This window comes from Haliotis asinina, chromosome 6 (assembly GCF_037392515.1).
Source record: "Haliotis asinina isolate JCU_RB_2024 chromosome 6, JCU_Hal_asi_v2, whole genome shotgun sequence".
NCBI lineage: Eukaryota > Metazoa > Mollusca > Gastropoda > Lepetellida > Haliotidae > Haliotis > Haliotis asinina.
This window is the reverse complement of record NC_090285.1, coordinates 65,206,897-65,278,985: the sequence shown is the minus strand read 5'-3', so window position 1 is coordinate 65,278,985 and position 72,089 is coordinate 65,206,897. Positions and strand designations below refer to the sequence as shown.

Sequence of the window (72,089 nt, the reverse complement as noted above, 5' to 3'; positions counted from 1 at the left end):
CATGATGTTAGTTATTTTAGTTAACTTTCATCTAGGTGAACTAAAGTTACGTTTTTACGAGGGGACTCTAATTCGGATCATCACCATGACGAAATGACGCTTTAAACTCTAGGCTACCCTATTGCCCTGTTCCATTAGAAAAATCCACATTGTAACTGACTAAGAAATTATGAAACGTTAGGAAAAACGTAACAGCTGAATGAATGGCAAGATCTATTATGCGAATTAGACCTCAGATTGGGATATTATATTGATGGCGTCTTGATTTTAAAAACCTTAGTTTCAAATGTGATGAAATTACCGGAAAAAATAACACTCTTGGTCAGCGCCATGGCTTGAATTGTATGTGTTTGACAACACTGGCATGGTGACTGGTATATATCTTACTTAATTTCTGTTATAGGTATAACTTGGTTTGTCAGTCAGAATTTGACACTCTTTTGACAGAGCATGACATGACGCGTTTAACCATGTGAATGGTGACACCAGTTGATAAGATATTAGAAAGTTTGACCATGTCAATGGTGACACCAGTTGATAAGATATTCGAAAGTTTGACCATGTGAATGGTGAAACCAGTGGATAAGATATTAGAAAGTTTGACCATGTGAATGATGACACCAGTTGATAAGATATTAGAAAGTTTGACCATGTGAATGGTGACACCAGTTGATAAGATATTCGAAAGTTTGACCATGTGAATGGTGAAACCAGTGGATAAGATATTAGAAAGTTTGACCATGTGAATGATGACACCAGTTGATAAGATATTAGAAAGTTTGACCATGTGAATGGTGACACCAGTTGATAAGATATTCGAAAGTTTGACCATGTGAATGGTGACACCAGTGGATAAGATATTGGAAGGTTTGACCATGTGAATGGTGAAACCAGTGGATAAGATATTAGAAGGTTTGACCATGTGAATGGTGAAACCAGTGGATAAGATATTAGAAAGTTTGACCATGTGAATGGTGACACCAGTTGATAAGATATTAGAAAGTTTGACCATGTGAATGGTGACACCAGTTGATAAGATATTAGAAAGTTTGACCATGTGAATGGTGACACCAGTGGATAAGATATTAGAAAGTTTGACCATGTGAATGATGACAGCAATGGATAAGATATTAGGAAGTTTGACCACTTATCCTAATGTGGACAAAACCCCTTTTAAACAGAACTATCAGAATAATGGTCTACGGTTTGGCTGTATGAGGAAAAGGTTTTCCCTTTTATTTGTTAGCCCCCTTCTTACAGAAATTTAAACAACAGTACGATGTCATGGAGGGGCGTAGCTACTATTATTGAAAAACGCGTGGGCATGCATAGGATTGTTCCTGGAAAGGTTGTGCAAATCCTCGATACTGTCTAAATATTGAGATTTTACAACTATCTGGGTTAAGCGGAATAATTGTTTTGCTACGCACGTGTTCTGTCATTTAATTATTTTTGTAAATATAAATTGATTATGTTGTAAAAACAAGACTAGTGTATCATTTCATGCTTGTGAAATAACGGGCTGACGAATAATTTGACACTATTGTCCATAAGTTAATTATTTATAAATTCCATGACAGTTCCGAAAAGAGCGTGCATGTATATTTGATAAAAGAAATGTTACTAACGTACATATTGTTACGAGAGTGTATTTTTCTTATTTGTATAATTATTGATTAGGTGATAGTAATCACTGGGTCACAATGTTTAGAGGCTTGGGTTTGAGTTTGAGTTGTGGGTCGCATTTCGTATTATACATGTATAATGGCAAGATTATTTTTAGCGGCAGGCTTTCTAGGTAACGCTCCAGAGTTACCTGCCCTCGGCCACCTATTGTTTACTTCCTGTTCGACAAAATTCTAAGTAAATGGCGACAGCCGGATTTTGCTCGACACTGTGTCAGTATATATAAAGGCTGGTTGTTGTGTTGACGGACACACGCACGGACTTGCACACTCGGACTTTTTATCTGTAGTTCTGCCTATGCCTATCATCGCATGTCTGTCAACACATATGAGATTGATTCTTCTAGCCTGCCTGCTCCCTCATTGGAAACAAGCTTCAATTAATATGTCTGCTTTCTGTAACATCAAGATATTATTTAACATTTGTGCCCCATTACTTGAGATTTGTGACTCAATTGCATTGCACTAGAAATCTGTATTGTGGTTCATTGTAACTTGTTCATTGTTTGCTCAATATATTATTGAATATTTTAGACTTTTCTGTGCTATATGTTCCTGGTTCAGGAGTCGATGTCTTATACCTTTTGTCACGGCAGGTTAGAAACACCATAACAATATACCGGTCCTTTGTGCTATGACTAAATATATTATATATTAGTACTCTTGTTGATATCACCCCTTCATCGATAATAGACCATTCTTGTTCTGTGTGATTGTTCGTCAATAATGACGTCACGTCGTTTGAACGTATCATTTTTTATCGCATCTATGTTTCATTTCTTGTTTCTTGCTACGATACTCTTTCCATGCATATTCTAAACATAGTGAGCCAACATATAGACGAATAGATGCTTGAAAACATAAGACAAAGACATGAGAATGTAAAATCTGATTTTTTCTTTGTTTACATTTTAGAGGTTTTCGGTTTCACAACCAATCGTTTCCTTTGATTTCAACTTGACACGACCATGCGTTGAATAATTCTAAATCATATGAAGAATTCAGTCATGATGTATTTCCAACTGTGTGTGAACTAATACGTGCAATATGCGTCTCGTGACCGTCCTTCGAGAATGGGGATTTGTAAAGATAATCCAATATGGCGGAAAGATCGTGTTGTGTTTTTGTAATTTCCTAAATATCCCAAACGGTACTTGGTTTATCGGGCACGTTTCAGAATTACCATTAATGATTTCATTAAAAACAGATATCAGTGATCATTATTTTTGGTGCCTTTTTAGGTTCATTCCTCACAGTAATTATCTGAATTTATTATTACAAAGAATGAACCAAATATCGTTTTGAATCGTGTTTTCTTAATGTGTTAAAATGGCGACGTTTACGATATTTCAATTTTTCAGCACTTTGCTTTGTCAAAGATAATAGTGGATGGATCAAGAAAAGGTGAATTTCCCACAGAATTCAAAACTATGACGTTTTTTTTGTGTGCGTGGCACATTGTTCATTATCTTCTCATTCAAAGTGACGGTTGTAGAGGAGGGACATATGTCCATGTGGCATCCCAATACGGCAAATGGTAAATGCATGGTTTAGCGTTAGTGTCACATTTCATCACCATTTCCTGGAAAATTCGCTATAGAAGGTCACCTGGATAACATGGCCTTCTGGATGGAATGTCTGTCTTTACAAAGGAAGGTCTGGCAGTTAGCACATTACATGCTACTATTTGTTTTTACCTACCCAGACACAGTATAAGAGCTCGTGTCTCGGTAGGGTCTCTATGTTGAACTGGCGGGCTCGGATTCTGTATACCTTACCTGTGTTGGTATCCTTGGGGTATCCAACGTTAAACCCCATTTTTCAGCTAATCACAATTCAGGGAACCGACCTGGCAGTCTCGAAACAGCTCTGCACCATCTTCAAATATTGTCTCCCGCTTGTGACCCATTTTGGCCACAAACCCCAGTAGCATCATTCTCAAATTGACCGATGCTTGCACATAAATAAATTCGAATCCTCATTACACCACATACGTTATTTTCATCTTAATTTCACTTACCGACTATAAACATCGGTAGGATGCAATCTTCATCATTTTCCTTGTTTGTTTTATTTGCTTCCTTGTCGGTTCTGTTCGGAAATTGTCATTTTGTGTCCACCACCTTTGTCTATCAGCACTGAAGGACACACAAACACAATGTCTGCCGACTTCCTACTACGTCATTGTTTTCTTTGTGTGCAATGATGAATGTCGGGGATGTCGAACTAAGGTCTAACTAACGTACTTCCAAGAAACAATGGTCACCTTTCCAAAGGGAACTAATGTCATGGATCCTCTCTGAGATATGCGACACTAACAGCCAGGGGAAAAAATAGACCGTAATTTCGAGGTTCGCGTTGGTTATTGTGTTTCTACTATAACACCTTTGAAAAAGACGCAGCATGTGTTATATTTGGGATTGCACTTTCTGGGTAAAGTGCATATTCTAGTACATTACTCATGTACTGCTTTAGTACTCAAGTACCTGTGTTATAATCATCGATATACAGTCACAGCCCCGAGCGTGTCTCAACACATCCGTTCGGAAAGATCGTTATGTTCCACAGTTTGCGGAAATTGCAACAAAACGTGGCAGTAGCAGAGCTGCGGAAAGAGGCATGCGGCTGTCCAACGAGTATTGCATGGAATGTCGCACGCCTTTGCAGACTTTTTGTTCGCATATAAAATTTAATATACTTTATCGGAAGATTGGTTGGAGATAATTGATTCGCATGTTGAGACAGGATTACGTTTGTGAAATATATACCTAGTTTATTTCTATCGTCGTGTTACACAGGCCTTGTGGACAAATGCTAATGTAAATATGCAGTGCATTGCCTGTCGCCCGTAACCTAGCGAATACTCTCGGAAGTGTCTGGATCGTGTCCTGTAATATTCGACACACTCCCAAGGAGCCTTGGTAAAGACGTACAGATCATCACCCTTTTATACTTTTGTCTTAATGGATTATTTCCTTTTCGTTCTAATCACAACATGACTACACAGCATTGCATGACATCACATAACGCCGTAACATCTCAACATCGCGCTAAAATGAAACACCGTATAGTCCTGCGTAAAGTGGGTAAAGGGTTACGTCGCTTCACGGAGGGGGACACAAAAAGTAGATCTCACATATTGTACCCAGGTGGGAAATCGAAACCGGACTTGACAATCGAACACCTTCACTGCGGGGCGATTCCACAGCCCAATCAGAGCATTTTGAATATTGAATATCAAACAAGAATGAAGAATACGGGGTAAACAAAGAGAAACCCGTACCTCCTCAAACAACTGTGGTTGGTGGATTTATCATGAAGAAATAAATGTATTATACACTGGATATACGGGGGTTGGTGCTGGAATCAGCATGAAAGTCTGGACTAAGCGGTGAACATTGCAAACACAAATTTAGATTTCATAAATCAGGAGAATGATGAAATATCGATCGCGAAGAAAATAACTAAATATATATCTCTGTAACCGGTATGTCGAGGACTAAGTTTGTACCAGAATCGTTAGGCATTTGGTGCTTTAAAATGTATGCTTTCCGGGGGTTAGATGGATAAGTGAGACAGTTGTCATAACTTTACACTGCTTACGAATGCGCCGAAAAATCACGGCGGGGGACACCAGAAATGGGCTTCATGTGGGAATCCGAACTCGTGCTTTAGTCGCACTAAGCGAACGCTTTGACCTTCAGTACTGGAAGGAAAAATACAAAGTACCTTACAAATTTAGGTAATTCAATGTTATTTTAAACATGGATTAACACAGCACTATGGAGATTATGTGGCCAGAGGGTTTGTTCTTCCACAGGAGACCATCACGTTCCTCACTGTGCGTCATCTGATATGACAGCGATTCGATTTCTTTGTCTAACTATCCTAAGTCACACAATTTGTCTACACGCCCACTCACACAGATACACGCATACACGTACTGATAAAATAAGCATGGAAGTTTCCCGAATGTTCATTCTGTGTCAGAAATACTTCCTTCTCAAAGTTCAGATCACGTTTAATCCAGAAAAAACACTTCTAAATGCTCTTCTGATGACAGGCTGGTTATAATCTGACAAAGGACAGTTCTGTAGGCGCCATTAGTCACACTACAAACAGAACTACAATGATTTCTGCATGTACTGATCCGTGACACAAAGCACCATCAAAGGAATCCCAATGGCGGCCCACCTGAGCGAACGTGACGTCAGTTAAGACACCGCTGTTTCTCCCTGTCATTTCGTCCCTACAACATGCTGTCACTCAGCTTGTTTTCCAACAAGAGCTATTTCGGGAACTAAAGTGCTGGAGATTTTAACCTAAGAACCATTAATGTAGATATTTCCGGCATCACCTGCGTCAGTCTCGTGCAGCTCACGTGCCTGTTGGTATTTGTGGGGATTGTTATTGTCATCAATGGATCGAGTCACGTGTTTTGTGGGACATTGACGTAAGAATAGCTTAGTGCCTAAAAAGGGCGATTATATACGGTTTCCGTTGGACTGAATCGATTTTAAAAGATCTACGAGCGTAATCCGCTTCTATTTACGTCGGCCGTTCCCAGGAGATGGGCTAAATTGGGACAAACACGTGCACACGTCGAGCGCTTCACGACGGGACCCTTAATCTAACACGGTTGAACTGTAATCGAAAGATTTTTCTACCATCGATTTGGTATTGTTTCGCTGAAGTCGCTCCTTTTGCAGCAGCTAAAGATATCATAACCTGAGCGGTCAAGTAGGGATGAAAGACGAACATTGCTGCTAAGACGACTGGCTAAAAATAATTTAGACCGTCCTTCATTTGGTGCTGCTGTGTGTGCAAAACACCTGACACTTATTTCAGTATATCTGATGAAGAATTACTAAATTTGTCCAAAAAACATAAACTCGATATTTCACGTTCATGTTAGATGGAGTAAGTGGAAGGCAAATGCTGAATATTACACTGGTTTGTTACATTGTAATATTACTATTGTAATAGTGTGATCGAAACACGGCCTATCGATTGGCGGGTTCCAAAGGCATCAACGTGAGTGAATCAATACAGCATCTAGTTTCAGCTGATGATCAGTTGTTCCGATCTCTGACGCAAAACAAATGTGTACCTGTGCTAAAAATAATTACGTACATTATTTATGTGTTTTAATGCAATTCCCTATTGAAATAACCAGGGACCCGACTGCCCATCGGCTTAATAGACACGTACATTCAGTGATGTTCTTAGAGATATCAAATGTCTTCTTATTTTTTTTAACTTTAAACATGAGCCTTTATTCCGGGTTCCAGCTGACAGCTTAATGGTACATATCGTTGACTGAGACTGAGAGAGAGAGAGAGAGGGGGGGGGGGGGGGGGGAGAGAGAGAAAGAGAGAGAGAGAGAGAGAGACGTTCAACCATCAACCAACGTTATGGAGGACTTCAGGGTTAACGTTGTTGTATCTGCATATTTAAGAATCGTATGTAGATTAATGGGTGCTGAAGGGTTTATTCACAGACAAGCCGCCAAAGAGGAAGGAAATAACTTGTTTTGCCAGGGTGGGTTCAAAAAGGATCAATAAATCACACTAATATTTCTGGAAATTGATTTTGTACTCACAGAAGTATCCTCACCCACGTCGTGGGGAGACTTGACTCAAGTCGTCACGTTGTGTCCAAATGTGATTTTGTAAGTACTTTCCACTTAAAGTATGAAGCTGTCTAGCGCGACTCTAGGAGAAGATGTTTTTCTCCCACTTTATGACCTCGTTTGATTTATGTTGATCTCTCTTGTTATAGAGTGTCATCAGGTGTGCTTACTGTGAAATGGAGTGAACTAATGGTATCGCACACATATTAGTGACGAACGATTATTCATTATTAAACCAAATATTGTATTTTGAATGAATCGTGTACCGAAACACCCGTTTACGTGAAACAGCAACACAGAGTACAAACGATGCATTTATTTTGTTTAAATTATTGTAGTATCTCAGATGATTGGCGCGATCAGTTCCCTTTACCGTAAAGATCGTATAATAGATTATTTCCTGTAACACATTACCTTCTTTTATCGTGCAACGTTATCTCCAGGTCTTTAGGTGGGTTAATTGCTTTTCAGAAAATTGAAAATCTGTTCGCAGACATTCAAACATGAAATGAAGAGGCACATGGTAAAGTAATTTCTTCAGCTTTAAGAATTATTCCGACAATTAACAAGACTCGAATACACTACAAAAATTACATTTAGACCCAACCTGGCGAATTATGTGAAGTCTCTCCGATGTGTACGATGCTTATGTGTGAGCAACACATAAAAAATAGATTCATTTGTCGGAAAAATTACAAACATGTGACATGTGACTGACTTAGCATGAACCTCACTGGTGAAGCATGCTCGTTTTGTTGTGTTTCACGAAGCAACCAGGATAAAACCCTTCAACCTTGTTAATGAACGAGTTGATACTCCAATCAGTCAATGACTCTTCTCTCCCACTCAGGCTGCAGCTCTAAAGAATGTTCTTGAGAGTGTGCAAGTTGTAGGGATGAGGATTTTTACACCCCCAATTATGATGTCCCCAAATAACGACGACTTGGCTGCTACAGGTAGCTTGACGATTATGCACGTGCAATACATGCTAACCGTGACATGAAATCAACACCGCTACTGATTAACACCTGTCTCGCTACTGTGTAACACCAGTCTCGCTACTGTTTTACACCTGTCTCAATACTGTTAAACAGATTTCAGTTGTAGCAAAAATTTCCAAGTTAGGAAAACATGGGCAAATAGTTCATTCTCGGGCAAGGGAGATAGCATACAATGTTATCATGTATATGGACAAAAATTGTGCTTCCAAAGCAGATTCTCTTTTACAAAGTAGCCTTGCTACTGGACTCTCAACGGCAACTTTAAAGCGCATTAAGGCAGAAGGTGGTAGGAGTGCGAGTGGACCTCCATTTATCAGTCCCACCAAGTTGCGCAAACCCAAAACTTGCAGTTACAAACTTGATGATTTCGACCGGTGTGCAGTCCGTCAATTTGTACAAAGTTTACATGTCGCAAAAAAAAACAACTACCTACTCTGGATACGATGTATGATATGGCAAAGTGCCAGTTGAACTACAAGGGTTCTAAGGAAAGTTTTCGAAAAAATCTCAAAGACATGGGGTTTAGGTGGTGAAAAACGCAGTCAAACCGTAAACTTTTAATGGAACGTAAAGACATTGTTTCCAAGCGTTTGCAATACTTGCGTGCAATAAAGACATACAGAGAAAAAAATCGAACACTCATCTGTATCGATGAAACATGGTTGCATGTACACCACATTGTCCCAAAGTGTTGGCAACTTGAGGGTGAAATCGTAATAAATGGGGTTCAACCTCCGTCTGGCACCGGACCTCGGCTCAACAAAACGGTTTTGTTCCAAATGCTTTGCTTGTTTTTGATTCCAAACCCAAATCAGCAGACTATCATGACGAGATGAACTTTGATAATTTTTCCAAATGGCTCCAAGAAATGTTGATCCCAAACCTTCCACTGCACTCTGTCATCGTTATGGATAATGCACCATATCATAGCAAGCAAGTGGACAAATGTCCACCAACCGCCAACAGAAAAGATGACATAAAAGCTTGGCTACAAAGGCACAATATCTCATTTGATGAGAAAATGCTTAAAGCCGAACTATTGTTTCTTGCAAAATCCAACAAATCGGGCCCTGTCTACAGTGTAGACACGATGTTGAAGCAACATGGTCATGATGTACTACGTCTCCCTCCATACCACGCAGAACTAAACCCGATTGAGTTAATTTGGGGAAATGTGAAAAATATGTCGCTTCACAAAACTTGCAGTTCACAAAACGTTCCTTAAGAGTTGCCATAAATGAAAGGATGTCTGCCGTAGAAAGGGAAATTGACAGACTAGTGACTGACTTAGGACTTGCAAGTGATTCAGACACCGAGACTGATTCAGAGAGTGATAATTAAAGCATAAATCAGTAAGTCCGCCTAATTTTCCAGCATTGTTTTGTCTTGTATAATAATTGACACATACTATATCAGGTTTTTACTGTTCCCATACTTTTGTAGCAGGGCGTGGAGTCATCCCACAGATGACATCCTTACCTTGTCAGCTTGCTGACGGGGTAAACCATTTGGTCATGTGGACAAGGCGTCCGACTTCGAATCAGAGGGTTTGTCGTTCGAATCCCAGCACGGGACTCGGAAACTTTGTGCCGCTGCACTTTGTCATAAGAAAAGAGTAATCTTTGGTGAGTTGTCTGTATTTTATATTTTTTTAGTCACTGATAAATCTACTGGGTCTGGTACTGAGTAATCCCCAAACCGACAAATTTGTGTACAAAGATATTTCTCACTGATTTATCAATGTCAAAAGGTATTTTCAGTTTTCTGTACACAATTTCGGTGACCATAATAAAAATATGACAGAAATTTGGAAATATTGTTTGAATACTAACCTTTTCTCTGGAACCGGTTATACAAATTTCCAAACCATGTATTCCCGGTCGATCACCAGCGGAATTATGGACGAAATTCAGCCCGTACAGAGAAATAGGAACAAAATTATGGGATAAAAATATTTCCCCATTGCTACTCTGATTTAGCCACCACCATTCAGTAACAGATAACTTTTAACACATTAAAAAGTTGAATGAAACACAATTAACTATATGTAGTTATTATCTATTCAGTATTTAGCAGACGAAAGGTCAACTTTACCCATTAAAACAACACCGCCTATTCCTTCGAATGATAAAACTGCAATTTCAGGCATAAGATACTGATATTCCACGCTAACCTATAGTTAAGACGAAGACAAATAGATGATTGGGGCATTGACAAGCATTTTAGATATTCAACAATTTTGTTTAAAAAAAACAGGAAAATGTCATTTGCTTCGTGAAATGGATCGGTGGTCCTAAACATATTTGCTCATTATATTGTGTTGATTCAATTCGTTGAGATTGTACCTGTTCCCAAATCGAGTGTGCTAAAACAATTCATGCGTGAAACGCACAGGGAAAATGAACTTCTCGATATTTATCGGACAACCTGTCTCCCTCTTGTTTCAAGTGGATCGTTCTGTGGAGCGTTCCCAAGTATGCAAATTGGGGCCATTTGTCAGGTCATGGATCATCTTACATGTGTTTACCAGTAGTATACACGTATAGACACCGGACGATACAACATACATGTGATGTGACCCGGGAAGGTCCCGGGGTAGAATAGGCCTTCAGCAACCCACCAACCCAAATGCTACTATTGAGCACACGTTTAACCCAGTTGTCCGTGTACTCTCAGCTTATACACACTGAACCGGGATAGAACAGGTCTTCAGCAACCCATGCTTGTCATACAAGGCGACTATGCTTGTCGTAAGAGGCGACTAACGGGATCGGGTGGTCAGGCTCACTGACGTGGTTGACACATGTCATCGGTTCCCAATTGTGCAGATCGATGCTCATGTTGTTGATCACTGGATTGTCTGGTCCAGACTCGATTATTAACAGCCATATAGCTGGAATATTGCTGAGAGCGGAGTAAAACTAAACTCACTCACTCACTACATGTGATGTCCCCGACTCTTCTCCTTAACAGCACACAAGAACAAAGAGGCTGTACAATTCATTTTCAGTGTGAATTTATCGCAATTGGCAGTTAGTTTCGATATCTTTTGATAAGGTTTCTCACTGCTTCCCCTTTTGATTTATTGTTGCAAATTCAAATTCAGATAACCCAACATGAGATATGCTAAGAGAGAGTCATTGAAGAGTATTCAACTTGAGATTGACACATTTGAGACGGGCTTCCGGTCGAGCAATATAATTTAATATCACAATTCTTCTTTGTTTGTTTGGGGTAGCCTAATCGTTAAAGCGTCATGTTGAAGACCTGGGTCGATTCCCTACATGGATACAATGTGTGAAGCCCGTTTCTGGTGTCCCCCGCCATGATAGTGCCGGAATACTCACTCACTCACTCTTTGTTTGTCTTCATCTTTAATGAAATCTAGGGATCTGTACACGAAACCCGTAAACTCGTTCAATGGCTGAATACTCACGGGAATGTCTGTAACCACATGCACAGATCATAGACACCTGTCTACTTCTATACCAAACAAATTCTTTAATAGATTGAACATACTTCATTACCCTAGGAAAACGTGCACAAGTGTATTTTATGTATTAGACACCTACGCATCTGTTGGCGACAGAGAGAGTAGAGATAGCATTAAACGATTTGCAAAAGATCCATTGATGAAGTTTCATTGTAGCAATATTTCTTGGGTATTTCTCAATGTTTCTCAAGTTTTGGATGCTAACGTGATTTTCTTTGTGATTCATGACTTTGACGACGAAAGAATGTAAGAACAGTTACGTCTAAGTGGTGGTTGTTTGAACATGATAACCACAGGTAGCGTCTTATACTAGAAATGACACCATTTTCAACGGCGTGAGAGTGTATGACAACGCTTTTACCATAAGTTAATGGATCAATTTCCTTTCGTTTCAACTTCACCAGTCAATGTTATGTTTTCGTACATATATATACGAGATGTAAGGTTACCGTTCCATGCTTTAAATGAAAAGGTCTCAGAAACTGCAAAATATGTACCACGAAGCTGTTCCGTGCATTCTCACATGCATGAAAGTCTATGACGTGGACTGACATGATTTACATGCAGTTTTCTTTAAAAAAAACAGTATCGACCTCTTTTATTATATAACCCTGTGCCTGTGGTATCTGTTGACGTACATGTCTGCAGGCGTCTGATAGTTGAACGTTTATAGTATGTGAATATCAGACTCATGTCGGCGAATGTCCGCCTCCAATTCGGACCTACGTCCGCAGGCATGGTTATCGAACGTCAGTCTGCAATCTAACGATATTTGGAAATACAGCGGCCAAGAAACCATCAGCCGTTTGGTTCATGTTTTCGAAGGTGGTGATTAAATGAGAAAACATGCAAAGATGTGGGTAGCAACATACATGGGGTATTGTATGTGGCGACTCTTCGATGTATATAAGTACCCATCTGGTGACTGGGAGGACTGGGTCGCTGATGTTCAAATTTGTTGAAGTGTAAGAATGTACATCAAAACGGTCGTCATATGCAATAAACCAGAAGTTGTTAATCATGATGGTTCATGCTCCCTTTGTGGCGCGAAATGCTGTCCTTAAACATAGGGTGAATTTAGTCTTACGCCACTTTCAGCAATATTACAGCAATATTCCAGCAATATCAAGGCGGCGGACTCCAGAAATGGGCTTCACCCATGTGGGGAATCAAACCTGGGTCTTCGCTTTAACCACTTGGCTACCCTACCAGCTTATACTTAGAGCATACAAGCACAATGGTGCACCGTAGACTCATTAAGGTCTGGCGTGTCTTTGTGTCAAACCTGTCACATAATTTGGTTAACCACTCAGAACGTCGCTAGGTCGTCAGTCACAGCTTTTATATGTAACTGAGAGGAAGATGCCACTAAAGATGGTATTTTGAAACTCCCGGCTTGTGTCACAATAAAGAAGAATGTATTAAATGTTTATTTGTGAGAATAGTGTGAGACTTCAACAACGATACGTTCCTGCAAGATGTTTCATTTTTACGACACCATATTCTGGTTGCAGCCTCTATGTAAAAACGATGAGCTTGGATGTCGACACATATGAATGACCCTACCAATGAATGAAATTATATACTGTTGATTTTCTGCCGTAGATCCTTAGACTATACAGCTATATATTTGAAATAGCGATGTACTTAAAAATAGATGAAATATGATGACTCGTATTATCCATTGTAGGTCAGTAATCAGTGGGCTATTTATGACAACGAACGAATATCCCCATTCATTCCCTCTCTAGGCTGCAAAGCGCTGTGCTGGTGTGGTCATATATACCGTTATTCAAGTCAAATCGATGTCTACTCCATCAAACAATAGTCTGGAGACACCTTGTCTTGGCTGCAGGCACTAGATCTCCACATTGTGCACATTAAAATCACCGCCCTCCTTGGCCATTCGAAGTTTCAGGACATGTTTTGTTCACAGAAAAGGGAAAATGGAAGACAGTAATACAATTGTCAAGAGTATTCTGTTCAGTATTGAATTTCGTGGATGTTGTAAAATTCCCCTAAATGACACAGCATGACTGATCTAAGTACCAGCTTTCTCCTTGAGTTAGAGGAACTTCATGTCCTGGAATTATGCCATCACTGGGTTCAGAGTCGTAGTTTCGTCCTCACACGACGACTCAGATCAATCTGGGCGGACAGTGCACGGCGACATCGGTCGTAAAGCTAAAGCTGAAGAGTTGTTCCTTGTTGGTTTAGTTGAATCATACACGATATTAACCAGAAAATGTGTCAAACGAACAATCGGCTCAAAAACGTTACTCTGTTAACAAGTGTTATATAAGAAATAAACACCCAGTACTTCTAAGTTGTTACAATGGCAGTATACACAATGGATTGACAGCACAATATTCAAAGTATCAAAGTCTCAAAATAGAAATATGGAATTTTAATGACAGTATCGAACACTAATTTTCAACTGTGTTCGAACTAACTGAACCACAACAACAACCACAACCACAACCACAACCCACAGCAATTTCTGTCTCTTTTAATAGCTGACAAGAAACTTCAAACCCGTATCAAATAAACGGTTAAAACTTAAACTTGTTATTCACAACTTCAAAGTCCGAGTCGCATACCATGTTTATTTAAAAGGAAACAAGTCAACTAGGTTGGTACTTCCTGTAGTTTGCGTTGCGCATTTGCCAGCAGAAGTCAATTAACTATTAATAGTCACACATACTATCGATGCATCCATAGTTTTTCGTTTCTAATGAACATTTAAAGCTCAGAATGTTATTCAACATAGCATAAAAGTTGTTTTAACAAACGATCATTGTTTCTTATCGCTGTTATGATTTGTATTACAAGGGGCTATGCACACTAAATGAAACACCGAGAACGGAGTAGGGTGGATCTAAGTGAACGCTCATCACGTAACGCACATGCATGTTTGTACATAACCCCGTGTAATGCAAACCAACACTAGCGATTAAAAACTTTGATCGTTTTATCCTAAACTGAGTACGATTCAGAGTTTTAAATGTGCAGTTAGCAACGGTAAAATTATGAGGATTCGCAATCTTAATTTCACTTTTTTAAACATTTGTTTTACTTTTTTGTTTAAAATGAAATTCATCGGTTTGTTTTCAGTTGAAACAGACTGTAATTGCTACTGGAGACTAAAAACTTGTAAAACGTCGATAATCCGATGCATCGTTACAGCACTACTGTTTGACAATAAATGACTCTGTCACCTAACAATAGAGCGAACTGTATTAGAACCGAGACCAAATTATTCATTTCTACTTCCATTGGGGTCAGAGTTTGGGGATTCAGTGTCTTTATGTAAGATTTGGGTTCAGATTTGGAAGGAACTGCAAATAACGTTTTTCGATAAAGTCATTGTAGCATTTATCATTATTGTCATTCGTTGTAAGACGTGACGGAGACTTGGCTGCTAAATTACTCAGAATTGCAAGGGAAGCTAAACTTTGTAAAGCCATTATATCTGAGCATTACACCTGATTGGGGCGTTTTATAACGAAGTTGCTGATTTCATTCCAAGTTTTTTATGACTACACTTGGCAAAATCAATACAGACCTTACGCGTTTAGCCATTTCTAGTAAAGCACATTCATCAGTGTCGTGTGTCCAACGACATTAATTCTGGAACATTTAGACAGTAAATTCATTTTTTGTTTTTCCCGGACAACAAATTGCATGTTAGGACAAGTTGGTTTGAAAGCTATTTTTTGTAAAATTCATTTTGTGTGTTCTCCATTTGCGTGAGAGGGCGAGGTGAGCGAGGTGTGGACATTGCTAGTCATTGACATTCCAGTCCCGTTTGTTACTCCGTGGACGAGCGTGCGTGGTCCTTGTGGGTCTCCTTTGGGGCGTGCTGGAGCCTCATGATCCACGTACGTATTTTCATTGTTTAATGTCGCACTCAACCATTTGCAAACTACATGGAGGCGGTCAACTTTCAAGTCTGGACCAGACAATCCTGGGATCAACAGCATGATCTTCAATCTACGCAATTGGGATACGATGACATGTGTCACCTTTGCGACCTCCCGATTCCGTTTGTCACCCTTTATGACAAGCATGGATTGCTGAAGATCAATTCTAACCCGGATCTTCACAGGTCTGGTCCAGCACTGGGTGGCCACAGTTCTGTCAGAGACCAGTCCCCATTTTGACTTGCGCCACGCACTGCTGTGAAGTGTGTAGGGGAATAATTGAGCTCTCTTTCGTGAATGGATGCCATCGCCGAGTCACCCTTACCCTATTTCTCGTGACGAGTAAACGCAAGCTCTTCACAGATATTCTAATCTAAAATTACTATATCGTGTTTTATACTCTGGTGAAAAGCTTTTGCCCTCTGGCCGTGGATGTCTTATCCCTAAAGTTAAATCTAACATTTAACATTGAAAAACAAACTTATTATTCCCGTTGGTATGTAACTATTCTGCTATATGTTATCTAGACCTGTGCTTACTGTTATAACGTATTATGCTTCACTTTTATGGATTCCACCAGTCTACTGCTTTGGATGTCTTAAATATTATTGTTTATGTTTGTAAGTCCGTTTGTATCCTGAGCTCTGTTTTATCATGTACCTCATATGTACACAAAAGTCCCCACTGGTTACAATGAAGTATTATTTCACCTTATCTGTAATATGGAAACGGTTTTGTCAGTATTATTTCATAGTATACTTGACTAGGATATGCTGTTATGTCAATATACCTTTGATGAGTTCTGTCAAAATTTCTTTTGTTCATCCACTCGGGAGAACTGGGATAAATGAGTATCCACTATGCATTTATTCTACTTTGTTCTACCATCTTTAGTGCCTGTAAATAGCCATTTGGTACCGGTAACCTACCTATAGTCGTCATTGTTAACTAAAAAAGAAGGACACTCTTTTCGTATGTACAATTTTAAACTGAAAAATCTGCGTCTTATTTTTGTTGTTGACAGACTGACATAATGCCGGAAGTTTCGGTTAAAATAATGCATTAATTTAAACAGTTTTTAGCATTTTCTGACACCAGAAAAAGTAATAAAATGAAAAATCCAATTTCCAAGAATAATGAAAAATACTGCTGTAATCATAAATAATGCTGCTGTAATAAGGAAGGTGACATTGCCAACAGCTGGTACCTAAAGCTGATAAGTTGTTGGGAGTTCTGAACAAGGTGAGAGTAACACACGGTTAGTGGTCTAAAATAGGAAAGAATAAATGAATTTCATGTTAGATCTGAGAACGATGGGAGTATACGCTGTGAGTATACGCTGTGAGATTTGTGAACTAGGTGAGTATACGCTGTTAGATCTGTGCACTAGGTGAGTATACGCTGTCAGATCTGTGCACTATACGCTGTTAGATCTGTGCACTAGGTGAATATACGCTGTTAGATTTGTGAACTAGGCGAGTATACGCTGTTAGATCTATGCACTAGGTGAGTATACGCTGTCAGATTTGTGCACTAGGCGAGTATACGCTGTTAGATCTGTGCACTGGGCGAGTATACGCTGTTAGATCTGTGCACTAGGTGAGTATACGCTGTTAGATCTGTGCACTAGGTGAGTATACGCTGTGAGATTTGTGAACTAAGTGAGTATACACTGTTTGATCTGTGCACTAGGTGAGTATACGCTGTGAGATTTGTGAACTAAGTGAGTATACACTGTCAGATCTGTGCACTTGGCGAGTATGCGCAGTTAGATTTGTGAACTAGGTGAGTATACACTGTTAGATCTGTGCACCTGGCGAGTATACACTGTTAGATTTGTGAACTAGGTGAGTATACGCTGTTAGATCTGTGCACTAGGTGAGTATACGCTGTGAGATTTGTGAACTAAGTGAGTATACACTGTTAGATCTGTGCACTTGGCGAGTATGCGCTGTGAGATTTGTGAACTAAGTGAGTATACACTGTTAGATCTGTGCACTTGGCGAGTATGCGCTGTTAGATTTGTGAACTAGGTGAGTATAAGCTGTTAGATCTGTGCACTAGGTGAGTATACGCTGTGAGATTTGTGAACTAAGTGAGTATACACTGTTAGATCTGTGCACTAGGTGAGTATACGCTGTGAGATTTGTGAACTAAGTGAGTATACACTGTTAGATCTGTGCACTTAGCGAGTATGCGCAGTTAGATTTGTGAACTAGGTGAGTATACGCTGTTAGATCTGTGCACCTGGCGAGTATACACTGTTAGAATTGTGAACTGGGTGAGTACTAGTATATGCTGTTAGATCTGTGAAATAGGTAAGTACACGTTCCATGGGCTGTGAACTTGGCGAGTACAAGTTGCTGGACCTGTGTATCCAGTGAGAATAGGAAGCTGGATCTGGAAAGTAAGTGAGTACAGATGCTGGAGCTGTAAATGTGTTGGGTATAGGCGACAGGAGCTGTGGACCGGGTGTGTACTGGCTGCTTGTGCTCTGAGGGGATATCAGAAACATGTTTTACATTTTGTTCCATGTGGAGATCTGAATCCGGGTCTTCAACTTGGCAATGAAACACTTGCACCACAGAGCCAGGTAGTGATGAAACAACATGATAGTAAGATACCTTTATTTGACTGCCTGAAATGAAAACTGGCACGGGCATCGGGTGATCGGATTTTGAATCCCTGGTATAAGTGAAAACATTAAACTATTACGGGTGTGACAGTACCGTATATCATTATTTCAGTAGAACATTTGGGGAATTATACTTGTCAGCGTTGTGAAAGATCCTCACCACTATGTTTCTTGTCTCAGATCAACGTCATGGTATTCCTTACAAATAGAAACAAATAAACATTGATCATATGAATTTATTAAAAATCATATATAAATTACATTTTGTAGTTTGTTCACCTCGATTCACTATGTACAATATACGAATGCAAACAGTATAATTTGTCCTTCAAATGAACACTTTAAGTAGCAGCAGTAAAGATTTCAAAAACTTCATCAGATCATTCTGTCATACTTTTCAACTTGACAAGATTTCACACACTGGAAAACTGATCTCATTTTAAAGTTTACTTCTGAAAATGTTTCAATCCATCTATGAGAATCAAGTTCCATACTTCCATGTTCAGAATTCTCTAAAACATAGTGTTTAGATTATGACGCTCACCTTGACCTTCTGATGCTTAACCAAAGTACCTGACATCATCAATATCAAAATCCGTTGTTCATAAGGAGCTAGAATGTGTTTTCACTCATTATAAAACATGTGACCAAGTTGTTACAATAGATGTGTGTACAAACATGAACAGCAGTGATAGCCAAAAAAACCCCAACTCCAGTACAGATTCTTCATAGCAACATAATCGACACAAAACACCTGAAAAAATTATCTGCTGAAAGTAATTGAGAAAAAGCACCATTTTAAAAACATGGAAAATAATATAAACATTTCTTAGGTAGTATCTAGTACAATTTCTGACTAGTATAACTACAAATCAGAAAAACCCTTTTAGAACTCCTTTTTCTGCTTCACTGGTTTTGCACAGAAATATTCATTTGCTTGTGTGTTACAAGAAGTCAAAATATTGCTACCATGAAGAAATAAGGAAGTAAAATGAAGAAAACTTACTTTTGTTGTTAAAAGGCTCCAAGTAAGTTGGCAGTCAATGCACAAAAACAAGAGAAGACACAGGATTTCACAGATAATGTTACATGCAACATGGAATGAGAATTGGAAGCTTAATTTGCCAGGAAAAATGGACATACATACAGAAACACAGGCATGAACAAACAGGATGTTGTACGTAATTATTATTAGCAAACTTACCTCTGGGTTGTGTTAGCCATTTTCTCTTCACCTGGTGGTGTGATACAGACTATCCTGAAGGTTGAAAAAAAACCCCCAAACTTAAATTTTTATTAAAAAATGACCAGAAGGTGATTACCTGTAAATATAGGTAAGTGATATCTTTAAGCTGAAATGAGTGAATCAATTTATGTAGAGCTAGTCCTTGCAGATTACAAACCAAAGTAATTGCCAACAATACCCCTCAATACTTCCAGACTCAAGCATCGGAATGTTTTTATGCTCATATGATGATCCCGGTTGAGCCAGGAGATTGGGCCAGTGAGGTAATATCAATGGTTCATCCACTAGAAGATCCAGAAGTAAGAGATACCTTGGTCGAGTTGGCCAATCCTGATCCAAAAGTTCACACTGATGTTGTAGGAGCTTCGCCAAGAGATCTGGAATTAGTTTGATCGGAAGAAAGGCAATTATGCCATCCCATGGAATGGAAAGCGCACTTACGGCCCAGGCGGATGGATCAGGGACAGGGATGACATAACCTGGGAGCCGAAAATTCCTGCTTGTGTCAGAGATCGATGTGGGGAGTTTTTCATCTGTCCTGGGTGAGACGAGAGGCATCTGGGTGGAAAGTCCATTCAGTTCATAACAATTGGCCCCACCTGGACAGAGTCTGCCAGTAGATTTATCTTGCCTGGGATATGTCTGGCACACATTGAACACTTGTACTAATCCACCATTGATACAGGTAACAAGTCATTTGCATCAATCCTGCAGAGTGTATGCCCCTTTGCTTGTTGATGTAGTCTGTTACTGTGGTATTATCTGTGGCAATCATCATGGATTTCTGGAGAATCTGACGCCACTACCAATTCAGAATGTGAAAAACTGCCAACATTTCCAGCACACTGACAAAGTGGATCCCTTGGGGAGACCAAGACCTGTGAATAGTCCAATGATTCATGTGGGCTCCCCAACCCATGGTTCACATGTTTGTATAGATTGTGAGATCCAGTAGAGGGTGGCAAAAAGGAGCATTGCATTCCTGAGTCCACCAGAGCAGTTCTTGTCTGACAGCTGGAATGACTGATATATCCAAACTCAGGTCGAGAGTATGGTACTGGTTGATGCAGCATTGAACATTGATTTCGATGGCCATGCTGGGTAAAATCCTGCACCGACATCCAAGTCCAAATGGAGATAGCTGAGAAGCCTTAGAGAAGAAGAATGAGTCCATGATGGCTAGACAACAAGGGTCTGGAAGAATAACACAAGTTTATGCATCCAGGAGGGCACCCAGGAACTTGATTCGAGGCACAGGTATGAGTTCTGATTTGGTTGGGTCGACCAGAAATCTCAAGTGAGTAAACATATGGATAATAAACTTGTTATGTAAGGATCTGAGTGGAGGCATGTTGAGTCGGTAAACTGTCCAAATATCCATGGATAGCATTATGATGCACATGGAGGAAGTGAAGTACTCGATTTACAACCACCGTGACCAGTCAAGGATCTGAGGACACCACAAATGGAAGAACCTTGTATTGGAAACGCCAACCGTTGACTGCAAAATGGAGATAAAGTTTTGAGTGTGGATGTATTGGAATATCCAGGCTGCTAAACTTTGGACCCGGAACCTTCCGGACATTCCTGAGATTCCACGGTAAATGTGGGTGGCTGCCAGAGCAGCAGTTTGTTGAGTACTTTCAGATCGATCACTCGCATTTCTGGAGTAGCCTTCTTGGACACGAGGAACACAGGTGAATAAAATCCTAGGGGCGTATACTGGGCTGGAAGCTCCACAACTGCACGTTTGTCTATCAACTGATTGATGGGATGCATAGCTGCTGGAAGGTGCAGCTCCTGTAGTGTAAACCGGCAGTACATTGGCAGGCATGTTAACAGTGGATAACAATCTAAATGAAGTTGGTAGTCGTGGTGAGTAACAGAGAGGAGCCACGGATCAGTGGAGATTTGACACCAACTGTCCAGATATTGAGACAGTCGGTCTCAGACTAGAGAGGCAACAATTCTTGTCCAGGGGCATATCCAAGTCACAACTTAGTAATGCTGTGATTCCGTGAAAGGAGTCAAGATCTCTGAGGTAACGAGTGTGAGACCCGAAAACTCTGCTGACCTCTAGTTCTGGATGAAGCTGAAGAATGAAATAGATGGAGGATCTGAGAAGTTTCAAAGGTCGACTGTTGAAAAAGTTGGGAAGGAGGATCCAGCCAAAGAACCTCTTTGTGCCCCAAAGTAAAGTTTCGTGAATTTTCGTGATTTTGCCAAAGTCCCATTAAAGGAACCAAACGTCGACTGAACCACTGCAGAATGCAGAAGGGAGAGCTTAGGAACCCGCTGTGGAGGTAACGAATCCGAGGATCCAAGTTTGGTGGGAAGGTCTGTCTCCACTGTGGCCGAAGGATGGGGCACTGTACAAGGATGAGTTCATGGACAAGGCCAATCTTCTCTGCATAGGACCATCCAGGAAAAAAATGAGAGGCAGCTAATTCCATGGTGGGAATAGTCAAAATACCCTTAGGCACAGATAATTTGGAGTCCATACGAGGCTACACACCCTGGGGATCTGGCTCTGAGAGATCTGGAAAATTTAGTGATGATAGGTGTATTCTCTACATCAGTAAGAGCATCTGTGGCCAACAGGTCCACAGCTTGCCAGTCCGTGGCTGGTCGGTCTGCGGGCTGGAAGTCTGTGACAGGGATCCCGCGGGTGCCCAGGATATAGGGGTTGCGAAATGGGAAGGTCAAAAACCATGGTACCATCCCCGATGCCAGTGGAAACCGGTCCAACTGACCTTGACCCTCTTGTCTCGTCTTCAATGGTTGGAAGTACTGGCAGCTGTGTCTATGGACTCCGACAGTACATCAGACTGAGTAGCCATGCCCATGGGATAATTGCCATGGGGGGCACAGACTACCTCCTTACAGCCATGGATGGAAGGCGAAGCTGAACAGGAACTGGTCAAAGGTTTCTTAATTTCCTTCATTTCTGTTTTTTCTATATCTTTAAAGGCACAACTGAATGAGGAACTTAAATCATCCTTTTGAGAGGCAAGCATGCTCGATAAAGTAGAAAAATACATTCCCTTCGACAATGAAATGCTCTCAGGAGGAGAGGGTTTATCAAGTTTATGCTTTTTGAAAGGCTCAGGAGACATGGACAGTTTACATATTTTAGCCTTGACACAAATATCATTCATAGTGTTCCAATCTAAAACCAACAGATCCTGGCACAACAAGCCCCCAGACGTAAGGCAAGATCCAGGGAACAGGAAGTACACAACCAGTGAGGGTTCTTCTAAGAACTAAATTTTTTACCATCAGCACATGACATAATGGAATACAGCAAAGTCACAAGTTCACAATAAGCATACAATTACGTGACAAATAGCTAATAATGGTGACTGTAAGCAATAAGTCCAAGGAGGCAAGCAAAAACATTTCATGAGAAAAACCAAAAGGACAGTGGAACAAAACGTGTGCACACTGTGGTTACAGAGGATAATACAGAGTTACTTCCAGGTGGAATTTTGGGTAAAGAAGATCAAGGGAGATAACTGGGCACTTCTGGATCATTTATATGTCATAAACTTCTGATCATTTTTAGTAAAATATAAAGATTTTTCTTTTACCGTTACAGATAGTCTGTAACACATTACCAGGTGAAAAAAAGGCTAACACAACCCAGAGGGAATGTCTACGCTAATGATCATTAAGGGTTCAAGGAGCTTCAGGTTTCCATGTCAGAGCTCTTATCACACACATAAAGGCTCAGCCTAATGAGGCATGTAAACAAAGCATGTAGCTCTTTATGAATTTCTAAGTATAACAAATGACTGCATCCTGAGAAAAAAATACATTCAAACACATAGCTTCATTTCAAGGAAATGATAGTTAAAGCCACAATTTCATTTTGAAACAATGTAATAAGATTTTTACAAAATGTAAAAGTCAAAACAAGATCCAAATGTACATTATAACACAAAACAGAAACTGTTGGAACACCAACCAAATCTCCTAACATAAATGGGTATCACAAGATGACAGCTGAGCTGTATATATGGAAACTAAAATCTTGCCTCTTGGAGACACTGCTGTGCCATCATCAAAGGGAGCAAGCCTGCCTGTCAAGATGGATCTTCCTAAGTACCAATCAGAGGAGAAAGACAAGAGATCACTGCCACAAAACAATGACATAGCTGACATAACTTCTCTCCCATGATCAAAAACATAGAATGTTGTAGAAAAACAAGTATCTCTTCAAGCCTCACTCTACTCGTTCCCTGAACTACAAAGTATTTAGTAAGTTAACTTGACATGACTATAAAGCAATACTTCCAAAAGCGTTTGGCATTACGCTCTTTGGGCTGCTTGCCAGAGTGAGAAAAGGTAAAGATTTGATCAGTTCACAGCTTCTTAGTTTGTTGGTGTAATGCCATTAAGCAACATTACAGCTATATAGTGGTGGTCTGTAAATCAGGTCTGGATATGACAATCCAGTGATCAACATCATGAGCACTTATCTACCCAACTAAGATACAATGACATGTGCCAACCAAGTGGGCAATCAGACCTTGCTCGTGACCTCTTACCATCGCTAAACATCAATTTTACGAAAAAAAATACAACTGCATATGTTTGTCCTCTTCTACAGACACTATATTACAGAGTCCTTATCAAAAACATCTTTAGATTGTTGTTGTTGCAGATAAAGAGATATAACAAGCTGAGTTTAGCATATCGTTTTAAAGGATCAAAGTTCACATGTGTCAATTCTTTCACTGAACATGTTTGAGCTTCTTCTCAAGTACAACAGTATACAGGATTGGATCAACAAGGGGAAAGCCAGAAAAGGTTCTGTGAAAAGGAGACTATATCTCCTTTATCTTGTGCATCATTTGGCCTTTGACCATCAGATCAACATTCTTGTTCTGAGACAATGGATGGTTTGGGTTTTCATCTGACTACTATTATGTTTGAAACGAGACACAACGTGAAAGAAGCCTTATCCTAAACAAACAATTACAAGGTTGGACATTTCACTCATCATACATTAAAGATTTCACAGATATCTAACAACAAATCACTTACAATTTGTCTAAAGGTTCAACTTTAAGCATAAAATCAAACATTTCCCCACCGTGCACAATCCAGAACTAACAGGAATACAATAATGAACATAAACTCACAGAATAACTAATATAACACACAGAAAGCTGAACCAATCATGAATATAACTGAGACAAATATGTGATATTTACCCTCCCAATACACACAGGTACCAAGCATTAGCAATATAACAATAAATCTGAACGGAGTAAAAAATACTCTTGCACATATTTGCATGGACCCTGCAAGGTACTCAAAGACGTGTTTAAATCATTGCAATCATGTGGCGAATCAAATTTGGCATGACGTCTTTGAGTGGCAACAAGACACTGTGATGATGAACAGGTACAATTATTTAAGGACAGATACTAATACCGCTATCAAGCAAGTCATCATCACTTGATAGCAGTGTTGGCATTTACACCGAAACGTCACATGAAAAATTGTTTGTTTAAATATGACCTAAGTGAAATAATTACCCACTATGCTTCATCACAACTAGTTTCCCTATCTATGTACATTCTGTCTGATTTACCATACCTGTATTCATCACTTTGTAATCAAACCATGTTCAAATCTTTTCTCCTTATACCCTTACTTGGCACAAAAATGTATCAATTGGAAAATTATAACCACATAAATGAATGTGATCAAGGAAACAAATGACAAAAATTGTCTTCAGACTATATATGAATTAGTTGGCCACAAGGTTTGGGCAGAACATTTCCTGATAGACAGTCATGGTTACATCAATGACTGTGTGTGTTCCACTGATCAGTTGCTACAGTGTTGTTACATATTTACCATATCACATACATTCAAGGCAATATCACACGATGGATATATCACAGCATTCCAGCATGTTACTGTAAACTCCTTGTGTCTGTGCAATATAATTAGTGTAGGATCACCACATCAAAATTAACATAGCGGAATTGTAACATATTCACAAAAGTATGACTTGAATTACCCTGACCTGTGTTTGGCTGTAGTAGAAAATGTCTATTGTAGCCACAGAATATAAACCCAATCTCCCTCAGGGCACCAAGAAGGTGCTGACATGGAAGCATGCAAGCAGAAAGCAGTCCAAGCAAAAGTTCAACAACTCAGTCATCAAAGTTTTTTCAGTGTCCTGGGTACATTCAACTTCAGTTTATAACACGCAAGTGTTTGTATGTTCAGTGTATCAGCTAAACCTTGTTTACTCAAAACAGACACATATTCAGGTATTTCATTTATCTCACATTCATTAATAATAGACCCATGAAGGTCCCGGGGTAGAATAGGCCTTCAGCAACCCATGCTTGCCATAAAAAGCGATGATGCTTGTTGTAAGAGGCGACTAACGGGATCAGGTGGTCAGACTCGCCGACTTGGTTGACACATGTCATCGGTTCCCAGTTGTGCAGATCGATGCTCATGTTGTTGGTCACTGGATTGTCTGGTCCAGACTCGATTATTTACTGACCGCCGGCATATAGCTGGAATATTGCTGAGAGCGGCGTAAAACTAAACTCACTCACTCATTAATAATAATTCAAAGCTGAACTGTAGAAACATGTAAATTTATGACCAGTGTGATCTTGCACTCATACTACCAGCAAGCCGAGTGAAAGAGACAGATTAGCTCATTTGTAAGTAGTTTCATGTTCTGTTGTGACAAAACTGTCTCCTGCCTGCCCTATATTTACCCCCAGCTGACAGTTACCACTGAGACTTGTGATGCATGAGGCATAAGGGATCTATCTGAGTGACTCCAGCAAATACTGCAGGAAGCGGTGGGAGGACACACAAGGGAAGTAAGCCTGTTATGGACAGGAACCACTCCACTGTAAGCTCCTTAGATCAGTATTTACATATAGCTGGGCCTCATGAGAGCAAAGCTCAGACTGTGGCAGGCTATAGAAATTCAGTACTTCAAACCCACAAAACTGAGGTATTACAAACCAAACAACACTGTCACCTTAAGACATACACTCAAATCCACTACCTGTTCTCTTGGGAATACATTTTCCAAGCTCTCTTAGTGCTAAGACATTCATGAATCAATGTTAATGTATGGCAACTTACAACTACCTAAGCAGTTAGTGTATTTAGAATGAACATGTACCGGTAATACACTGGATAAGGATGTACCCTCCTCATTGTAGCACAACAAAAATATGATATCCAATACACAGGTTAACTGTGACCATGGCTGCTATCAAAAACAGCCACGCCAAGCCATGCCATGCCACATGCAGCAACAACCACAGACGTACATTGCTTACATAACATGCTCACTATTGCCACTTCTAATAACCCTCTGTTCATTTAGCAAAATACAAGCAAAAAAGCCACAAAACAAAAATAATTATAAAACTCTCTTGACAATCAAGACATACTAGAACCAGATCTGTTAATCTGTAGCCTCACCATCTACCTTCCTGTCTCTCTCACCATCTGACTCACCATCTGACTCACTGTCTGGCCTTGCTTCGCCAGTGGTGTTGGTAACAAAGTTACAAGAAAGGTATTGTGATGTGGTGCTAAAGTATGTGGTGCTGAATTCTCAAGGTAGGCAGACATGGGAGCTATCACAAATTTCACCTCTGGTACTGCATGACATTTTGGGAGAAAAAAAATGGAATACACAAATACAAGAAAATATAACATAAAACATAGAGCTCAGTAAATATCTACTGCACATCAATACCTGACAGCTGTGTTTGGAGATCAGCTGACATTCAGGTATGCATACAAGTATTTCAAATAAATATAACCAGGAGTCTATTAAAAACTGGCTTTTTATCTCTCAGCACTGGCCCAAGACTAAGCTGTATACATACCTGACAAATCAAACAGTAATATATCCTACATAACATTTACAGTTCAGTAGTACTCACTCATTTCTACTGCAGCCATCATGACAGACTGCATTCATGTCACCAGTGTAGATACTTACATCTGACAGAGGAAACTTGCATTCCGAAAGATATATATCTAACAGACTTTATACACCTTTCATTAACTGTGTGTTCAATTTTAAGCCACATTCAGCAATATGCCAGCTACATGAGGAGGTCTGTAAATAATTGAGTCTGGACTACTGAGTGATAAACAGCTTGAGCATTGATCTCCACAACTGAAACACACAGACGTGTGACAACCAAGTGAGCAAGCCTGACCACCTGATTCTTATGACAAACAAGGATTACTTTTACACTAACAATACTGAGTAGAATGCCATATGACCCTGTGTTCAGTTACATGTCCTATTCCATTTAACATACAGCAAAACAACTCAAATTTTGTACAGCTCACCTGTCTCCAAACTAGTCGTCACAATAAAGTTAAAGACATGATCCCATATATGTTATAGCCAGGAAACCAAGGAAACAAACTGCCTAAATAAACCAAACACGTCTTTGGTATCTGTAACACTCTGCCTACATAGTTTGCTACAGGTCAGCCTGATACAGGTAAATTCCACGTAAGTAGTACTACTATCATACAGTTAAACGCCATGTCTATCTAAAATAATAAAGACCATCGGCAGATGTTTGATATTTGATAAAATGACAGTATTGTCTATCACCAGTCTAATACAAAGACGCAAAAAGCATTTTATGAGAGCTTCAAGCAACATGCAACTTTAATAGATTTGACAGCAGGTCCTTGTAAAGCATCTAATTGGAATTGAAAAATACATAGGGAGAGAGGAATGTGGGTTTGAAAGACACCCTTGCAAAACCACATTAGCATCCTCCCAATAGGCATTGAAAAGCATTTTGTCATAATGAGATCACATCACTCTTATAAATTATTCCTCATTGCATTCATTTTAAAACCCTCTCCCATAATTCTCTAAGATTTGCAAATGACCCTGGGCATCATCATAATAAATTACGTTTCATGGTGGGAAACCAAATTTGTTTCAGCAGTAAACACCTACAAGTGACTACATTTTCTTAGGTCACAGATATGTGATGAAATATCATCACTGCAATGCAGTTAAGCAAGAAATTACCATCCAAAGGCACCAAGATACAGATAACAACCTAACACTTTGGGTTCTTCAACTGAATGGGACATGGTCCATTATGTGTGCATCAAGGAGGCGTAGATGACAACTGCTGCAGACTTCACATGTATGGGATTCACAGCTCATCATGGAAGTCCTCTGGGTCAGTGACCAAGTCCTCGTCCTCTCCGTCCTCTCTGCCAAACAGCTGCTGCACCTCTGCTATGTACGTCTGAGCATCCCACCAAGCCTGAAACACAGACACAGTCTCAGGACAAACACACTGACACACACTGAAGAGGGTGTGAGAGGTTCATATTTCTGCTAAGTTATCTGTGTCAGCATGGTATATATTCCTCAGTTGAAACATTGCCAGAACGTAGTGCCCGTAAACTGACATCTTTACGTGACTTTTGAATGGCCTGATCAAATGTGTGTGACATTAAAAGACAGACATCTATATTCAAAATGTCAAAGAAAGCTAATTTCATCAAATTCACATAAAAACAAGATTTGGACCACCAAATGACACTGACTGATCTAATTTGATTCTCATTATGGGCCTAAAAGTCACTGGACATTCATTAAATCATGATCCAGATTAACTTACCAATGTCTGCTCACACTCAAAAACAAGACACTGACATAAAAATGTCGTGACAAAAATCAGTCACAAAACTGACAGAACATTCTTTATGCTGTAACTCGTAATATAAACATATCATAAACATAGCATGCTGGTATGTGCTTCATGTTTCCTCGTCTCAGCAGACCAGTGTTTGACATCAGGAGCACTGACGCTTAATAGCTGGGTACAATGTGGGAGGAGGTTTGAAATCTGCGTAAAAGCAATACTTAATATCTGCATACAGTGATGCAAAGTATCTGGGTACCATGGGCAAAGGATGTTTGATATATGGGTACTGTGTCAAGGATGCTTGATATCTGTGTAATGTGGGCAAAGGATGTTTGATATCTGGGTACTGTGGGAAAAGCATGCTTGATATCTGGGTATTTTGAGCAAAAGATGCTTGATATCTGTGTACGTTAAGCAAAGCTTGCTTGATATCTGGGTATTTGGGGCAAAGGATACTTGATATCTGGGTACTGTGTCACGGGTGCTTGATAACTGGGAACTATCAAGGATGCTTGATATCTGTGTAATGTGGACAAAGGATGCTTGATATCTTTGTGCTTTGAGCAAAGGAAGCTTGATATCTGGGGACTTTGGGCAAAGGATGCTTGATATCTGGGTGCTTTGGGCAAAGGATGCTTGGCATCTGGATACTTTGGGCAAAGGATGTTTGATATCTGGATACTTTGGGCAAATGATGTTTGATATCTGGATACTTTGGGCAAATGATGCTTGATATCTGGATACTTTGGGCAAAGGATGTTTGATATCTGGGTACTTTGGGCAAATGATGCTTGGCATCTGGGTACTTTGGGCAAATGATGTTTGATATCTGGGTACTTTGGGCAAATGATGCTTGATATCTGGATACTTTGGGCAAAGGATGTTTGATATCTGGGTGCTTTGGGCAAAGGATGCTTGGCATCTGGGTACTTTGGGCAAATGATGCTTGATATCTGGATACTTTGGGCAAAGGATGTTTGATATCTGGATACTTTGGGCAAAGGATGCTTGATATCTGGGTACTGTGTCACGGGTGCTTGATAACTGGGAACTATCAAGGATGCTTGACATCTGTGTAATGTGGACAAACGATGCTTGATATCTTTGTGCTTTGAGCAAAGGAAGTTTGATATCTGGGTGCTTTGGGCAAAGGATGTTTGATATCTGGATACTTTGGGCAAAGGATGCTTGGCATCTGGGTACTTTGGGCAAATGATGCTTGATATCTGGATACTTTGGGCAAAGGATGTTTGATATCTGGATACTTTGGGCAAAGGATGCTTGATATCTGGATACTTTGGGCAAAGGATGTTTGATATCTGGGTGCTTTGGGCAAAGGATGCTTGGCATCTGGGTACTTTGGGCAAATGATGCTTGATATCTGGATACTTTGGGCAAAGGATGTTTGATATCTGGATACTTTGGGCAAAGGATGCTTGATATCTGGGTACTTTGGGCAAATGATGCTTGATATCTGGATACTTTGGGCAAAGAATGTTTGATATCTGGGTGCTTTGGGCAAATGATGCTTGATATCTGGATACTTTGGGCAAAGGATGTTTGATATCTGGATACTTTGGGCAAAGGATGCTTGATATCTGGATACTTTGGGCAAATGATGCTTGATATCTGGATACTTTGGGCAAATGATGCTTGATATCTGGATACTTTGGGCAAAGGATGTTTGATATCTGGGTGCTTTGGGCAAAGGATGCTTGGCATCTGGATACTTTGGGCAAAGGATGTTTGATATCTGGATACTTTGGGCAAATGATGTTTGATATCTGGATACTTTGGGCAAATGATGCTTGATATCTGGATACTTTGGGCAAAGGATGTTTGATATCTGGGTACTTTGGGCAAATGATGCTTGGCATCTGGGTACTTTGGGCAAATGATGTTTGATATCTGGGTACTTTGGGCAAATGATGCTTGATATCTGGATACTTTGGGCAAAGGATGTTTGATATCTGGGTGCTTTGGGCAAAGGATGCTTGGCATCTGGGTACTTTGGGCAAATGATGCTTGATATCTGGATACTTTGGGCAAAGGATGTTTGATATCTGGATACTTTGGGCAAAGGATGCTTGATATCTGGGTACTGTGTCACGGGTGCTTGATAACTGGGAACTATCAAGGATGCTTGACATCTGTGTAATGTGGACAAACGATGCTTGATATCTTTGTGCTTTGAGCAAAGGATGTTTGATATCTGGGTGCTTTGGGCAAAGGATGTTTGATATCTGGATACTTTGGGCAAAGGAAGCTTGGCATCTGGGTACTTTGGGCAAATGATGCTTAACATGGGTACAATGAAGGAGGAGTTTCACATCTGGATGCAAAGAGTGACTTTATATCTGGGTACTGTGTCAAAGATACATAATATCTGGAGACTGTGGGCAAAGAATGCTTGACACATGGGTACAGTTTCAAGGACCTTTAAAGAGGTCAATTTTAATTTTTCAGGGCACTATTATTTGCAGAAACCTGACGTCTTTCATTAACTGCCTGACAAAGGACGGTAGTACAATCGACCAAGGGCTTCTGCAAATGATAATGAATGCCCTGAAAAAAAGCATTCAGAGCTCCAGGAAAGATTTTGGCCATGTGGGTATGAGACCCATACATTTGAAACTAAGTGGGTATTTCCACTTTTAGAGAGTATCTATACATTTATACACCCAACCTATTTTTAAAATTTGGGTTTTGTTTTATCAAACATTCCATCCATTTTAGCTATAATAATGCTAATGTCAGGGCTCCAGATAAGCAGCATGTTTGCGTTGAATACACTATGGAAAATTGAAATACACAAGAAAAATAAATGCAATCATATGAGAAAAAAAAGTAAATATTTATGTTTACCCAATACATTAAAATTATGTTGTGTGGTGGTATCAATTCAAGCCTATCGAACATGTAGTTTTTCCATCTCTAAATATTTGCAATTTAAAAAGCTTCTGAAAGCAAATAAAATGTGCAACAGATACAGAATAGCAATCATGGTTTGTCAACCCTCCCCATATTGACAAATCTTTAAAAAGCAATCAATGAAACAGCTGTTTTCTTGTTGTAAACAAGTCTATAATGGTGAGCAAGTGTGGTGGAAAACTTTCACACCCTCGTATCAAATATCTAGTTTCTAACGCTTTACAAATACAAAACATCATTATTCGAGGACTACTAGGTGAATTAATAGGCAAGTACTGTGTTTCACGGTCACAATCAACTGCAGATGATATTTTACATGAACTTGTAACATTAGCTATTCGCTGCGTGAAAGTGAAACAAGATGATGGGAACAGCTTTTATTAAAAGACAACAAAATACCAACTCTTAGAGTAAACACATGGCTGTTATATTATCTAATGGCCATCTTGGGATCTTGTTCTGCACCAAAACAAATGCACACCGAGGCACATGCTATTCCTCACAGCACAAGTGAATAAAACTGTATTAACTATTAGCTATAATTCAGCATTGTTGGGAATATTTTGTCTTAATAAAAATTGAATAAAAAATGTCACAGCTGTTATACGTATCTGAAACAAATATCAAACAATGGTATTGTTTTTGAAGCATTTACTGCTAACAATAAATGATGGAGGTCACTGACTCACCTTTGACAAATACACAAATGTCATAGTGTTACAAGTGTGTATTTTCTGTATATTTTGTTATTAATTAAGTAATAATTATTACTGGGTCACCACATTTAGTGTTTTGAATACTAATTATGAATGGTCATATTTCGTATAACAGATGGTCAGCATTTTTAAGATTTTGGTAGCAAAAATATAGAAATTATCTGCTCTTGGTTTTCTATTTGTTACTTCCGGGAGACTGGAGATTTCTAAAGTGTTGGCAATGGTCGTATGTGCCAGAACTTCTGGGAAATGACTGAGTATATATATAAAGGCTAGTTGCCATGTTGAGACGGGGGCCACAAACATTCACGTAACTGGAGTTTACATCGCCAACACCTAAATCAACATTAGCCGCTGTCAGACCGCTCGTTGTGTTTCCATTCTGCATAACTGTTTCTCTCTCGCACTGAGGCTTTGGTGAGTTTGCTATCTATATTTTGTGACCCATTGCCTTAGATTTTGTCTCACTAGTATTTTATTTGAAATCAGTATTATGAAACTGACTCGTGACTTTGTATACCTTGCTCTCTTTGCTTATTAATAATACAATAATTGAATGTTTCAGACTTGTCTTTGTTCTGTTTTGCTGGATTCACAGGGGGTTCCTTACATCATTTGTCATGGCAAAATTCTTAACCGTAACAATAGAACAAAACAGCAATGTCAACATTTGACATTTCCCTTTGCCCATTCTACAAGACGTCATTTCTTTCAATGCTCAACAACATTGAAGTTCCAGTTGATCTTTTGATCAGTGCTCCAGATAAGGTGCGTATTTGTGTACTTTACTAATCAGATTTACTCAATTAATTACAAGTACAAAAAACATGTCAGAATCACTTAAAACTCAATAGGTCTAGAATGCCTTGCGTACTTTACTCAGTTAACTAAATTGACCTACGTATGACTCATTGTGGCACCCAAACTCTATAACAGCATTAGCTAATGGTAGACGACGCCTATATGTATATATACATGTACTATTATAGCCGTAGCCACTGTCCGGGTTTTACTCGAATAGTCACAGGACTACCATGTTGAGTAATTAGAAATGGCTGCCAAATGTTTGGCTATATGACGATTACTAAACAAATTTAGACTATTGGGATGCATTTATATTTATAAATTTAGAAGAGTTAAGTACTCAATAAGGATAAAAAGGTCTGTGTAAAAGTACTCATTCTTTTAACTAGTGGGGGTATACAAAATGCTAGTTTCTCCTCAAAAAATGCAATTACTCATACATAAACAGACCTGGGAGTAAATACTAAATTGCTTGAAAAATCTGGAGCTCTGTTTGATTGCTGCATTAAGCAATTTACGGCAAAATTGTAAAAGAACTAAACTCAATTTTTTCGTACTCTTTTTATCACTGCATATGAAAGACTTCTGGTTAGTCATAAACGGAACACCACTCTTTTTTAAAAAAAACTTGTGGTTAATTAATACCAAACACTTAAAAGTTGCTAAAATGCTGTCTGCTTCTTTCTCGCCCACAAACGAAACTACAGACACGGTTACGTAACACTGCTGCCAGAGAACCGGACGTGACGTAATAGAAGGAACGATTTCCAATTAATTGTATAGAAAATGTGTAGCAAGCTTGTCATTTTGCTGATTTCTCAACGTCACCAAAGACATGCCAAAGTGTTGTGTTGCCGTCAATTGCTCCTTGGGGTTGGGTGATGGTGTCACTATACACAGATTTCCACCGGACATCATAGTTTGTGCTTTAATTGGTTGTTTGTGTGTGCGAAGTGAGCATTGTGGAAGCCTGTGGTATATACTAAATCGGATGGTTCGCCCCCTACCACTCTTAGAGGATAGAAAATGGGAGTTCAAGTTTCATCGAGTTTATACAATAAAGACTGCTTACTACACATTGCTGACCAAAAGGATTTTGTATGAATATAACGCTTTCTTCCTCGGACACGAGGTTGTGGTTGAAGTGCCAATATTATCATAAATAATATTATATCGGCTCCCGCCTCGATTCCAAGAGTGAAATTCTTATGTTGTTAGCAATGTCATATAAAATCCTAATGTCCATCAATAAAATACATATTTTACTACAAGTGAAAAGTAATTTTGATTTTGTAAGCTGGTGAAAAGAAACTTAAATAGCATTTATCTTCCAACAGGGCGCCGCCATTTTTTAAAATGGCACGAGCTAAATGTCGGTTAGAATTATTGGGATTATGGTTTGTTTTCATCAAGTTAGAAAATCCAAACTACTTTTTACCAGTAGTTAAATGTGTATTTGAATCATGGCCAGAAGGATTTTGCATGACACAACTTGTAACATAATGATTTCTTCCACAGAAGCAAGGTGGGGGTCAAAGTGACATTAATATTGCTAATTATCTTATTGCCCTCCACCTCGCTTCCAAGAGTGAAATTGTTATGTTATAAGCAATGTCATATTTTACTACCAGTAGAAAGTAATTTTGATTTTGAGTTTGTCTATGAAAACTAACAGGGTGCCGCCATTTTTTAAAATCGTGAAGTCACAGACTAAAGTCCATTTGAATTAATGAGATTATGGTTTGTTTTCATCAAGTTAGAAAATCGAAACTACTTTCTACTAGTAGTTAAATATGTATTTGAATCATGGCCAAAAGGACTTTGCATGACATCACTTGTAACGTAACATAAGCGAGGTCGGGGTCGAAGTGAAAACACTGCACGATAAATAACGTTCACTTACCTGTATGTAGACACTTGTCAATGTACGTCTTTATATTTGGTCTAATGATCCTAATTACTTTATAATCATACTTGTATGGATTTTGAAACTTAACAGAAAGAAGCGATCTGCGAATGTATAACAGGAATGTAATATCTAGACATTTTATAGTTTGCCTATATGAATCATAATTCGCACGCATGCCCCAGTGTATGTCGTCTGTATCATTACAGCTTCACGACGAAAACAATGATTCTGTTGAAAGTTACGACAACTTAATAAAAACAAAATGCAAATATTAAAATTAACACAAATTAATGTTATAGGAGCAATGTCAGGCTCTTACCTTGTTTGAGGAATGTATCCATCAATATCCACAAAAACGAGTGATATATAAATCATCTGCAGATTTCCCAAGTGATGTGTCTTTCAACAATTGAATATACGAAATGTATCCTTTCATGTTTTTCACATTGCTGTATAGTTTCATTGGTCACCCAAGATAGCACACCTGACAACTAATTGCATAATGTGCATCATCCTTTTAAAAAAGTAATTAGTTAGCCAATAGTGAGCAATCAATCAATGTATTAGCGGTTAATCCTTTGAAAGAAGGGTGTTGTTTTTACATAGACACAGTTACGACAGAGTGTATTCAGTATAGATTAGTAAATGTACATACATAAACACTACCTTTTGACAAATCCCCCATTTAAATCCGCATAAAACTAATTAATCAATCAGCGTGTTATCAGTTAATCCTTTGATCAATCCAGACACAAGAAATGCCAAATGGGGGCCTTTGTTGGGTAATCTAAGTGGTGTTACCACTAATTATACCTGTTACCTAGCGACACCAAGTGATTTTGACAGAATCGTCTTTGAAAACAAGACAAAACTCGAAAAAATGTAACTCGAAAACTAGGCAAAGGAGGAGATAAAACTAAGTCATAGTAGATTGTGAGAACATACAGCTTTCATTTTTCACAACAGCGTTCACGGTTTCAGGTTTGTACAAGCCTGTAAACGAAATAGTTTAACCCCTGAAATGTAGATGAATACTGCACAGACCCTCATTTCTATACCTACAATTACGTCACGGAGATGTGCCGCTCTGCTTGGTTGAAATTTTGTTTGCAGCTGAGAATTGTGCACTGTTGACAAAAAGGTCAATTAAGTTAATTAAAGGTCAAAACGAGTATTTTTAATGGCAGGGTTTCATTTATAGCGATGTCAGCAAGTGATTTTGTATTTGTACCCTACTAGAGTATATGTGATCTTTAAGAGTGGCCCTGGCAAGAAAATGCATTCTAAGATGCTTCGGTGAAAGATCAAAGGCGCCGACAATACTTTATCAGACGATAATGTGCACTTTTTGCATTACGACACAATGTGTTGACGTCACTGCACCATTCCAGTCTGCCCCCTTGTAATCGAACTTTTTTGCATTACGTCACAATGTAATCGATGTCAGTTGCCATCGCCTCGTACAGGCTCCCACAGTAAACTGCTTCATCTCATCCCGTTTCTTGGTTTGCAGTTGCATCACGCAGCTAACATCACTGGTGGAAACATTAGGTTTATGTTTTCCGAAGTATAAAATGTCTCATAGTTCGACTCAAAATATTACAGAGACACAATAATGTTTGCAATGTTTACATTCCCACAATGCAATCGTGAAATGTTGCATGACTAGTCAGCTTCAGTTGAATGTACTGATCTAAATTTTTGTTGGTAGTAGAAATCAGACGGTCATATTGCCTTGTATGGTTTAAGAGAATCACAGATGTAATCAAAATGATGTAGAGAAGATATTTAACCCAAACATAAACCATCACCAAACTGTTCATCATTTGTTTTTCTAGTAACGTTTGTCTTAACGTAGGGGGCTGCCACGTCAAAAGAACAGCGTGTCAGTTAGCCCTGTTCAAGGATTCTTAATTTAGGTCACAGACATTGTCGTTTGTTTTCTGCTATAGATTACTCGAAATTAGGCTTAAAAATTATTAAATATGGCAAGCGTCCTCGTGCTTTAACTATAATAGTTCAGGGCGAAAGTGTGCTTTATTACACTATACATGGTGGTAGGATGAACTGTATTTCTTCATTGATGGCTCCTGAACTGGAAATAGGTACATGTGACAATTGTGAGTCAGAAATTTCGACAATACTTATGACCTCACCTAACAATGGGCATGGTAGTGGCTCAACTTCAAGCAATTTGAGGGCATTATCAAGTTACAGTGGCCCGTCTGATAACGTGGGCGTTTTAGTACTTCTTTCCATTTTAGCTATAACTGAAGATAAATACAACAGAGTTGATTTCAACAATAACTTTTTGTCAGCTACCAAAAGAGCTGTCCTTGTCCCATTGACGTATCTAACATATTCCCTCAGGACTTACTTTTTTTACAAGCATTTAAAAAATCTCATATACACACAGGAGATTTGAGGTTATTTTGAAGAGACCCAACTTTTACCAGTTAACTGTCTTGTTAACATGGCTTATTATCTTGTTAGCTTTCATGTTAACTTCTCTTTAACCACTTTGATACCCACCTGCTCTGGAACTGTCATTAAGTCCTGAGTGTTGATTAAACCATCCGAATCGACGTCAAGACTTCTGAAGAACTGGAACACAGTCATTCATGAATTGCTACCGCTACCAGCTCATCAAACTCTGAGAGCAGGAAGCACGTAGTTTGGGATTATATTTCCTGCTAGGAACAAAATTATTGTCTGCAGCTTTTGCCACAGACAAGAGAGTGACATATTCTTTTGTTTAGTATTCTAAGCCATTAATAGTCCATGGACCTATTCCACAACGCCATCAACTCTTGTACTTGAACACAGTTACAGTAATCTTGAACATGTGTAACATAGTCTAGAGATCAACACAAACACTAAGTACTGAAAATAATGCAAAGAGATAGGATCGTGCCAAAGATTTAAGCTTTTGATTGTTATGATAAAAGTCAGCTGAAGACTTTCAGAACAAAGATTGGCCAGGTGCAGTCTTTCCTACCTCATCCATTAGTTCATTGTAGACACTTTCAAGTTTTGCCTTGGACTCTTCATTGGGAATAGTATCTATCATCTCTGCCTGGAGGAAAAAACAACATTCTTTCATGTGCTTGAATACACAAGACTCAATAGAATATAATAACCAGAAACAAGTCCATAACACCTAAATATAAGAATTCTGCAGAAAGTCCTACAAAAGCAGGCTGTCCAACTTTATGAGAGTATTGACATTAGTTCTGTCTATCCATGTATCTGGTTAGCTACTTAGCTATGAAAACAATACCATGGAATAGAGATTTGATTGTATTTGTGGGTGTCATGTCACCTTTAGCCTACAGGCAAAGTACTCTATTCTAAAAATCCCTGATATCCCTCCAAAATTCTCTGAACTGCAAAGAGACACAATTTGACAATTTGTCTTTCTTTGTGCAAAGTGTCATTAAAGGACACCAATTAGTTTCATGCAGACAAACACATCACTATGGACAGGGCTGAAATCAAAATATGCTGCTCTGTAAACAATAGGACAGAAATCCCTATAACCCCATAAATAGCTAACAGATGATCTACCGGCCTTTGTGCTTGTGTTATGAAAGAATCCACATCAGTTTCAGGGAGAGCTGAACAGATGCACCAACAACCTGATTCCTATATCCTCACCCTCCTTCGTAACATACTGAAGCTATCATGGCATATCTCCCTTCTGATACTATATTGCTGAAAAGCTATGTAGATTTCTCAGAATGTAGTTGTTAGGTCTTCAATAGTTCCATCTAGAAAGTGTGGTACTGATGTTGCAGTCTTCATGAACTGTCATCTTCAGAAGATCAAAAGTTAGTATCCAATTCTTTGATCAAAATACCCGCAGACATAATGATTAAAATCTTAACAATTTCAACCAAATGATCATTCACGCTAACACAATGATGCTAAGTAAGGAATATACTAACAGCAAATACGTTCTTGAAACCATCCAGATCTATGCTTCTAATGGCTACTGTATTGATGAGATGATCTCTGCAAAATACACAAGCAAAACAGTTCATTGTGTATCCATGATAACATGAGGGACGCTTAATTCACTTTACAGCTCCATAAGGCTCTCCAACAACTTTAATCTATTTACTTGTTTATCTCCGGTATCAAAATAGTCAAAGATAATACAACTTCAATGAGTAAACAAGTTTAGTTTTATGCTACTCGAAGCAATATTATTAAAATCTAAATATTTTAGATATTTAAATACTTACCTTACCATAGGTCTTATGCATATTACCTCAAGCTTCGCTAGTAGAGATCAGACAGACGTTGATTCGCCATTCCCTGAATGGCTACCTCGTATAATCTACGGATGTAGTCACGGAAGTGACGTGATCTCCCTACTCGCGGGAAAGCGAGCCATCCCAAAATTCACTTTTACTGGCAGCAGGAAAGAAAGGTCCGATGAGTCCAAAGTGGGGAGGAGCATCCAGCGTTGGGAGGGAGTCACCGCCCTATGGTAAGGTAAGTATTTAAATATCTAAAATATTTAGATTTTAATAAATTTTTAACTTACCTTACCATAGGTCTTATGCATATGGCTTCGACAGAGAGGACGGTGGTGTGGACTCCGGAGGACCTTCACATCTTCAGCAGACCAAGCACATGCACAGGAGACCCGGGAGACCAATGCCAACGTCACAGGGCAAACCTGGAAACAGGACAAAGGATAACCCAAGGGAACTCCAAAGAGAAACCGACGCACCCAGAGGGTGAGGTTAATCTTAAGACCAAAGGTAAGAACAACACAATTACCTAATGGGCGGAAGGCTGGGGGAGTTGCTGTGCAACCACCAACGGGCCAAAAGACTGAAGCCCCTCCATGTCCTCGACAGCCAAGTCCCTCAGGTAGTGTGAGGCAAAAACGGTGGACGACTTCCAAAAACAACCCTCCATAATCTGTGGCACCGTACAGTTCCTGTGGAGGGCCATAGTGGACGCCAGGGCTCTAATTTCATGGGGGTTGTTCGCCGTCGGATGGGGGAGTTTCTTGGCATCGTACGCCGCCAGGATAGTCGCACGAAGCCACAGAGCAATAGTGTTTCTATTAACTTCCCCCTTGCACGATGAAGAAAAAGGGATAAATAGTCTCTTTCGGGAATGTCTCTTCAAGGCAGACCTCTGGATGTAATATCTAAGGGCCCTGACTGGACACAGGAACTCCTCCTCCGTATCATGTCGTCCGAGGATGGTCGATAAAGGCGGGATGGAGAACCGTCTATCTGGTTGCCCGGGAAGCTGATTCTTGGCAATGAAGTCCCACAGCAATCCCAAGTGGACTCGACCATGCCTAGCTTGTTCAAAACGCACTTGTGTGACATCCAGGGCATGAATCTCACTAACTCTAGCTGCCGTAGCTAGGGCAAGTAAGAAGACCGTCTTCCTGGACAACAGCTCGAAGGAAGCATCCTCTAGGGGCTCATATGGGGAGCCTCTCAAGTGTTGCAAAACAACATTCAGATCCCAAGCTGGAGGGCGGAACTTGACCTTCTGGTCCTCCAACTTGAACGCCTTCAGCAGGGCAACCAGTTCTGGAACTTTAGAAATCTGACGATCCGTCTTGACCGCCAAGACGGAGTTCAACGCTGACAAGTAGGTACCCAACGTACTCCCTTTGAGATGCTTGGAATTACGTAGAAACATCAAAAAATTCGCCACGAACTGTGGGGAAGCTGTCATGGGATCCTGTGATCTCTGAGCACAAAAGCTTTCAAATGAGCGCCACTTGTCATCATAGAGGGATCTGGTGGATGTCCGATGAGCTCGGGTTATGGCATTCGCCACATGCAAGGAATAGCCTTTCGCCCTTAATGCCTTCTGTAAATGGTCCAGCCGTGCAGATGGAATCTGCCCTGATTCCGGATAACCCAGACGACTGTGGAGTTGTCCGACGCCACCAGGAGCTTGGTGTTGGACAAAATCGGTAGCCAGCGGCGAACTGCTAGAATGACGGCTTGCAATTCCAGGTTGTTGATGTGCCACAACCTTTCGGCGTCGGACCACAGCCCTGAGGTCGTTCGGCCCGCCAGATGGGCGCCCCACCCTAGTAGAGACGCATCCACGAACAACTCGTGGTCGTGACTGGAGTCTTCCAAACAGACGCCGACGCAGACATTCGATTCTACCATCCACCACCGGAGATACTGATGTAGATGTGGAGGTAGAAGAACCCGTGACTTGAGGTCGTTCATCTGGATGAATGGTGACAGAAACCTCTGTAAGGGCCGTAGCATAAGGCGCCCTCTGAGAGTAAGATCCTGCGCCGATGTCAAAAGACCCAACAGAGACTGCCACTCTCTGAGGGTCATGGGTTGAGAGAGACCTCGATCCGCAAACGCCAGAATCTTTAGCCATCGATCTGGAGGGACCCTGACAAGATTGTCTTTTGTTAAAAATAATCCCCCGATGAAGGTCAGTTCTTGAGTTGGTTCCAGATGTGACTTGTTGGTGTTGACCATCCAACCCAGTTGATGCAGCAGGCGGGTGGAGAAGTCCAACTGTTTGCGTAGCAGTAGAGGACTGCCGTGGTTGAGAAGGCAGTCGTCTATGTATGGATCGAAGTCCACTCCCCTTAGATGAAGAAACCTGGTAACCGGAAGCGTGATGCGTGTGAAAAGCCACGGGGCCGTAGAAATGCCAAACGGAAGCACCCTCCACTGGTAATGTATTCCGTTGAAGACGAACCTCAGGTACTTCCTGTGACGCGGATGTATGGGAACATGTAGGTAAGCGTCCTGTAGGTCCAGACTGGCTAGCCAAGCCCCGGGAGACAATTTGGCTCGAATCTGCTCTAGGGACGTCATTCGGAAATGAGGAGGGTCGGCCAGATACTGTCTGTTGAAGACCGCCATGTTGTGAATCATGCGCATCTTGTCGGAATCTTTCTTTGGCACCAGGAAGATGGGTGAGTAGAACCCCGGGGAGCGGTGGGGTTCCAGCACTGTCTCTATGGCTCTCTTGGATAACAGAATGTCGATATTGGACTCTAGGAGAGCTAGTTGGTGTTGAGGATATATCCGCGACTGGGGAGTAGATGTCAGCGGTGGAGTCTCGACCAATGGTAGTTTGTAGCCGGACTTCAGAATCTTGCTTACAAACGGATCCTCTAGGAATGACCAGTTGGGCCAGAAGATCCCTAGTCTCCCACCTACTGGAGTCGGATGGACAGGTACGACTGGGGGTGGGAGGTCCCAGTCGGAGACATCCACGGCTTCAGCGACCAGAGTAGGGGCGCTTGCCTCTGCCTCGTCCTGGCGTCGAGGGGGTGTCCCGGCTGCGCTCCTGGGACTTCCGCTGAGTGTCATTATCCTTGGTGCGGCCCCGTCCCCTCCCAAAGGAGGAGCGGATGGATTCCCTCCTGGGAATATAGCGCTTCTTTCCACTTCCTCTGGCTCTGCCACGAAAGGCAGAACCAAGCGCCTCAAAGGTAGACAGCGCGACTTCAGTGTTCGTTAATTCCACGTGCGACTTGTAAATATCTGGAATCTTGTCGGCGAACAGAAACTTGGAAGTGAAGGGAGCCCGAAGTAATTGGCGCTTAAATTCCTCCTGCCAATTACATGTATCCAGGAAGCCGGAGCGGCGAACCGAAGTTGTCATAGCCAACGCTGCACGTAAGAGACCGAGTAAGTCATGAAGAACTTTGCCCTGCCACTGGAAGATCGTCGTGAGATGATCCACCCTGGAGGCATTGTCTTCTGATAGGTCTGCTGCAGCCGCTGAAGTAGCTGAGGCTAACGCCGAAATGGGTTTAAGCATACGCTTGAGTTCCGTGTCAATAGCTGCTAATTTGGAGTCCTGCACTTTATAAGCTGAGAGTGAAGAACTTGACAAGCGCTTGAGTGAGTCGTCCTGGGCTGCACCATTATCTGTGAAGTCTAGGCTGTGGATCTTGTAATCAGACTTCCTTGACTTAGACGCCTTGATCGTAGGATTCAGAGACAGCTTGGCAAAATCCTCGTCCAGGAGAGACACTGCATCCGCCACCATAGGATGAGGTGGAATTAGTAGTTCCGGGGACAAACGGATGGACGCCGGATTATTAGGATCGACTGACGGAGAAGGACAGTCAGGTAGCCTGTCAGCAATCCACTCAAACACTGCCGATAGTGGTAGATAGGTGCCATCATCCTCGCCTACACCTGCCTCTTCTTCATAGTCAGGGCAGAAGTGTTGCTCCTCCAAATCTTCCCAAGAGACTGAAGTCGATTCCCGCCGCTGGGTGGAAGAGGTAGAAGGCGTCCGAGTAGAAGAATCCTTCAGTGAAACTCGCGAGGCCTCTGGTGAACGTGAACACCGGGTTCTGGAAGAGCGCCGAGGAGATCTGGATCGCGAACGGAAGCGCCGTCGTCTAGGAGAGCGTGAGCATGAGCGCGAGCGCCGGCGCCGACTACGGTGAGGAGAACGGGAGCGCCGATTCCTCGGAGATCTGGACCATGATCTGCGTCTCGAGCGCTCAGCTTCTAAGCGCCGAGCGCGCTCCTCGTCTAGCTGACGTTGTAGCACCTCTTCTCTAGATAGCGTGTGAGAAATCCTGGGGATCCGGTAAGGCGCTGGCGGAGGCACAGGAGCCGGCGTCTGAACAAGCGCTGGCGTAGGTATAGGTGCTGGTATTGGAACCAGTGAAGGTGTCCCCATCAAGGCTGTAGACGCTGATGTGGGCATAGGCGCTGACGTAGGTGTCGGTGCTGGCATAGGCGTAGGCGTTGACGTTGAAATTAGTTCGGGAATCAAGGCAGGCGCTGACATGGGCGCTGGCACAGTAGCTGAGGTCGGCGCTGGCTCTCTAGTAGAAGTGCTGGGCGTCAGGAGAGACCGTAATAGCCTCTGAACTTCTGGGTGCGCTAAGGCGTCCGGACGGGATAAGTCAACAAAGGCGTCCGAGCGAAGTGGCTCCGGAGACGATCGAACCGGCGTCGTAGATGAGCGCTCCAAACCAGACGTCGGCGTTGGTGCTGTAAAGGTAGGCAGCTCCGGGTCGTCCTGTAAAGAACCTAAAGAAGAAGCTGGGGAAGACATTCTCCTCTTCCGCTGAGTAAACCTCTTTCTACGGACAGCTAAAAAGGTCTTGAAATCCGCCACTGAAAGACTAGTACAATGCTGACAGCGGCTGTCAAGGGAACAGGTCTGCGATGCACAATCCGGACACCAGGGGTGGGGATCCTTGGCTGACTTCTGCCCCTTGCAGACAGTACAAAACTGCCGAGTCATACACAGTTAACTGCAACAGATAAAAACATACCCGAAGCGTGAAATAAAACAATAACGCTAGAGGTAGAAACGAAAAACACCCCTACATAAAAAATGCAGCAAAAGCTAAAGTGGGTACGCCTGTAAGCTCGCGACAGCGACGGCTAGCAACCAGCATGGCTACCTGTGAAACATGCCACATGGGACAAAAAACACATGAAAAACGGCAAAAATCGGGAGGAAATACCATACAAAATAGCAGAACAGATGGAGGAAGTATTCCTGACGGAATAAAGAACCTCCAAGGCCGCCATGACACCTCACAAACGACGCAGGAAAACCCACATCGAAGTGAGAAAAAAAAAAGAAACATTTACAACACGAGGTAGCAAGGTAAGTGAAGTTAAATTCAATTTAACTAACCACACACCTAGGGAAACAAGACATACCTACCTGTTGAACGGCAACTTTATTCAACACAATAGAAAACTCCGAGCGAAACAAACACGTCTGATCAGACGAACGCTAGAAGTAAAAGTGAATTTTGGGATGGCTCGCTTTCCCGCGAGTAGGGAGATCACGTCACTTCCGTGACTACATCCGTAGATTATACGAGGTAGCCATTCAGGGAATGGCGAATCAACGTCTGTCTGATCTCTACTAGCGAAGCTTGAGGTAATATGCATAAGACCTATGGTAAGGTAAGTTAAAAATTTAGAGCAATAGCAATATTAGAGCAGTGACACCAGAAATGGGCTTCACCTTTTCATTGGGAAATCAGATGGGGTGAGAAGTGCATGCTTCATCTACAACTCTAGCACACCTCACTTAATTCAATCATGTGGTGCTGATTAATGGCATGACTTCAAGAATTGAAAGAAAGCAATGTACATGGATCACTTTTGGATTTCATGTGTGTAGACTTCGCATCAACATTTCATCTTCGAACATGCAATAGGATATTGAAAATTAATTTCAAATATATTGTGAATCAAAGACAAACTAATTTACCTTCTAATATACTGTTCATTAAATCTGAATCTGTCCACAATCAGGAAAACCTGAGTCAAAAGTGTGGAGCAAAGCCAGGAGGGGTCATCGGTTACTTGCTGACTTTCTCCCACTACAGTTCTAAGATAATGATAACCTGACTATATGGGAACAATAGTGTTTTTTCAGGAACACACAAACATTTATGGTGTTCATTTACACAACCTCAGACACCATCATCTGATATTTTATATGTGATCCCACACATTCATTATCACCCATATTTGAATGTCACAACAAATCGCATTACATCCAGAGGAAAAATAATTCTGTTCATAGTTAGAGAGAGTCACCTCCAAAACAAAGATGATTTGCCTAGTATTCCTACGTACGTATCAAAAAAGGCTTAGTAAGCATATAGTTTTACATCACTTTTTGTAATATTCCAGAATTATCATGGCTGGGGACACCACAAATGGTGAGTGAGTGAATTTGGTGTATGCCACTTTAGCAATATTCCAGCAATATCATGATGGGGAACACCAGAAATGGGTTTCACACCCTGTGTCCATGTGAGGAATTGAACCCGGGTCTTTGATGTGATGGGTGAATGCCTTGACCACTAGGCTACATCACTAGAAATGAACTGAATTCAGACACTAAACTTATGTACAATAAACCAGGCTCTATCGGCGTATTGTACGGATAAAAAATATGCATGATACGATAGGAAGAAAATCAGTACATGTAGCAGATTCACACCATAGCAATGGTGTATGGTCTTAGTACAGACATATTTATCTGAAAAGGTATTGCTGTATTGTTTATTGACCTGTTTACACAAGAGTAGCAATGTTGTGGTGCATATACGAAACGAACACGAGATTACTTACATGCCATTGAATTCCATTCAGTACTCTAAACTTTTCCCAGTACTCTTACACTGAAAATTAAGGCATACATACTCCTGAAATTGAAGAATTATCTGGAGCCCTGATAAACTGAAATAAACACTGAACTTTTCAGGGAGCAGGAAATACAAAAAGTCTAAAGCAAAGCCGGGTACTTACTTGATGGAGCCAATGTTTGACATGGTGGAGTCCATTCCCTGCTGTTTGATGCTGTTAAGCTTGATGCTAAGGTCACAGGAGGTTCCACAGGTGTCCAAGTCGGTATCTCTGGCACTGTAGTGGTCCCACCAGATGTTGACTGCGAGGTTGCTGCCGAATGACCGTACTTGGTGGATCCTAGCAATAACAGATAAGAGTCAACTGCATTAGTACCTGCCTGACACCCCGTCACTGTTTTCTTGAAAAGTGAGTGAGGCCAGTTTTAGCAATATTTCAGCAATATCACAACAGGAGGCACCAGAAATGGGCTTTGCACATTGTACCCATGTGGGGAATCAAACCTGGGTCTTCAACGTGTCGAGTGAACGCTTTGAGCACCAGCCTACCCAGTCTTGTGGATAGAAAGTCTACCCTGACTGCAGAAAGTTGGTGATTCAGTTACCAACTACATCCTACCAAAATCTGAAGGTTATATTGTGGGATAGTCCCTGCTATCTGTACGTCACATAGCGGAACACTACGTACCATCTATAAGGGATGAAGAGACAATCACCAGCCACCATGTTTACATGGAAGAACTCCACCTCGGCCATGCCTGGGTACTTGGTGTAATCAACCCTGAAACACATCAAAATAGCAACAGTTAGTTCATACATCTGATCTTGAAATGCTTTATGGTCATTTCTCACACACCAAATCAAGTGTACATCATAAATATACACATGAAGAAAATATTATCACTGCATCCTCAAGTGATCAAGTGTATAAATATACAATGTGCCTTCCACGACATGTATATGCTGGACACAGAGACAGTAAAAATCTTAGTTGCAGACATGACACTGCAATCTCTATCTCCTGTTTTGCTAACCTGACAAAATAATGAACAAACAGGGGCTTCTCAAGTCCAAACCGAAACCAGTAAAACAGTGGTGTTGTTCCAGACTGCCTTATTTTTTACGGCATTGCGGAATATTCACTTTGTATTCTAATACAATCGAACATGGAGCTCCTACAACAGTGTGAGAGTTCGGATCAAGATGATGATGATGAGTTCCTATGTTCATTCATGCCAGCTGTTGGAGGGACACCGAAAACTTAAAAACGTTTCACTCCTAACAGCAGCACTGGATCTGTACGGAAGTATGTCACCCCATTGCAGACTGCCAAGATAGGAAAACTTTTAATTTTTTGTAAAACTGACTATAGGGCACATTATGCTCAAGAGAAATGTTTTGTCTGATATTTCACAACTGACAGCAGGAGGAAGGTAAACAGTTCTTCCTGATAAACATGCATTGCCACGTTAAATTTTGAATAAAGTATGCTTTCAAGAGACTGATTTAGCACTAATCACGTTGCAGAATGGGATCGTCCTTGGATATTATTCTGTTCATTTTATTTTGGCTAGGGTACATTTCTGTATACAGAGGTGCCTGAGATGTGTACTGAAGTCCCGGAAATGTGGTTTGTAAATCCCCTTGATGGAATTTGTAAATACGCGGGATGTGACTCTGATAATTTCTAAACCAAGGTTTTGAAATAACTTTGTTTTCTATCACTGGTCGTAAATTATCACAGTACTGGAAACTTCCAGTATACAGTGGCGAAAACAGGTTTCAAACCTGCAGTCCTTTGCTCTCTGGTTTGCCAGTCTTACCCACTAGGCTACAAAGGATCGCTGCAAGGAATGAGATCAAGCTTTTCATGAAAGTCGGCCTGGATACGACCATGTGATGTCAACGCACTTGCCATACTGTGTACCCCATTGAGATCTATTATAAGGCACCGGGGCCCAGTGATATCGATTGTAATATATTATTCTAAATGGTATTTCACACAAAAATGGTTCATAAGTTGGAGAAAGCACTCCTATCCAGTGATTGTGACCCCTGAAAGGCCGCATATCCCTCCTCACAGGGTTCAGAGTCTCTTGTAAACCCTTGTAGTCATTATCTCTCCTTAACATAGAAGCTGTGCAGACACCTTCAGCCATAATTTCCTCATCCTTTACAAGACAAAAGTGACATTTTCACCATCAACTTCACTACACCTTGTGCAAGATGTGAAAAACCAGCTGATTTGACGGCCTTACTATGCAGGGAAACAATTCCGTTACAGCAACTTGTATGATTATTGACCCCAGAGTGTCAGACAAGTTATCTCCCATTGGTATCACAGTGTCTTGAGGCATTCATAAAATCCTCACACCAAGTATGATATTTGTGAAAGGGTTGGTCAGTAACAAGTAAACTGAGACATTACCTGCATCAGTGTTAATTGAATATAAATGACTAATGGATTAGTATACATCACACCATATAAGTTACCAGATGGACTAGGATGTGTTTGAACTAGCTGGACAATCCCAAAACTCCCTGTACTTATATTGTCTTCTAGATGTATGTCTATTCAAGAGCAGCATGGGTCAGGTGGCCTTTTCTGGTGGAGCAAGAAGACTGGTATTTTCAGCAGAGAGTGAATATCTTTCACAACATCCATTACATCAACTACACAAGTATATCTTATAACCTGGGGCAAATTCTAAACATGAAATGGTCAAGGGAGGATGTAACCACAATTCTAAACAGTGCAGCACAATTGGAAGGATAATCTCAGGTGGGGGGAACAAAAATTTGTCAAGAAGTTTCAATTGTTAAGAAGCTGTTACATTGTTCAATTGAGATTCAGTTTAACATTGCATTCTGAGATTGCATTAAATACAGCAATATACAATTTAGCATTTAACCCCCTTGTTTGTTTGCTCCTATAACACACAATGAAAGCACATTGTAATGGACACATGGTGAAAGCATTCACTGGTCACACTGAAGACCTGGGTTCAATTCCCAACGTGGGTACAATGTGTGAAGCCTATTTCTGGTGTCCAGCTCTAGAACCATTCTCAATCAGTCAGTCAGTTAATGACATACAAGTTACCTCTATAGAGCCGAAACAAAAATTATATTAACAGTTACTAGTTATAATATGTTAGCAAAACATCACAATAAGGTTTAATTCTGAATTTGGAATTTTCATTGACTTCTGCTGCAGTTTTGTGGTGTGCTAAATATGACATTTAAGTGGCCTGCTTCTAAATAAAAAGCCTTTGCAGTAAAATAACTTTCAAGTCAAAGACACTAAATTATTTATCGGAGAAACATCAAACGAAAAGCACAGCCATGCCCCACAATCCTCATCTGTATTTGCTGAGATAAGTCTGAAGGACATGCTCTCCTGTCACAGAGATCTATTACACCCTGCACAAAACAGAGATCTATTACAGCCAACACAAAACACATATTATCTGACAGCATACTTATTACCTTTCTACATTACTTGAACATTAGTGAACAGGAAATCCCTCTACACGCCCCATTGACCTCTTGCTCCTGAACAACAATTACCCAGTCCCAGGCCATGGTATTGTGTAATAACTACAACTGCTCCTTTCTACCACACAATGGAGTAACCCTCTCCCCCCACCACCTCATGTAGCTGGGATTAAGAATACATCAACATACTAGTAGTCTGTACCCCTAGGGCATGCACCATCCAGGCAGAACTGCTTACAGTACCTTGGTGTACCTGTTACTGGATGTTGCATAACTCTGCCATTAATCTATTGAAGTACAGGATCTGAGATACATAACCATCAACAAGATTCTGGAATACCCTGCCATGCTCAGTCTGTCTGACAGGATGTATATATTGGTGGGACATTACTAGCAAATATTCAAACATTAAAAAACTTGGTAGTTTTTCATCTTGTTTTAATGTGTCAAATATCACTTTAGCAAGTATGAACAAAAAAAGTAAAACACAGTCAACTTTTTCATTTAACCTATACATGAACATGAGCACATTGTCCAGAAAATCAATCAATCATTTATCTTAAAATGATTCCATCAATTTATAACTGAAACTATGTGTTTTTAACTGAGCATTACAAGCAATAATTCTCAAAGGTATAAACTACTATGACTTCTGAGTACAAATGCCATCAACGTATACAAACCATCATGATCTTTATGTTCTGTCATGTCATTATACCTGTTATCATTAGATATCATCATCTTGTAGTGATACTGTTCCATGTATATGTATATTGGAGCGGTCTTCATATAAGTTCTTCTGAGTTTGTTGACCGATCAAGTTCATGAATATTTTTTTCATGAAATAAATATGTTTAAACAGGGATACTCTACAACAGGGATAGGTCACTTGCTTGCTTTCTTTACCATTTGTACTTATTGATGTGTGCCTCATCAAAGCTCCCAGTGCATCTTCAGTTGTGTTTAACCAGGGAGACTATATAGAGTATATATATTGTAGATTATCCCTGGTTTAACAGAACTTCAGCCAGCTTATTGTATCAGTCAGAATTTTACAATGAATGAATTATAGTAAGAATTAAGAGCAAGAATTATGTGAGTGAACGAAATAAAGAAAAAGAATAAAAGAAAGAAGTACATATGTGAATGAAGAAAAGAATAAATGATACACAGTGGCCTTCCCTCCCAAAACATGTTAAAGAACGCAAAAGTATCCCAAGGGCACATTTGTTAACATCAGCTTTTTAAAAAATCTATGTTGAGACATTTTTGTTTACATTAGTAATTAATTCAGATATCTTATTGCATGTAGAGAATGGAATGGACATTAACAAAAAATAACTGACACTGTCACACACCCCTCAAAACAAAAAGTGCAAAACTGTCACAAAGCATCGTAAACACCTTTCCAGTTTTGTCAAATAATAAGGGCTTACACTTTATAAGAATACTTTTGCATTCTTTAACATATTTTGGGAGGGAAGGCAGCAGTGTATTATTTGTTCTTTCATTTATTCACATATGTACTTCTTTTTGTATTCTTTTTCTTTCTTTTATTCATGTATAATTCTTGCTCTTAATTCTTACTATAATTCATTCACTCATTGTAAAGTTCTGACTGATACAATTAAATGGCTGATGTTCTGTTAAACACAGCTGAAGTTGCGCTGGGAATGAGCCAAGTGACTGTGTGCGTTGGAGCATGACAAGGCACACGTTAATTAGTACAAATGGCAAAGAAAGTAAGTGAGTGGCCTATCCTTGTTGTAGATTATCCCTGCTGAAACAAGCATTTGTTTTGTAGTGGCCTGAAGTGTAACAAACCTGTCAACGTCCATGCTGGAGTACAGGCCTTCCGGACGATCAAGATCTACCTGAGAAAAGACAGTGAGAAGGACCACATTATTCCGCTTTCATATCATTATTCAGTGGCTGAAAAACATCATAAACCTAGGAAAGTACAAAACACATTCCCATACTAATATCAGTTACCTCCCCTTACGCATGTGCAAAATGGAAAACTCGTGCCAAGTTAACCCTACAAATTTGTTTAATGCCAAACTGCAGTTTGTAGATACTTGTGTGGACCAAATAATCCTGTGATTCACATCCTGAACACAAATGTACATAGCTAGGATATGATGTTAGCAAGCCAGCTAATCCAGGGAATTTAACAATAATTTTGTCAGAATTCTTGACATTTCAAAGAAGGCTGTTATTTCAGGATGCTTTTAATACGTTACTTTTTTCTATGACATTGGGAAATGTGAATATGTGAAGATACTACAAACATGTAGTGAATGAAACTTGGCAATTTCCCCAAACAGGCCATCACATCAAATAGTTGTGTCCTTTCTGTATTCAAACAGGAAATTCCTTCAGCCAATGTATTTTCCTGTAAGGATGTCATAACAACCATTTTATTTGATAAGCATAAAAACTCATATTTAAAGCCATGAATACTCCTGGATTTCAAAGGCTGTGAAAGGCTTGGCTCCTGACACCAAAAGCTGACATTAACCAGACACATATACTGCATCCTGGCCTCATTCAAACTGAGACCAGACACAAATATTTGGGTCCTAGGGCAAGGCAGCTGTTTCAACCACAGTCATCAAAGTCATGCATTGTTTGGTTGATACAATTAAAATATTTACTCCTTGGAGGGATTACATTGTAAGCTGAAGGTGTCAGTGGAGGACTTTCTTCACAATGTCATTGAAAGCTCCATCCATGATGGGTTAGGGTTGAGTATGTAAATGAAGTAGTTAAATTAATCAGTATCCAACTGAAGCATGCCCAGTGTGAAACCTTAGACTCCAAAACAGTATTAAAGCCAACTTAAGTAAACCCATAATGTGTGATCAATTCAACAGCTTTCTGACAACTACAAAGAACATGTGTAGTCATAACAGCTACGAACAAAGATACAATATGCAAAATGTCAACATGAAAAACAGCCATACAAGTAATTACAGAGTTGCTGATCAAATTGTTGAATTCATTGTCACATATGTTCTGGAATATATGATTAATATTTAGCTTTGTGAACTTTTTAAGACCTGATAGACATCATATCCTGTCGCCGGATTAACTGAAGGAAGTATGTATGTGTAAGGACTGGGATTCATCTGATAGAATGTATAATTCTCCTGTAAAGATGCACTTTAAACTTACCAGGGTGCATGAAAAATACTTCAAGACAACATACCAAGTACCGTAGAAACAGCAATCTGATCACTACAGTTTGTCACAGTAGTTTTCAGATTGGATACGAAATGATACTACAGAGTACCTCAAAAACAAGTACATTAACTTGCCTTATGTAACAAATGCAAGATACATTAACTTCTTTATTGTGAATGACACAATGTTTCACAGTGTATGCTTGCTCTTTCACCACCTGATCGAGTTGACATCCATCTTGCCTTTCTTATGCATTCCACATCTAATGCCCTTAAAAATTTGGTTTTGTCAGATATTCCTTCAGCGCTTATCATTTTACACTGCATTAAGCAATGTACCTGCAATATCATGGCTGGGGACACCAGAAGTGAGCTTCATACACTGTACCCATGTTGGGAATCAAACCTGGGTCTTCGGGGTGATAAGCAAATGCTTTCACCACTAAGCTACCCCAGCTCCCCAACTGCACACGATTAAAGTAAAATTCTGTCAGGGCTCGTAAATCGAGGGATGCTAACTTGCACCAGGAGCAACTAAGATAAAAACCTAGTTGCACCATCCAAATTACAATTGCAACGTAGTTAAACTGAAAACTTTACAGCATGAGAGAGTTCTTTCATTTGAGGAAATATTTAGTATGCCTCAATCGTTTTAAGAATGTCATCAAACTAATCCATAACAGAATCCTACTCTGATGTAGCAATCTAAACACTGATAAGTATAACAGATATTAGACAGCCCATGTTGTTCTTGTGGATATCAGACTGAAAACGCCCTACACTTTTTCCTCACTTGCAGTACAAGACTTAATATTTTTACACAACCGGATACCATTTTGAAGAGAAAAAAAAATTACTCCTTGTGTAAATCAGAAAATAGTTCAATCAGTCAATGATTATATAATCAAGACATAATGCCTCTCAAAATTTTCAACAAAAAATAAATAAAAAATTTAGTAAACTACTTTCTCACGACTGATTTCTACAATGGATCATTAGACAACAATTGAAGGGAACAATTTTATTAGATGTAATCTGTATATATTTATACATACAGTAGAACATGGATATAGCAAACACGGATATAGCGAACAAACGGATATTAAATTAACAAATTTAAAAGTCCTGTCAATGGTCCCTTTATAATATCATTAAAATTATACGTGAATAACGAACTCGTGAGTAGCGAATTAACGGTTATAGCAAACTGATTTCCTGACCCCAAGCCCAATTAACGATGTGAGTAACAAACTCACTCAGTGTCAGCTCAGTGTCCACTCAGCGACTTAGCGGTATACATCAACCTTGTGGGCGGTGAATCAACATTTTTTAACCTCGTTGGCTGTGAATCAACATTGTTTGATAGTCATTAATTAATTAACAAAAGAAACACATCATGTTTAAAAGCTTGACTGATACACAGATCTTCAGTTCGCTCTCGTCGCTATGGCAGGCAAACGTAAAGCTATCACCTTTGACACAAAGCTTCAGATAATCCAGGCTGTAGAATCAGGAGTAAGATCGAAGACAAACATCGCTCTCGACTTTGGCATTCCGAAATCAACACTCAGTTCCATTATTAAGAATCGCGACTCGATACTGGCAAAATGTGTCTCTAGTGATTTTGGCCCCGCCCGCAAGAAGTTACGAACTGCAAATCACCAAGATGTGGAAGATGCGCTCTACAAATCGTTTCAAGGAGCGGGAAGTGAAAACATTCCCATGTTGCAGACTAAGGCAAATGAATTGGCATCCAAGTTAGGTCATTTAGATTTCAGTTGCAACAGTGCTTGGATTGACAGGTTCACACAGAGGTGTGGTATCGTATGCAAATCAGCTCACGGGGAAAGTGCATCAGTTGACCCCAACCTCGTCAATGATTGGCTGAAAACTCGTCTACCTGGCTATCTTGAGGAATACAAACATTGTTAAACATGTTCTAGATAATGTATTTGAACAATGAAATCAGAATTTTAATGTCAATGTACAAGAATAAAAATATGTAGCCCATGTATATACGTGTCTCTTCATCTCTATAAGCTAATATGGCGGTCAAACGTGAATAACGAACAACGGATATAGCGAACTAAATCCCTTGGTCCCTTGGAGTTCGTTATATCCGTGTTCTACTGTATTTAAAGTGTTATATTTATACAATAGTCAATATCTATGATGTCAAACCCTCCACTTTATGTTGTATTATATGCTGCATGGGAGCAACCATAATACCATCAGCAGTAATGCTTGTTCACCAATCCAAATTCACTTTCATGAATAAAAATATGTTGAAACCAGATTCCTACTTACATAAAACAAGATCTGCCACTTATGGTAGTATTGTTTCATCCACGCACCATTCAATAGCATTTCCATACACAGAAACACCTATTTTCATATTAATGATTATCAGCAACAATCTAGTTTGTATGTCTCGCAGCCCCTTAAATATAATCCCTTCCCTTATTTATATTTTTTAATGTGTAGGGAAAAGTCTGCATGGGGAATTGTCTGCACCCCGCCCAGCCTTTCTGCAAATAGTCAAATGTAGAAATCAAGATAATGATTGGGCAAAATTTAGAAAACTTAGAAATAAGGTGACAACAGTGGTAAAGAAAGCTAAATCAGATTATTATTCTAAACATGATGACAAATTAAATAACAATAATAATTTAAAACTATGGTAGAAATTAGTTAACAATTACCTGAAAAAGAGTAATAACAACAGAGACACTTTCCCCCAATTGCATCACAATGGTGTCATTTATGAAGACGCACGTGAGAAAGCAAACATACTTAATGATTTCTTTATTGATCAAGCCAAAATTGAGCAATGAAAATTCATTAAGTGAAATTGTTTTGAATCAAAATGAAGTTAAAGATATCAGTTGACGTAAACAAGGCAATTGGCCCTGACAAAATAAGTAATAAGTTTATCAAGTTGACTGCAGAATCAATTTCTTTGCCCCTCACTTATATATTTAATAAGTCATTGCATGAATGTTTATTTCCTACCATGGAAAGAAGCTTCAGTATTTCCGTTGCACAAGAAGGGTAGTGTAACTGAATGTCAGAATTACAGGCCCGTTGCACTTACGAGCTGTATTGGGAAGGCATTTGCAAAATGCGTATTCAAATATGTTTTTAAATTTCTTTCGGGACAATAATGTCTTAACAAATTTGCAGCACTGTGCCCCGTTTCACAAAACTCTCGTAAGCCTAAGATCTCGTAAGTTTTCTCGTAGCCATTGTACCTGCTATACTGTAACGCAGGAGCTACGGTTGCTACGAGAAAACTTACGAGATCTTAGGCTTACGAGAGTTTTGTGAAACGGGGCCCAGATTTATGCCGGGAGATTGCACTGTGTATCAATTTACATATCTATATGACTTTATAGCAAATGTCTTAGGTCATGGAAAAGAAGTAGTAGCCGTTTCCTGCGACATTAGTAAAGCTTTTGATACAATATGGCATAAGGGTGTACTGTTTAAATTACAGGCCTATGGAATACGTGGCAGTTTAAATGAATGGTTTCACAGTTATCTTAGTAACAGAGTACAAAGAGTAGTTATAATGGCCGATCATCAGATCTAAAACACATATCGGTTGGGGTCCCCCAGGGATCAGTCTTAGGGCCGCTATTGTTCTTAGTGTATATAAATAATATTGTAGATGTCATTAACAGCAATATTCGACTATCTGCTGATGACACATCAGTATATGTAATTGAAAGGAACTCGAGTAATTGAAGTATATTCCCATAAACATTTAGGTGTTCATTTTCAAAAAGATTGTTATTGGAAAAAACAAATTGAAGAGATAGTAAAAGCTTAACTAGACATACATTAGAATGTATGTATACTTATTATACTTCCACAATTTGATTATGGTTGCCACATATGGGACCACTGTACAACAGAACAATCTATTATTTTCGAAAATTTTCAATTAGACGCTCTAAAAACGATTTGCGGAGTCGTGAGAGGAACTAGTCATGAAATAATCTACAATGAAACTAACTTCGTACCATTAGTCAAGTGTAGAGAAATCAAGAAACTTACTTTATTCTACAAAATGAATAATAATCTTACTCCAAACTACTTATCTGATTTAATTCCAGAACATGTTTCAGCTTGAAGTTCTTACAATCTGAGAAATACTGATAGTATTCTCACAATTCGTTGAGTCCTATGCTCGGTCCTTTTTACCAAACCCCATACTCTTATGGAACAATTTACCATCTGAAATAACTAACTTAGAATCAGTAAATTCATTCAATAAACGACTGCAGACCAAAGAAAGACATGTTTTCTTTGACAAAGACTTTGGATCTAGATTTTGTCAAACAATTCATGCTCGTCTCAGATTGGGGTGTAGTGACTTTAACACTCATCGTTTTGATAGACACATTTCAGATAATCCAAATTGTGCATGTGAGTATCCATGGGAAGACTCTCTCCACTACTTCTTTTCTTGCCCTCATTATGACTTAATAAGATCAGATCAATTTTTCTACACTAATGGCTTTGACTTAAATACAGTTCTTCAAGGTAATCAAACTTCAAGCAACAGAATTAATAAGCTCATTCTTGACTCTGTTCATACATACATACATACATACATACATACATACATACATACATACATACATACATACATACATACATACATACATACATACATACATACATACATACATACATACATACATACATACATACATACATACATACATACATACTGCTTTCAAATAGATTCAAATTTTTCTAGACTACAATTACTATGAATCTTTTTAATGCAACTTGTGTAGACCTATTTACCCGAATATGAATGATCTCATGCCTTTGTGGAAATATCTGTTCTTTTTGCTTTTTTCTGAAATAATTCATTGCCTCTGAACTGTATAAATTTTTGAGTGTATGATATTATAGTTATTGGAGAGGAATTACATAAGCATTTGGCTTGTTGTGCCAATCCATATTCATGTTATTTATATTTTTCATGAATACAAATATGTTTATAAAGCCTTTCTGCAATGATAAATACCTAATTGAAGGAAGTCCCCTTTTCTTTAGAATATACATTCTCACTTTCAGTATATAAAGAACTATTTGTTTCTATCAAAATTATATATATTCAAAGACTAATCATTAGTCTACAATGCATATTTCAACATTTACTCAATTACTCAGACTACCTTCCTGACTCCTACATGTATCAGTGACTTTTCTTTCAGGTATTTCTACCTTTTCAGGAAAGGCTTCCTTCCATTCCACCATATTCTTTCTTACACAAATCAACAGAGGTAACAAAAAGTGGTTCAACCCTAAGTACTGTTCGTAATTGGAGGACTTTTAGTTATTTTTGTGAGTCCTCTAATAATTGTTGTGTTAGGTTTCATTAATAATTCTAGTATATATCAATTACAAATATTATTTGGGATGGGGGAATGGGAAGAACTCTTAAGCATTTTCATTTTGACAGACCACTGCAATACAACAAAATTTACAAAATATTACAAGGATAAGTTGGATTTGTTGAAAAGATAACAGAATAAAAGAAACATAATTTTTTCACTAAGAAGTTGACACCTGAAATGTACAACATGACATACACCTGTCATGAAGCCTTCAAATTCCTGGGTCTCAGTTTCACACCCAGGAAACCAGCATAACTATATATTGAACTAATTAGCCAGCCTCTGAATGGCACATCTGCACTCAATTGTTCAGGAGACAGGCTTTGTACGGCAGGCTTAATGGAAGTTATTAACAAGGTGTTAATTGCTTGCAGGCCTTGACAGCTTGTTGTTACACAACCATGGAACAAAGGACACAGGTTCTTTGTGTGTTCACTGGAACAGAGGATCATCCTTTCTCTAAACACACACCTTCATACTGTTTCCTGTTTGGGTATCCCATATATATACCGAGGAAAATCCCACTCATTATTTTTGGCCAGCATGTCCTCATTTTGACTTAAGGATCTAAGACTTAGTAAATAGGTAGGTGAACTTTTGTCTTACCAGTAGATTTTTAAAAAAGATTGTACTATGATGGGGGATAAATGTTTTGTTGAAAATTGTTGTATTTAGTCAGATTCCTTTATTAGAAGAAAGCAGTAATGCCCTTCTAATGCTCGAATTATTTACTTCAAATTTCATGAACTATTCCCATGGTAGTCCCCCTAACCAGAGACCATACTAATATTTCATTATATGGTCTTTGCTATGACTTACTGCAGTGATACTAGGCACTGATGGAGTGCTACTGACTATGCCTTGATGTAGTGGTACATTGGTGTACTCAATCATTTTATGCTGTGCAGCCAATCCATGATTTGACACAAAGGTATAGTTAATCATTTTGTGCGGTGTTGTGAATCCGATCTGACATGAAGGTATAAACAATGCTCTTGTGAAGTACTGCCAATCCATGACTTGACAAAATGGTATGATCAACAAACGTATGCAGTGCTGCTATGGTATTGATAAAATATCATCTATGTCTTGATGCAATGCTGCTATCTAAATCATTTTCAGTGACTTGATCCAGTGCTAAATTATGACTTGATGCCACTTTCCATGACTCAATGCAACGATGCTGTCTTTGACTTGATGTAAAGATATTGTGACTTATTTATGAAATGCCTACATTTTTACAAGTTACATTGGGGAAATGGAAGGTATGTCATGATACATAAGTTTCATGAATGGATATGTATCACAATACCCATGTCACGAATTGATATGCATTGCATAGCCTATTTTGCAGCATTATTGCATTAATTTAGTTACATTTTGAACATTAAGATTTCATATTTCATAAATGTATACGAAAAAGAACATTTTTTATCCTCAGAGATTAAAAACTTCTAATTTTCAATCCTGGAACAAGAACAATAATTATCTATAACTCTCAAAACATTAACAAACATGATACAATTGCAAAAAGCAAACAATACATACACATATTTCAAATGAAACTATCAAAAATAAAAATAATTAGTTTTGAATGTATTGATAACTATCGTCTTAGAAAAGGTATTGATGCATTGATATATCGCGGCATCCCTATGATATGGTAAGGTATTTAACTGATAGTGACCCACCTCAGTATCCACAATGGTCAATCAATGACAAAGGACAAAGAACGAAGTAATGTACAACAATGAATTAACAATGCAGGACAAGCCCATACTAATTACACCCTCTGGCTATATTATTTCTTTGAGATGACACGCCTATACATATTACATGACAGGTGCTAATTGCCCCATGTGTGGACTGGAGGGGGGTGTGGGGGGTTACAAAATTGATCTGTATAATTACCATTGTCTATGTCTCAGAAGAATTTGTAACATGTTGAAGCTCAGAGAAGATAATTCAGAATATGTGTTGGTAATGTCAAGTTACATATATTTACTTAGACACACTTCTGTGAAAATGTATATTTGTTGGTACAGTGTAAGAAATGAGGAGGCTCATGGGGGTTGTTAGGTTTTTCGCATGTAAAAATTTCACTATCCTAATCATCAAGCGTGATAAAAAAATGGACATTCACCTTAATTAGAATATTTCTTATTACTTTACACTCTATAGAATCAAAGGGTTATAGTGTCAGTAGAAAGGTGTTCAGTATTTTGTACCCTCCCCACCTTGTCTCTGTACTTGCTGGTATCCACCATTATGAACGTCTTGTTTCCACGATAGAGACAGTTGATGTTGTCTACAGCATCAGCATGGACTACGGACTTAGTTCCCCCACTGCTGAACCACATCATCTACGGAAAAATAGCATACAACAATTTAGATGTGCTGTTTTCTGAAATGTGTACTACATTAGTCATCATAAGTTAAGAAAATGTGCAGAGAAAATACAAAGTGGAAGTACACCATTAACTGAAGTAACACCAAACATGACAGCATGCCCATGTTCATAAGATAATTTGCTAAAGTAACATTTGAAAGGGCATATGTGCAAGTTTCTAGCATTTTCACTTAACTTGGAAATCTGACATACCGCAGTGACCACACTTTCTTCCATTAACTGAGTACACTGGACTGCACATGGGAACACCAAGTCACCTCTGGAAATACACATTTACAATCTGCAGTATAATGATATTTATGTCTTTATGTCTTCTGGGTCCAAAGTGCCTAGAGATTACAAAAATTACTGATTGTTGCCTCATATCTCTTCCAGATGAACATCATGAATATATTCTATTAGAATCATCTATGTATTCTAGCTCTATGTGATTATATAATGTATGTGTAAGTCCTGGGTATAATATGCCAGAGGCCTGAAAAACAATAAACATATTTTGACCTTCACTCAATGTACAGTGTTATAGTACTACCAAATGTGCACGCTTCATATGAATAAAAATTGATAAAATGCAAAAGATAAATGACTCACTTTTTGACAAACGGGACGAATAACTCTAATAGTTACAACTTTACAACTGAAAGCAGACATTTTGGATACATCAGTAAAAATATACACAGAAATGTACCCGAGATACTCTGGGACACCATCGACCATGTAGTGTTCTGTTTTGTTGTAAATCTTTACAAAATCTTGAAACTTCATATCTTCAGTATTTTGATCTCTGCTCTCCTTCTTTATTGTTTCAAGATGAACGATACTCTCTTCCGGTAAATCAAGCGACAGAAAATAATCGTCTGTCCACAAAGTAAAAGCAGGTGATAACTTTGCAGCTCCTGTCATCTTTAGTGGCTTAGACCCAAAAACATAGTCTGTCAAAAACGCCCTTTGGTCGGGAAAACCATCAACTGAATCAATCTGTCTACTTGGACGACCTGATCCAAACGGCTTCAGGTGCCCCGGCTGACTTGTCAAATCCTTAGCAGACTGTTTACCATTTTGAGGTGGTTCCAAAACGACAGACCCTAACATTAAGCTGATAATGGTAACAATATGTGAACATTTCATGGTCGACACAACAACTACGCCACGTCAATAGTACTTCATGTCAAGAGTTAGCTGTCTCTAAAATAACTGATCTTCCTCTTAGCCATAAAGTCTTTTCGCAAACAAACCCAGGCTGAACTTCACTGCAGCCCACATGGAGCTTACATATTCCTTACGACAAACCATATATCATATGCGTTGCTAAAAGTATCTGAAATTTTAAATGTTGCAACGTTCAATATATTGCACTACTGTGAAATCATAAATAAAACAGTTTTTTTATGAATAAGTATTGGTTGATCTGTGTGTATCCGTCAACATTAAGTAAATTGTACAATATTACATGTAAGAACTAAAGACGGTCAAGCGATCAGATTTGTAAAACTGTTTTATAATATTGTATCATGGTCTTACGACTGTTATTTTGGTGGCATGCTTTAATATATTCTTTCTTTCTAGTAAAAGTCCCACTCAACTGTTAATTAATTTATATCACCCCTCAAGCTTAATATCACAATGTAAGTTGCCACTAAGAAAGGCGTACACAGGTAAATTTGCATATAACACTGAAACCGGTTTGCTGAACTGGAACGATGTGCAAAATACTATGATTGAATTTGAAATTACGACCAAAAAAATAATTTCCAGATGGCATTATACTTAATCATGTCATATGAAAAGTTAATGTTTGGGAAAACATAAAAATATGATAAATCTGTAACCTGTCGTCAAAGAAGAGGCCCCCGACGATATGTCACGTGACCTCTCCGCCATTTATCCTTTTTCTACCTTGGCCAACAAATTTCTACCAGTAAATTTTGAAAGGTCTTACTGCGGTAGAGGAGTTTTCTTAAAGCTCTGCGAGGTAAGAACTTATTGTTTAGGTTACCTGGAACAGTTTTGTGCATTTGTGCTTGCATTTATATCACAATTGCCTGCTGAAAACGTTTTTCAAATATGAGCCTTTGCTTGACTCCTTGCTAACCACCTTCATGGCCATGATGTGCGTGGTGCAAGACAAAGGGATTTCTTTGTCCTGGTTGTTTGTTGTATCTGACTTGGGTGACAGTGGATTTTTAGTGTCTGAGTTTGCAAACCTAAGCGTTTGAAATCTATTCTGGGCCTCACATGCTCGTTGAGTTGTTCATCTCTTTTGTACGTCGGTTAATTTTGCTATTTGCAAACACGTGGTCTCCCCGCGTGGGCATGACTGCCGACGACCCACGCCGATCAGTCATCGAAGTAGGTCAACAGGATACGGTCGGTTTTTTTTCCTTGGGCTTGGGTACCTTCAGTTGATAGTGGAATATATTCTGTATTCATGAGTGGTTATTTGAGAAGTACATTAATATGAGTCTCACTTTATGGAATTATTTAAACAAGTATTTTTGTTCCGGTCAATTCATAAATATTCTTTGTTCAACAATGATATGCCCCGTCAATGTGTACGCGTCCTTATCAATAGTTATGATGAAGTAGTAAACAAAGTTATTTTACAGGACGGCATAAATAACCATTTCTGACGTTGGGTTGGATGAAATTGATGTTTCAGCTTAATTGTTTGTATCCGAATTATAAAGAAATGATTGAATGTTTTATCTTTTTTGCAGTAATGACCACAAACGGTGAGGAGCAAATGGACCAAATGACAGAAGACAAATTATTAGCCGAAGACGAAAAAGACGACCAAATGGATTTTGAAATTAACGGCAGAGCGGAGGACTTGCAAAAATTAATTGACTATGGAATTGACAGAAAAGTGTCTGAAGAGTTGGTCAAAATTTATTTAACAGGTATGGGAAGGTAGCTAACTTTTAACGTGCGTACTAGACAGCCTTATTCTGGTGAGATTACACTACTCCTGAGATAATGCCAACATTTATTTTGACATTGTTCGTTTGTATTTGAAGAGTTTTGGTGTAGCATTATTTAGTCATCACATACAGTAAGTATTTGTTCTCCTGTTTCAGGAAAACTCACCCCATCAGATCTAGATGAACGCGCACTAGACGCGCTTAAAGAATTCAATGCCACTGATGCAATAGAGGTCCTGAAACAGTTTTGTGACAGCAACTTAGAACATGTGGGCAATAAAAGTGCATTTTTGTGTGGACAAATGAAAACGTACCGCCAGAAGAGCAAGCAAGGTGGTGCAGCAACACAAGCCAAGGGCCCAGATGAAGCCAAGTTGAAAGTGAGTTACTGTTGCATATAAGGTGAAGTCGTTCGTGACATGGTTTGTCGTATTCTTCAACATACATATTAATCACTAACTAATAATTTCTCAACGGAAGAAACCTTATTCTGTTTTGTTGTTTTTTTGGTCATATATTTCTGACATTACATTCACTTCTTTGACCAAGGAAAATTGTCGTTTCTAATGTATTTATGTAATTCAATTTTTCTTTATTTCAGGAAATTTTAGATAGAACTGGATATTCCTTGGATGTCACTACGGGTCAGAGAAAGTATGGAGGGCCTCCACCTAATGAGGAGGATGTACAGCCAGGTCCTGGTCACGAGGTTTGTTTTTACCTAACCAGAATTCCTCATAAGTTTAAAGGCTCAAAAGAGATACTTATACTTCTAGACTTCAATGAAGTATTGATATAGCATGACATTCTTAGTGTCAGTGTTCTGCACACACCAAAAAAAAATTAAAAAACAAAAAAAAAATATTTTTTATGCATGTTCTGAACACATACATTCTGATCTGCTTAAGTTAAGTATGTTGAAACAGCAACACATAGATCATTCAGGATTGTAATGAAAATTTCACTCAAAACATATGGACTACATATTTGTAATTTTATTTCTCCACGCAAAACCTGCCATAGATTGATTGTTTCACCTAGCAAAGTACCATATATCAGTTTAGAGCTCTGCAGATAGTACTCCTTCCTGTAATGGAGGGATGGGCATAATTCACATCAACAGCCTCATGAATACATAAAATACTTGAAAAAATGAAAATGAACTATTCACTTTATAGTCTCTTGCATCAAGTTTAACAAATTACTATTTTTAGTATTGTTCATCATTTCAGGTCTTTGTTGGCAAAATTCCGAAAGATCTGTTTGAAGACGAACTTATTCCATTGTTCGAGAAATGTGGAAGGATCTGGGATCTCCGACTAATGATGGATCCCCTGACAGGCCTTAACAGGGGATACTGCTTTGTCACATTCTGTGAGAAAGTAGGGGCACAAGAAGCAGTCAAGCAGGTACCTGTTCAGTTGAATGCTTTGCAAAAGTACTGTTATCGTACATTGCAATTATTTTCGCTCAGCAAATTTAAGCTGTATCTCAGGTTGTTAAAAGGCAAACAGTATGTTGACATTTGCTTTTGTAAATCACTGAAATAAAGTTATGTATCTTGTGTAAAGGCAGAATTGTTTCTGTACAATTTTACACAGCCATATGTGATCTTGTCATCATACCCAATATACATGGGGAATGGTTTGCCGGGCACATTAATATTGCAGTTTGCTCAAACTGAAAAATCAGTAATGCTCATTATCTGTTGCTATTTCAGCTGGACAACTATGAAATCAGAAAGGGCAAGACATTGAAAGTTAACATCTCAATTGCCAACCTGAGGTTATTTGTTGGAAACATTCCCAAAAATAAAACTAAGGAGGAAATCCGAGAAGAATTTGGGAAAAGAACAGGTTAGTTTTAATGTGTCATTGAAGCTCTACAATATGACTGAACTAACACTGGAAACCATCCCTTCAGTCTTTGTTGATAAAATAAGAACAAGATAGTGCAGTTCCCAGTACAGTCTGTCTTGTGTCTTTTGAAGTCTGTAAATGACATTCATGTCTTCACTGTTTACTCTTTCTTCTAGAGGGTCTCACAGATGTGATAGTGTACGGATCAGCAGACAACCAGAAACTGAAAAACAGAGGATTCTCATTCTTGGAATATGACAGCCACAAATCTGCTTCCACTGCCAAAAGGAAACTAGGAAGTGGCCGTGTTAAAGTCTGGGGTTGTGACATTATTGTTGACTGGGCTGATCCTCAGGAAGAGCCAGATGATGAGACCATGCTTAAGGTATGCTTGTTACTTCAGATGTGGGCTGATGTGCACTGAATTCTATGATTCTCTAGTAATTGATACTTTACAACAGTTGAATAGGGAATTGATGTGAACAGTACTAGTACTGCACCTGGTGAATGTTTGAAGTAAGATACCTTCTGGCTACTCAAAAGTGACTAAAATTAGCTCATTTTTCCTACTATGTTGAACTTTGAAATCTTGTTTCAGGTAAAAGTGCTATATGTTCGCAATTTGACGGCGGATGTGACAGAAGAAATACTTAAAGAAAAGTTTGAAGCCTTCGGCAAAGTTGAACGAGTGAAGAAAATCAAGGACTATGGATTTGTTCACTTTGAAGATAGAGATCATGCAGTCAAAGCAATGGAAACTCTAAACAACACAGTAAGATAAAATGTTTTTGTCATAAGCAGCTCAGGTTAAGAATCTCAGCACATAGGCAATATTACAGCAATACCTGTGAACTTTCAGACATCTCTTCATTCACCTCACAGATCCCCGCTGAATAATCTTAAGATATGTAGTTGCTCTTCAGTTGAGCAATGCCAGAAGTCCTTCCCTGTAATACAGGTTGATAATTGCCACAGAAGAAAGGCCATTTTGAACTTGTGGTTATTAATGGTTATAAGTATCTGTGGAGAGAAACGTTGTACCGCTTTCTACACATTCTTGTTGAATGTTTAGATTGAGTATGCAACTACATAGCTGTAATTACTTCTGGACCTTGACATCTGTAGTTGATACTCAAATGTATTGGAAGATTGAAAAGGGCCAAGGTATAGTTGTGCACAACTCCTTCCACATACCTGTGATTTATGGATACCAAAAGCAAAGTAATTTTTGTCTTTACAGAAAGTTGGAGGCATGGAAATCGACATTTCTTTAGCCAAACCACCATCAGAGAACAAGAAGAAAGAACAAAGGAAGAGGGACAATGAAAGAAGACAATACATGAGAGGCTTTATGGGGTATGAATTTGCTCTTTGCAGTTGCGTTTGGATTATTTCAATGCAGACAAATTTTTTTTTACACATTTGAGGTCCAGTTAGAATCTTTGTAAATTATTCAGATATTTCTGTGAAAAATGTTTCTATTAAGTGTATTGCACACATGTGCACCGAAAGTTTTGTAAAACTTAAAAAAATAATCTTGCATGCGTACACTCAAATGTAGAATCTTAGCTTGCATGCCGATGAAATGGGCACCTTGCAGTCTATCGTTTCTCATTTCAAATATAAATACCAAACACATGCATTTACACTTTATTATATATTTGAAATTAATGTAAAATGGCAAAATACCCAATTTGAGTGAGGCGAGTACAATTTTTGGTTAACTCGGGAAGAAATGGATACCAGTTAAGATAAACCCTAGTGAGCACATTTTTCAGTGACCCAAACAGTTATCTGTAGCTCTGTTGTAGGTACACCAATATATAACACATGGAATATCAGGCTAATTTTATAGTTGCTTGCATGCACGCGCACACATATACATCCTCACTGATACATTATAGAGAACTTCCCTTAGTGCCACGTGTTCTGGACCTTGCCACTTTCTTTCCATATTAATATTTTCACCGTTATTTACAATATCATGAATGTGTTTTAAAATCAATAGACAATGTAAAAGTTGGAAGTGTAATTAGGACAACATCTTTTGCATGCAGCAGGTTGACAAGTACCACAGAAGACAGCCCATCTTAAGCTGACTGCTTTCTAGTGGGAATGTAAATCTGTGGAGAGAATTGTTGTATCGCTTTCTACACAATCTTTGTGGATGTGTGGATTGAATGTACAACTACAGATATATGGATATTAAGTGAGCATTTTCCCCCAAACCCTTTTGTCAAAGTACCATAGCTATGATTGTGTTTTCCCTCAGATACGACGACTTCTGGGGTCCCCCAGCTGGCGGGAGAATGCCCCCTCCAAGTGGGCCCCCGCGAAGAGGTGGCTTCCGGCCACCACCTCCACAAGGAAGATATGGAGGTAAGCATCTACATGTGTATGTCCTTCCTTAGTTGTTCCTGTATCCTCTTTGGCTCACTTCAATTGTATGGTCCTCGAAGGAAATGGTGACGTTTTGGCTGTCAAAATTGCTTGCTTTGGAAAGTTTGTGCGGTATTGTAGATGTAGTAGCATTCAAAAATGGCAGTTACGAAATTTTGTTTTTTGGCTTTTGACTGTTTTGAGTAGTAAAATTTTGTTTTGTTTGGGCGGAACCCTGTTTGAGTTGATGAGGTAGCTATGTGGTGTAGTAAATCGTAACAAAGCTCTGTGTGGGACTTGTTTCAGATCCCTACTATGAAGATTATGGTTGGTTTGACTACGATGACTACTATGGAGGCTATGGTCCCCCAGTCCCCCGAGGCCGTGGGCGTGGCGGCCCCCCTCCCCCAATGGTTAGTAAACCTGTTCTATCATCCTTACTGCCTTTACACGCGAGTATCACAGTATCAGTTCCAGATCTATATCAAAGTTGTAGAACTGGCGTTCCCTAGCTGTGTATATTAAAGATGTGACGCTATGCTACTTCCCCTAATGGAGGGAATAGCACGATTCATATCAACAAAATTAAAAAGGCAGTGAAAATCAAAATTTCAAAAATTTGCCAGAATTGGCAACCAAAAAGGAAAAGCTATCAAAAGTACCAAAAATGTAACTGCCTACATTTTGGCCCAAAATTTGAAAACGAAATCTGAACAAGAACCTGAACCTTCAAAATTTCTAAGAGGGAGCACACATACATGTTAGGTTCGTGTATATATATATGTAGATATATTCATATGTAGAGATCATTAAGAAATAATTGTTAAGAACTTTCAAGTTCAATTTTATGGAGTTTATCTTTTTTCTTATTTTGGTAAGTAAGGTTGATAGTCTACAAGTGTTTTTTTGCTTTACAGGCTATCCGTGGGCGTGGGGCCCCGCCCCGAGGCCCTTCCCGAGGTGGGCCAGGGGTGCGGGGAGGCCCTGGGCGTGGCGCCCGTGGCCGAGGCGTGGTAGGCCCCAGGGGCAGAGGAAACGCCCAACCGAAGCAGTTGAGAGGGGGAAAGAGGAAAGCAGGGATGGAGTTGCACGTGGGACAATCAAAGAGGAGGAATCTGGATAGCTGGGGTAACCAGCCTATCCCTCAACAGCCCTTAGATCAGTCTGGATATGGTGGCTACGGTGGAAATGACTCTCAGTGGTACCAGGATTCATACGGTCAAAATTGGGGCTAAATCAAGAGGTCGACCTGCCTTTCATCCTTTGTTGAAACTAAAAACAAAAATTGCTGAGCAAAATTTGAAATTTTTTACTTCTGGCTGTTTCCTCATGGAATATATATGTACATATTCATCCTAACATCCCCACATTTGGAAAGAAGATCGAGCCAAAATTGGAGTTATTTTGTGCAAGAATTGGAACTTTCTCCACCTATTTACCAGCTTGATACATGGATACTATTCAAAATCATATGGCCTTTAAAAATCTAAAAGGTCTGGCAGCTGTTGTGATTAACAAAATTGCATAAACAGTTACCCATCGGACACACTTGAACATCAATCATGAATCACTTAAAGGTGAAGGAATTCAAATCATGGAATTTCCAAATTGTACTGGAAGCTATTTTACTCATTTGCTGTAATCATTGTCCTTTTGTGCTGGAAGACTTTTGTTTCATTAGTGCATTTATTTTTATCATTCGCTGTAAAGAAACAAGCCTAAATCATGGCAAATGTGTGTACTCATTTGGCTCACAACCAACTTGTCATCAAGTTCATTTCACAAACTTTGTAATATTTCACATTTATCATTGTGGTTTGTAGTGTCTTTTTCTTTTTGGCATTTAACAGCAGCTACTTATGTAATCCAACAAGAAAAGAATTAGTAAAATTGGCAAATAAAGTCATGGTTTTATGTGTAGATGTCGGAATTTCAAAATCTGTCATTTTTTCCCCCCTCTTCACTCGTGAACAAATTGTTCATAGGAAGAATGTTCACAATGAAATTTTGTAATAAAATTAGGTTTCAAAATTTGAGACCTCAAAACTATGTTGCATTTGGCTGGCTTTGACCAGTTTCTTGGTCCTTTTTGGTGAATGCAGTCAGTCCCTCACAAGTGGTGGACCTCTACAACCATGGCACCGGAGGCACAGGGACTATCAGGTAAATGGCAAGCAGGTGGATAAACAAGAAGCTATATTTTCCAAAGTATCAACCAACTGGCAGTTTCATTAAATATATTCTTTGTTTTTAAACTTACCATAGCTTGTTCGTTCACTGCTATCCCTGTTTTGGTGATTGGTTTGTTTGCCATGACATGCATTCACGGGGTGAAGGTAAGCTTTACTGGAGGTATGTACCAAGACTTACTTAAAGTAAACGTAGCATTCAGATTCTTGGTTCCTTTGGAACAATATCCCCTGATGCATGAGAGCACAAACCCAAGCTACTAGGGACAAGGATTCCAAAAATGCGTGTAGGTTTGGCAAAAGCAGTTGCTGCTCAAAAGCCACTCCCAAAGCCAAGGATTGTGGTTTCCTTCAAGAAAAGAAAATTACTATCCAAAAGTTACTGAACTTGATGTTGCTCAAAAGCAATATCCTCCAATATCGGGTGCATTTATACATTTGGTTTGAATTCCCCGGTATAGGAAACCCTGTATGTCAATGTGTGAAAATTAACCACCAAGTCTTACATGTACTTCTACCAACTTGGTATTTACTGTCAGGTTTCTATCAAACATCGGTCATGCAAACCATTACAAGAGTCAAGATTACATGCAGATTTTGCATGCGAGTGTTTTCCAAACTGAAAAAGTGCTGATCGCAGCTGTTACTTGAACATTGACAAAGTTGTCAATGGTCCATTATAACTTTACGGGTACTCCTGAATTGACAATTTCTAATTGATGTCACAATGTGCACATGGCATAGCTATGCTTAAATATTTGAGGCCATAGTTTTACCTTAAAAACACGCATTTAAGAAAAACCCACTTTTAAAAACGTTTCTGCGTTGGTACATAGTTTTTTCATTCTAACAGGTTACTATGATTTGCAATTATTTAACCACCCCAAAAACAGTAATTAACAGTGTAGTTTCTCTTGGCGGTAGCTTACTCATAAAGTTAGGTCTCCTGATCTAACGTATAAATTGGGTGATGAAGGAGGGGAAATCGGTTAATTTTTATCTATCATCACATATTGATTAGATACATAAAATTTTATTAATTCCCGACCCACAAATGCGAAGTGGAAATGGACAAGGACTGCCTTTAAACGTACCTAAGTGGATCGTTGCCCGATGGTCTCTGCTCCATCAATTTAGTCGGAATCTTGTGAAACGCAAGAGAGGTCATTATACCCGTTTTGACAATGTGGTTATGTTTGTAAACCTTAATGAAAACAACTGGAAATAGAGAACACTAGGCACATCGATAGTTGAACGTGTACCCCATTTTTCCTAACAAGAAGTGGCTGGCTACTAAGTATCCTGTGGATTTTATGAGAGCTTCAAACTTTAATTTGTAGTCACTGCAAAGAGGGTTGTGTTCGAACTTAATGCAAGGTGTTTTCACTTAGATTATACGTGTTTGTGGGTTAAACATTTACGCCTTT

General features: G+C 39.4%; 2 protein-coding genes across 3 annotated transcripts; one reads left to right on the top strand and one right to left on the bottom strand.

The window, feature by feature from the left end:
• Positions 1 to 28,731: 28,731 nt before the first annotated feature.
• Positions 28,732 to 62,562, bottom strand: LOC137286430 (tRNA wybutosine-synthesizing protein 5-like). The gene is made up of 10 exons (XM_067818286.1): positions 62,003 to 62,562; positions 61,507 to 61,573; positions 61,142 to 61,267; positions 52,127 to 52,176; positions 47,493 to 47,585; positions 46,968 to 47,144; positions 39,630 to 39,696; positions 38,681 to 38,758; positions 38,215 to 38,286; positions 28,732 to 28,935 (listed from the first exon to the last, which is right to left on the bottom strand). The coding sequence occupies exons 1-10, from the start codon at positions 62,440 to 62,442 to the stop codon at positions 28,822 to 28,824; spliced, it is 1,284 nt and encodes a 427-aa protein (XP_067674387.1). The 5' UTR covers positions 62,443 to 62,562; the 3' UTR covers positions 28,732 to 28,821.
• A 598-nt stretch (positions 62,563 to 63,160) lies between these two features.
• LOC137287465 (heterogeneous nuclear ribonucleoprotein R-like) lies at positions 63,161 to 70,522 on the top strand. Of its 2 annotated transcripts, XM_067819775.1 has the most exons (12): positions 63,161 to 63,286; positions 64,032 to 64,214; positions 64,392 to 64,615; positions 64,837 to 64,944; positions 65,468 to 65,644; positions 65,956 to 66,091; positions 66,271 to 66,479; positions 66,693 to 66,866; positions 67,335 to 67,450; positions 68,367 to 68,473; positions 68,780 to 68,886; positions 69,391 to 70,522. In XM_067819775.1, the coding sequence occupies exons 2-12, from the start codon at positions 64,034 to 64,036 to the stop codon at positions 69,706 to 69,708; spliced, it is 1,857 nt and encodes a 618-aa protein (XP_067675876.1). In that variant the 5' UTR covers positions 63,161 to 63,286; positions 64,032 to 64,033; the 3' UTR covers positions 69,709 to 70,522. The 2 variants fall into 2 exon arrangements, with proteins under 2 accessions (XP_067675876.1, XP_067675877.1); XM_067819776.1 differs by lacking the exon at positions 68,780 to 68,886.
• Positions 70,523 to 72,089: the final 1,567 nt, after the last annotated feature.

Coding starts and splice junctions, on each gene's coding strand:
- LOC137287465 (XM_067819775.1), top strand. CDS start 64,034: ATGACCACAAACGGTGAGGAGCAAATGGACCAAATGACAGAAGACAAA. Junction 66,092..66,270: donor AGAATTTGGGAAAAGAACAG/GTTAGTTTTAAT, acceptor TCTTTCTTCTAG/AGGGTCTCACAGATGTGATA. Junction 67,451..68,366: donor TACATGAGAGGCTTTATGGG/GTATGAATTTGC, acceptor GTTTTCCCTCAG/ATACGACGACTTCTGGGGTC.
- LOC137286430 (XM_067818286.1), bottom strand. CDS start 62,442: ATGAAATGTTCACATATTGTTACCATTATCAGCTTAATGTTAGGGTCT. Junction 47,586..52,126: donor TCCAGCATGGACGTTGACAG/GTTTGTTACACT, acceptor GATGTGTTTCAG/GGTTGATTACACCAAGTACC. Junction 38,287..38,680: donor ACAATGAACTAATGGATGAG/GTAGGAAAGACT, acceptor ACTGTGTTCCAG/TTCTTCAGAAGTCTTGACGT.